The following is a 72,089-nucleotide window of genomic DNA, read 5'->3' as shown; positions in this document are numbered from 1 at the left end:
CACCAGTTTCGAAGAAAAAAACCCACCACAAAATAAAAAATGAAATTAAGCTTCATACGACATGTTTTTGTATGCGGACGCATACAATTTTTGCTTATCTAGATTCACTGTTTTTCACGCAAAAATTTTGATTAAGAACACTGACTGCTAATGAAATCACTGTGGCTCTAAAAGATTCAGACTTCTTTTTCGGGGTTTGGACAGAGCTGTTTTTTCTCATCTAGATCCGCGGGACTTGGGTTCGATGTTGTTTCTTATAGCCCATTACAGCTACCCACCCTGGGAGTTGAGAGTTGAAGCCCGACACAAACACTGGGCCCTGGCTGTAACATGCAGTCAGGAGATTACCCCCCGGAGGAAATGGGAGTGTGTAACAGGGGTGAACCTGAGGTTGAGTCAACTTGAGGCCACAGCTAGTTGAGGAAGGACGATTTCCAGACCGGTTTTGTGTTACCTGGGATTGGTGTCGGTATGGATAGTACAAGCAATCATGTCTCCTAAGCCTTGTGAAGAATAAAAACACTTTGGTCCTTGTTTTTGTTACCTGGCTGGCATTGATCTTACATTAAGTAAACTCATGAGCTTTGTGAAATAAAAACATAACACTAACACTTTGGTTTGGTTACTATGAAAGGAGTATCTGTGATTGTTGTTGTCATGGTGTTAGCTAGGCTAGAGCCTGGCTTTAAGCAATGGAACCAGGTGCTACTTTGGGCTGCACATGCTGATAGTGCCAGTCAGCCACCACATTTCCAATTACCCTGAATGTAGCTAACGTCTGTACAGAGACATGATTGCTTGATTGGCAGTTGTTATTTCCGTAGCAATTATTTCGATTTTGATTATGTCAATCATTTCACTCTACCAGCACCATGTGGCATCGCCATAAACTAGACCTGTTCACCTGATGATGTGTCTGGATGGCTGTTTAGAGGTGGATTCTGTTTTTTACAGCAGTGAAAACTTAAAAAATTCATGGTCTGTTCACTGCCTATTACCTGGGAGCTCTGTAGCTCTCTAGTTCATTCTCACTTACTAATGGGTCTGTATATTGTTCCTATAATGGTCATTTCATCTCCATGTCACTAATACAGTGCACTGTGATTGCTAGATGACGGCAATTTCAGGCAATTCTCTATTCTTATTTTATGTCTCACGTTCTTACATTATTAATTGCGAAAAGCTTTGACTGCTACCACAACCACCATTTAAACTACCTTTACAGCTATTAGATGTTATCTCCATACTGCTACCACAGCCAATAATAGTCATCATTTCCAACATAATCATCATCAGCGCCACCGTCATTATCATCTATTTACTACATGATACGATTAGTGTGTCATCAGATAAAGGTCATGTGAGAGTTGGGTAATCACTCCTTTCAATATATTTGTTTTCAACAGGGATTTTTTCCCCCCTTCTCTTTGCATCTCAGAAGAGGGGAAATGACCTTGTTTTCCATTTCATACCAAGGACAACTGTTTCATACCAAGGACAACTGTGCGTGAGCACTTTTAAACTAATCTAGTATCCATGGCAACTGATATGTTTTGCCCATTGGAAGGGAGATCGTGACTGTAACGTTTATAGAGTTCAGTGATATTCAATTTGCAAACATCTATGAAAATAATATTACGAATGGCAGGCTAAACTATAAAACCTTATGTTTCTGGAACAGGGAGCAATACTTTTGAACAAACTATTAGCTTATCTGAGCAAAGCAATCTCATAATTGAATTAAATCATAGTTTACTTGGTTCCCTGCTTCTGCAAATGTTGAATTAAGTCAGGTCCAGCATTTTCTAGCTAAAATAGGTGTAGCATGTTATTTACCTGAGCAGCAAGATCAAGCTAAATTACTTAAGATTCTTTATAGTGTATGAAGTGTTTTAATACTGATCTGCCATTCAAGTACTGTATATACTGTATGGGACCATCCAACACATGCTATCACCAGAAGTGGAGCTAACGTCTAGCGAGAGTTAACATTTTCTGATAGTCTGAGCTGATATTGTGAGCCCTCCTGTGATGTGTTGAAGTGTGCTTGCTATCAACTCGTTTACCAACGCTGACCTGTATCTGGACAGATGAAAGAGAGCAGATCCTACCACCACCCTTACCACACCACAGCTGTTTTCTGGACGTTGGAAGTGAAGTAGGGAAAAAACCCTACTCCAGCTGCACGACACACACTGACAGACTCAGTGTGTGTGTGTGTTAACGTACTGTACACTCCGGTACAGGGGGTCCGCATGCACTGGAGTGGGCCGGAGAATATAATCATCAACACCCCCCCCCCCCCCCACAGTGGTGCACACACACCCCCACACAGTGGTGCATGCAGTAGAGTATGACCCCCTTGAGATATGGGCTGTCAGCATAATTTTTTTTTTAAAACACCCCTTTAATTATGGACTTCATAAAGGAGCTCTGGAATTAATGTAATCACTGTCTAGTCTATATACTCTACTGTATATCTCTAAATATAATCATAACCCATATACTAAAAGATTTGGGAAGTGTCTTGGAGTAAAACAGTTTAAGCTTGTTGTGAGACTAAAATTTGATTTGATATGAATGCTAAATACATAGCAGCAAAAGCTCTTGGGGGTATTTATCCCAATGTTGTAATGAGATGTGTGTGTGTGTGAGAGAAAGTTATGTGGATTAAGGGTCTTTCTTACATACTTATTTGATTGTGTGTGGCTGGAGGGAGGCATACGTTTGGTCTAATTCACTCACACTGGTGCACTGGGGCTAATTTCATCCAAACAAGCGAGAGATGCCACTTCCATGTCAGTACAGCAGTAGTCCACCCGGCCGCTCTTAAAGCCAACCAATTAGTAAAGGCTTCTGTGTCTGTCAGGCCCCTGAAAAGTGATCCTAAGGTTTCTGAAGCCCTTGGAGGATGAAGGAGGTCTTGGTTGCATGAAGTGTGGAGGGGGCATACTGTAGCAGTAATAAGCTGTATCTCTCTATCCTAACATGAAAGACGTCACACGCAACATCAAATATATAATGCTTAAGCTGGCCTTGCCAATTAAAAAAATATATATTTAGTGACATCCCCCCCCCCCAAATTAGCTCAGAATTTTACAAATGAACCATTCAATATGGTCCAGTTTTAATTACCCTAGAGTTACATTACATTACTAAGCAGACTAAAGCTTTGTTGAAAAAAAAGAGAAAAAAACTTTCCCCTTCTCCCTTCTTTTTGGTCTAAGCCGAAACACATTTAGGTGTCAGGCTGCCTGCTGGGTTGGCTGAAAGGGAACTCGACACTGTGCAGAATTACAATGGTTCCACAAAGGGAATAGTTAATTGGATGGTAATTAATGGCCAATGATAAATACCTTCGTTGTGAGGGAGGCAGGCTTTTCAAGGACGAGGAAGTTTGGATAGGAGAGAGAGCTAGAGAGATAGAGAGAGAGAGAGAGAGAGAGAGAGAGACACACCTTTTCTTCGTTCTGTCAGTTGATCATACTATACTACCCCCCCACCAGCCCTTCCCAAATACACCCCCCGCCCATCCCCCCCCCACCCCCGCCCACCCCCTCATCTCCCGTGCCCCATCTTGACTAGTTTCCATGGAAACCTGAGAATAAAAAGAGTTACTGCTAGATTAAATGAATGATTTGAAGTACCCCAAACATTTTACGAGCCCTTTGAATTGTGTTCCACAAATTCCTGTTATTACCCTTTATTCTCCTAGACATGGCAGGATGAGTTTCACAACCTGGGATGAATTTAATACAACCACAATATTTTGTCTTATTGTGCTCACTGCTCTATTATAGCACCTATTCGCTTGTTAACAGCATTTGGGCAGAGAATTGCAAAGATTAGTCTTTTTTTTGTGTCTTGTTGTTCCTGTGTGTGTGTGTGCGTGTGTGTGTGTTCGTATGTGTGTGTGTGTGTGAGAAACATCTCTCTAGTTGGTTTAATTTAACAGGCTTATTGCAGATGAGTAAGCAAACGACAAACAGCCAGGATGACATCAATAGCAGGTGAGGCTTTTAACCAGCCACTGAGTGCAGTGTAGTCCTTTACACATGACCAAGCCCTGAAGGAGATGGACTGGTAATGTTACCTGGCTGGCTGCAAGGACACACACACACACACACTGCTTATTACAGGCAGACAGGCAGACAGGCAGACAGACACACAGAGCGGATCTTAATCATTTTCATATGTGAAATCATCTGAAACCTTGTTTCTTTGGAAGACTTCACATGATCACATAACTTTTCACATGCGGATTCACATTTTCACATGAGATTTCACAGGTGATGCCCTGCAAACAAAAATGTGTCTCTATGATAGACACAGTGTTTTTAACTTACATATTTGGCACACATGACTAAATTGTTTATGTTTATTCATACAGTAAATATTACTCAACGTGTCCTTTCTTGGGATTTGAACTCTCAACCTCTTGGGTCACGGCATTCTGATCTTCCAGCTACGCCACCGTGTCTATCAGCAACTGATTTCACCTGCATTTTTACACTTTGGAAGTCAAAGTAAATCTCTGTTAAAATACATTCAAGAAAACCATTATATTTATTATAGTGATTCAGGAGTAACATTAAAACAGAATAATATGCCTCACCAACAGACTATACAGAAAACCTTCAAATTGCTGAAATAAGTCAATTAAATCAATAATGAGAGAATAGTCAGAACAACTGATAACTAAAATAGCAGTGCAGATGGCACTGCACTGTGATGACCGAAACCCGCATAGCTGATGTTTTGGCATTGTCGGAGCTGTAACTGCGTTAGAGCTGTCAAATCAACGTCACGAAGCCACACCCGTCCTACTAGCATTCGTATATCAGAACGGGAAAGTGTAGGCTATACAGAAATAATGACACTTAAATTGAAAATCATTAAAGAAAATCTTGAGGATTTCTATCAGTCTTATCGAGGTGTAGATTACATATCATATTCCACTATCTCAGAAACATTGTCCAGGGTTTACTGAGAATGGTGCGACAAACAAAAAACATCCAGTCGGCGTCAGTCCTGTGGGCGAAAACAGCTTGTTGGTGAGAGAGGTCGCAGGAAAATGTCAAGAATCATGCATGCTAACAGGCGGGCCACAAACAGACAAATAACGGCTTAGTAAAGCAGTGGTGTGCAGAACGACATCTCGGAACTCACAACTCGTTGATCCTTGTCACGGATGGGCTATTGCAGCACACCAGGTTCCACTCCTATCAGATAGAAACAAGAAGAAGCAGCTCCAGTAGGCACACGATCACCAACCCTGGACAATTGAGGAATGGAAAAACAAAGCCTGGAACATGACAGCGAGTTCATTTTACTTGGGCGGCCTGCACAGTCCCCAGACTTCAACCCAATAGAATAGAGCATCTGCGGTATGAGATGGAACGGGCTGTTCGCAGCATGAATGTACCGCCGTCCAATCTGTATCAATTGCGTGATGCCATCACGTCAGCATGGACCAACATCTTTTTGGAAAAATGTTGACACCTTGTAAAATGTCCCAAAGAATTCAGGCTGTTCTGGAGGCAAAGGGGGGTCCAACCCAGTATTAGATGTACCTAATAAGCTGGCCAAGTGAGTGTATATCCACACACTGAAAAATAAGAGAATGGCTACTGTACAGTGTTGTTAAGGTATCTTCAGAGGTACACATAGGAACTCACATGGCGGTTTTCGGTACCTTACGGGGTACGGATAATTAAGTATAATGGTACATTTTTCAACCCAAAATATAAAATATAAAGCTGTGTTCGTAACCATGTGGGAGGTCGAAATTTACCAGTTGTGAAGTCAGAAATACAAGTTGGATGCATTCACGTGCTTTGAAATCATTGGGAAATGACAATTTGCTAATGGCCAACAAGCTGCATCAACCATAAACTGAAAGTACAGCGTTCCTACTTTAGGTGACCTCAAAGGTCAGCATGTAGGAGTAATGTCAGCAGAAGTCAGCATGTTTTCCCAGTCGAATGTGGTAAATTCCCACTTCCCACTTGGTAACGAATGCAGCATTAGGTAGGCTCATTAGCATATTTAGGGGCACGGTCTAAAATATGTTGTATTTGTGCCAACTGTCGTTGAAATGTTGTACCAGTTTAAGTGGTGTTATTGTTATGTTGATGAAGGTTGCCATTGTCAGTTCTGCAATCTTTGTAATAATTTGTGACATTCAAGAACTGCACTGTAAAGAGCAGAAGTGTGGACTCGAGTCACATGACTTGGACTCGAGTCAGACTCGAGTCACAAATATGATGACTTGCAACTCGACTTTGACTTTAACACCAATTACTCGTGACTTAACTTGGACTTGAGCCTTTTGACTCGAACTGACTTGATACCCTCCCCAAGCCCAAATATTGAAATGATGCTATTTAAAAAAGTGTGCAGCGCTTCAACTCTTCATTTAACGAATTACAGTTTGAATCGGACAGCAGCCAATGAAATTGTGCCAGCTGAGAAAAGGTTCCGCGTGGCAGTGCAGAGGAACGTCGGCGGGTGAATTCAGATGGAGCCCTTGGAAAGATGGTACCCAAAATTATTATTTTCGGATATAAAGACTACTTTGTATCAACAAAAAACGGATTGCAACTTGCAAAACATGCGGGAAGAAAATGACAGACGGAGGCGCAACAACTTTCAACTTTGTTCGACATTTGAAGCTGCACAAAGAACGGTAAGTCGTGGCTAATATAGCCGACAGCTATAGCATTCATAACTTTGCTAGTGTAGCATGTTGGCTAACGTAACGTTAAATCAATGAGCCTCCACACAGTCAATCAGTGTAGGAACGTGATCATTGCACTCAAGATTGAGCTACAACTGGTTAGGCAGTTGGTAGCCTAAATCCTGCCTGATGTTGCTGCTGTTCCAAAAGCCTTTGACATATGTTATCCTACTGTAACCACACACACAGTGTGTGTGTGTGTGTGTGTGTTAAGGTTGGGCGATTGTGTACAAGCCTACATCGCCCCGATTGCGCCCCATAGCGATCCTCGATAGTTAATCGCTATTGAGTGGGGTCTTTCTTATGGCTATCCATGTATTTCCATGGAAATATAAAGTTTATTTGGAAAGTAATAAATATATTTTTGAAATCATTCATGATTTGCGTAAATGTAATATACTAACTATTATTAGTCAAAGTTTAGGACTTGAGACTTGACTTGAGACTTGTTGGTCTTAACTTGAGACTTGACTCGGACTTGCCTGTCTTGACTTTGGACTGGACTTGGGACTTGAGTGCTAAGAATTGAGACTTACTTGTGACTTGTAAAACAATGACTTGGTCCCACCTCTGGTAAAGAGGTTACTTTGCATTTTCCAGTAGCTTAATAGCAGCAGGTTGACAGGAAGTTAGTGTTTACCTTTCAATAACTTACTGTCAACTAGTTACAAGTGTGTTATTGTAAAATTCACAGTAATTTGCTGTAGCTAATTCCTCACGCTCACTGACCTAATGGTCTGGTACTAAAGTGATTATTACAATTACATGGTGACTAGCTATAAATGAAGGCTGCAGAACTGACGGTGTACAAGCTTCATGTTAATGAACAGAGGGATGACATTCCCTCTTATATGAGCCCCACCAGTACTTTGCCCCCACCTATCAAAGCTCAGTGACAATCATCTTACATTCAAAATATTGGGTAGAAAAATGCCCCATTGAGTTCACGTGTACCTTTGACCATGTTGTATCCCAGGTAATCATACCCTTATTTTTCTAAGTGTGTTAATATATGTTCCAACCAATTAGTATGAACCTGGTGGCGCTGCCAATCAGAATACAGCAGCATAATGCTATTTTATAAAAATAACACCTTCAAGTTGTTGTATATATTTACTTTATTTTACTGCAACTTTAGGCAAAGTGCAGAAATGTGTTCTTGCCAATCTCCATTACGTTCCCAGACCTGGTGGAGCAGCATCAACTTAAGGGAACTATCAGGGAAGAGGTTGTGAGTTCAAATCCCAAGGGAGGTTGAGTACCAAGTAAACTGCATACTGTCCATTAACACCTGAATTTTGCTGTAAAAATACAGTAACTAGATGTACTGTATTTTCATCGCAACTAGATAAAACCCTCCAGGGGACCATGACATAATATTCTAAAATCCTACTTGGGGACATCCCTGAAACAAACCAGGAGCTAGACAAAACCTGCAGGGGACCATGACTGTTTAAATTTAATTCATTTCAATTATGCCTTTCAAAGTAAAATATTCTAAATTACATTTGACACTTGTGTTTTCACTTGCTCAAACGTTGTCACGTGTAGTGATATGGTATCACATTTTGACATTTTGCATCCCTGTTGTCACATTTATTTAACATGACATCATGTTTTCACATGTGCTCACATGCTGTCAAGTGTACTTTAATGAAATCGCATGTGAAATGTTGCACCCCCGTGTTGTCACATTTATTTCACATAAATTTCACGAGATCATGTTCTCACATATGCTCACATCTCCCATGTGTAGTTTTATGTTATCACATGTTGCTTCACATGTTGTCATACGTTATCACATTAACTCACGAGAGATCACACGACATCACGTGTTCATGTGAAATTCATGTGGTTTTTCCATAAGGGTAGAGATAGCTGGCAGGAACTCACCAGAGAGTCATGTTATACAGATCAGACTGTACTGTAGTGTTCATCTTTAAAACCACAGTCTGTAAGATGTCCAGTCGTTTCAACCACTCAAATATACCCCTTCATTTTAACTCTCTAGCCAGAGTCATGCTACCAGACCATTTCACAATCTTAAATACCACAGTCTGTCATGATTCAAGTACATTTAACTATTGACATTTACCCAGTGATTTTAAAGAATATGACTTATAAATACCTTAATGAGATTAGTACAACTGTTTAATATCTAATCTAACACTACAATACCATAGCGTAGCACCCCGTATTATCGGCATATTCAACAGCGTTTAACTATATTACCTTCAACAGTGTTATCTTGTGATCAAGCTATCAATGTTTTGTGATCATTATTGTTGTAAAAATGTTAGCTAACGGGTTAGCAAATAGCATGTTTGACATATCAGTGGAAATACTACTCTGATCAGCTTTTTGATAAGCGGTTTTGCAAAAAAATTATGTCCCGAATTATCAGCATACGGTCCCCAGTTATTGGCCACCTTACTATTTTGTCCAATTACAAGATATATCTGTTTAATTTTGTTCAAAAAAGAGACACCAACCTCATATCCGAAGTGTTTACTAGATAGTTGACTTGTTGGCTAGCCTTCCAGTAAAAAAAAAACCTGACTTGCCTGTCAATTTTTCATTGCGTGCTTCCTCCTTGGTTCTTCACCAGCGTCTTCTTCAGTGTTGTAACCAAATGATGTCTCATTATTTGTTTTACAGATTAATCTTATGTTTTGAGAAAGTAGATAACAGTTTAATACTAACATATAAATGAGTATGAATAATTTAGGTAGAAGTTGGATATTAAATGATGTGTGGTCTGTCATGCAGTCGAATTTTACACTATACAGCATGTCCCACAAAATGTGTGTATATATATATCACTTTTTTGAAAACTCTCCAAACCTAACTTTACTTACCTAAACTGCAATGAAAATTGGTGGTCAGCTAGCTAGAAGGGTGTCTTTAGTCGCAAAATGTTTTCCAGGCCATTTAAATGTTGAGCTCCAGGTGATTTAATCCTCCAACCGCTAGAGAGTGTCCGAAGTTATGAGGTACACCTCATTAATTAATGAATAGGGGTGACGATTCGTTACAGTGTGTTACAGCACTCCCCTTTAGTGCTTTGTTAAATACGCTTTAACTGCTTTTCTGCCCAATCAATGGCGCTGATACTGGGGGTTCCGGAGTCTGTATTCCAAATGGCACCCTATCCCCTATATGGTGCACTACTTTTAAACAGTAGTGCACTCACTGTATAGGGTATAGGGTGCCTTTTGGGATTTAGACAGAGAGTTAACGAGTAACCCTATGAGAGAATACGAAAGGAATGATTTACTTTGTCATATCTACCTGAATTACCTCGTAACCCTGCACATGGGCTCGGTACTGGTACCCAGTGTATATAGCCAAGTTATATACACTGGGTACCAGTGTATATATTTACTCCTCTTGTAATTGTTTCTATATTTTATTTTTCTCTCTGCATTGCTGGTGTAAGTAAGCATTTCATTGGTAGTCTACACCTGTTGTTTATAATTGTGACAAATAAAAATCTATTTTATTTGGGATTTATCGTCTGTTTTCACACAGGGACCTAACCCGAGCAGCCATTGAAGAGGAGTCAGTTCATATTGGCATTCCTTACAGTCCGTCTCCCTAGAGGAATATCCACCCTGGGTAAACAGAGCCCACACATCAGATGGTGTGGATGATACATGGAAATAGAATTACTAGAATGGTAAATGGTATAAAAAAAACTGAAATTGGTCCACCTATCACAGCACATTGACTTGAATAGGAATTCACGTTCTAGTGATTTTATTTCTATGGTCCAGCATACCTCTGGATTATGGACAGGTCACTGTGAATGATTGGGGAATAATTACATTTTAGCACTCTTTGACACCCCCACCACCGACTGAACTACAAAACCAGCCAGCTAGGGTCGAGGTCAGCCTCCCGTAAATATCTCCACACTTGTTAACGTGTCAGGGCCTTAATGCGCCAGCTAACAGCCCACAGGGGACCTATGGGAAAATAAAAATGGGTGGCTTGAACTGTCGAACAGGACTCTGGACCATCGTTATTTTTACAAGTCTTTACGACTCAATTTAGCTGTCAGGATATAAAACAAGCAGGTATCAAGCGTCAAAATAAAAGCGGCCCAGGTCCAAATGAGTTATTGTTAGTGGAGGTCTCCTGTCAATGATCTCTGCATGGGGGTGGAAGGGTGGAGGAGAGGAAGCGGGAGGAGGATGGGAGGGTCAGCTAATCAACGGGTTTATTTAGATCAGCCTATTTTGCCTTGGCTTCAAATCCTGCAGAAAATCCAAGTCCACTGGGTTATGTGGATGGGAGATATGGGACTCATCTCTGTTTGGCAAACAGAGAGAGAGAGGCCCCTTCACTCATTTGCTGGGTCGACATGTTCTAAGGGCTCCAACCAAACACCATCTCCTCCTCCTCCTCAATCTACACCCTAATTATCCAACCGATTTCAATTAAAAACCCACATTTTAAATGCAAATGAACGGACGCTTTTAAAAAATATGTTTTCCTTTTTCATTTCCCTCCCTGTCTTAATATTCCAAACTGGATATTCCCCTGCTAGGAATTGATTAGGTTTTTGCTTTTCTTTTTTTAAGCAGGCTTAAATGGTAGCTTTGCTGCCTGTGTTAATTATTCTCTGATATAGCTTTTATATCACTCCTGATAGCTAATGTTAATGGCACTGTCTCTCCCTTCAGAAAGGCTTTTTCTGCTGTTATTTCAGACCAATTGGAGCGTACTCTAAAGGAAGGGAGGAGACGATCTGTAATTAAAATTCTGTTCAGCATGACAACGCTGTTTCATGGCTCATTTTACACACGTGTGATGAATGCCTAATAAGCATGGTAACTACAATGGGTAAATAGATACCGGTAGTTCTAGGATACAGATTTACTATTATATAGCCACACCTACATTACAGCTCATGCTTATCTATAGTGGATACAGAACTTATTAGGTTGTGTTTACACATGCATCCCAATTCTGACCTTTTCCCACTAATTGTTCATTTGACCAATCAGATTAGCTCATTTGCCTGTAATTGGGCAAAATATCAGAATTGGGATTCTTGTGTAAACGCATTGAATTAATGAATGTGTTTGTTGTTTTGAAAACTGGACATCTTTAAGGGGACAGTGGTGTATGAGAGACCTGAGGTGTGTGCGTGTGTGTGTGTTTGTGTGTGCATACTGATTCTGTGATGTGTTTACATGGTTAGGGGCAGCAGGGAGAGAGGTAAACTCCTGGGACGGTGTCCACTGGGCTTGTCAACTAGTGTCACTCACTAATCAATGTATGCCCCTCTGCCTCTGAGCTGGACTCAAATGAGCAAAGACAGCATCCAAGGGACCAGTCCTCTTCAGTATTTAACCTCCACTGTATCCTACCACTCTCTTTTTTCCTCATCAAAGCATTCTGGCTATTTTGTTTCCCAGCTCTGCAGAGAATTATTGCTCATGACAACGATCGCAGAAGTTTTTTTTCCATCTCCCTCTCGACTCAATGCATGCTGGGATTGTATTACCCTGTGATATTCTACCGCTACCTATTAAATATGCATGAACCCTGGAGATGAAAAATAATTTTGGGAATGCTGCTAGTAGACTGTCTCCCTCTCTTTGAATGTTCAAATATGCCTTCATCTTCTTTTGTATCAAATCTTGAATTCATTCTTTAATTTAGGATGACGGGGTATAACAGAAAGCTGGGTAGCATTTTGCTATTGATCTCATTAAAAAGGAAGAATGGAAAAAAAGAAAGAGGTCCGGACTAAACAGATGCAAGAAAACGAGGGGTTTGATCCACCAAATACGAACAACTTTGCCCCAAGCTCCTACCCATGAATATTTAGGAAATGAAATTGGAAACAATAAATGAAATTATGTACTGTATGACGGGTGTAAATGTGGACCACCATAATGTGGTTAGTGTTTTGGAACATGATCCTCTCCTTTTCTAGCATTGAATTAGATTCATCATACAGAACAGAACTACATGCAATCATCATGCAGTCTGATGTTGACCTCTGGTTCAAAATGTAAACTATTGATGTGGTTGTTTTGTATGCTCATCTGGATAGAGTTAAACAATTTTCCGGACACAGTTTGAGCCTAGTTATGCACCAAAAAGTACTTTCAATCGGGGGTTGGAACAGGATCAGGGAACAGAACTGAAAACTGGAAAATAACAAACATTTTCAAGGAATAGAATCATAAGAGGGTACGACAGTGATCTATACTGTTCCGGAACAGAACTGTTGTTTTAAAAGCATGGGAACCAGTTAATAACTTTCAGGGCATTCATTTTCAGCCCTACACTTGTCTTTCCGTAACGCAAACAACTATAGCTTGCCCACTCCATAGCAAGCTGATCTATCTGCTCTGATTGGAGAAGTAATTTAATATCAAGCTAGATGCAAAATAATTGACAATTTCAAAGGTTTAAAAAGGGACAGTAAGGAACGATAAAAAACAGTACTTTTGGGGGCTTTAAATAGGTTCCGAACTTTATTTTGCTGGTCAGAACAGTGGAACGGGAATTTAAAAAAGTATTGTTCCAACCCCTGCTTTTAATGGTGATGTCCCACTGAGCAGGTACAGGCTGTTGCAATCTGGGTCTGGGAAACTGTCCCTAAGTGTAATAAAGGCACCACCCAGCTAGCACATTTGGTTCCTTGGAAGTTGTGGGAACTTAAATTATTGGTTTCCCATTGGTTCTGGGATCGAAGTTGTGGGAATGTACATTTTTGGTTTCCAATTGGTTCTGAGAACAAAGCCCTACGCTTCCTGGCCGGTAAAACATAATTTTTTTAAACGTTCTGAGAACGGAAGTGAATATTTCTGAGAACTTTTTAAAATGGTTCACTGAAAGTTTTCCTGGGAGGTTTTATTAACTTTGTGAGAAGGGAAATTATATGTTATTTGAAGGTATTTAAATAAAGTTTTGGAGAATATTTTCAATAACACTTTAAATAACACTGCTAGCTTACAGTAGGCTAACTGTTTGACTTTTAAGCACAGACAGGACACATTAATATTCATTTGCTTAGGCATTACTCATGCAAACACATTTATTTTTTTATTGTGGCATGGCGTCAGTGAGATTCAAACCTATGACCTTCTGTTCTCTATCCATGGAATTAGTCCACTGCGCCACCAGGATGGAGCTACTGTAGCATGCCATGTTTTTTTTTATTCATACAAATCTGTTAATTTTAGTCTATTCAAACATTACCCATTTCAAAGTAAACAAGTGCTAATTATGATCAGGTGTGGCCAATTAGTGTACGTGGCCAACACACTTAAACACACTTAACAAGTTAGAGGATAGAGAGAGTTTTGTTGATGCTGTGTTAAATGTTAAATAACATTCTTAGAACGTTCTCTGAACGTTACTAAAGTTTGCTTTTGATTTTTATTTTAAAAAATCTTAACGTTCTCCGAAAAATGTGAGAACATGACTTTAAATAGAACCACAAGGAAACCTGTTGGAAACACTATGTTGAAGTACTGAAATTCCCACAGTAGAACAACTATTTGAGAACATTCCCAATGTCAAACCAGTTGAAGAACATTCCTAGAACATTACCAAAATTTAAATGAAATGTAACCATGTTTGAAGATTTAGGAAACATTCTGTTAAAGTAATGAAATAGAAAGAAAATAATGATTTTTTGTCAAGTTCTTTAAATGTGCTGAGAATGTTCTGAAGCCAAGCAACTATCTTGCACCATTCCCAGAAAGTTGTGGGAAGGTTGTATGCAAAATAACCATAGGACAACCACACTCTCACCAAGCTCTAAGAAACACAGGGTTCTCAGAATGTTATGTGCTAGCTGGGTAGTTTCCTCTGTCTCTGTCTCATTGAGTTATTGGGCACTCTGTGTTCCCTGTCTCTGTCTTTCTCTGAAATGTTGGGCATATATACACATTGCTTGTTATGTCATTGCTGCTGCTGGCTCTGAAGCCTTCCCAGCTAGCATATACATTTCTGAGAACCATATGTTTCTTAGAGCTTGGTGAGAGCCTGGCTGTCCCATGGTTATTTAGCATACAACTTTCCCACAAAATTCTGGGAATGGCGAAGGATAGTTGCTTGGCTTTGGAACATTCTCAGCACATTTATAGAACTTGACAAAAAAGCAAAAATGTTTCTTTGTATTTCATTACTTTAACAGAACATTTCCTAAATGTTCAAACATGGTTACATTTCATTTACATTTTGATTGTTCTCGGAATGTTCTCCAACTTGTTTTACATTGGGAATGTTCTCAAATAGTTCAGAGAACGTTAAGAAACAACATTCTTCAGTGGGAATTTCAGTACTTCAGCATAACATTTCCTACAGGTTTCCTCATGGTTCTATTTCAAGTCATGTTCTCACATTTTTCTGAGAATGTTAAGAAAACTTTCCAGAAAAACAGCAAGAAAACTTTAGTAACGTTCAGTGAACGCTCTACAAATGTTACTTAAAAACATATACATTCCATTCTCACCATCAACAAAACTCTCTCCATCTTCTAACTTGTTACTTTAGTGTGTTCAGGTGTCCACTAATTGGCCGTACCTGATCTTAATGAATGCTTGTTTCCTTTGAAATGGTGTCTGTTTGAATAGACTAAAATGAACAGCTTTGGCGCAGTGGACTCATTTCATGAATAGAGAACAGAAGATTATAGGTTTGAATATCACTGATGTCATGTCACAATAAAAAATACATGTGTTTGCATGATTAATGCTTATGGAAATTAATTTCCATGTGTCCTATCAGTGCTTGGAATTGAATTGTTTATACCCAAAACAGGCTAGCAATGTTATTAAAAGTCTTATTGAAACATTCAGTGAAGGTTTTAAGGAAGTTATTTAAAAACCTTCAAATAACCTATAATTTCTGTTCTCAGTGTTAATAAAACCTCCCAGGAAAACTTCAAGGAACCAGAGTAAAGTGTTCTCAAAACCTCGCTGCAACCTAAAAATAAACATATCCAGAACAGGTGAAATTTTCACTTCTGTTTTCAGAATGTTTAAAAAACTTTTACCGGTCAGGAAATGTATGGCTTCATTCCCACCAACAATGTGAAACCAAAAGCATACGTTCCCACAACTTCCAAGTAATCAAATGTGCTAGCTGGGTTCTGTAGGTCACACACAATGGTACAGTACAGTAGGACCAGCCTCCCTCCCTCCCGCGTCGACCCACCAGCCCCCTATGGGTGGCGTTCATTCACTCCAAACCACATCTGCACAACTGCATCTTTCATGAGCAGCTCAGCCATGCCGAATCCATATTGTATGGAGAGAGAGCCCAGCAGCCACAATGAGTCCCCTTTCTACCAGAGAGACAAATCACCATGATCCACACCATCCAAAGACCTGCAGTGGAGAGGAACTGCCTTTTCATGGACAATTAGAAGCCCTTCCATCTCTTTATCACCCTGGTGCTGGTTAGTACTGGCAGCTTGTTTGTGGCTGGTCAATATTAGCTGAAGAGGGATGTGGCCACTAGGTAGTGGGCCACCTCAGGGTTCTTATCAACTAAAGTGGTTTTTGATTAGTGTTAATGGGGGAGGCCTTTAATGGCATTTGGCTGTAACAGCCAACGATCATGATTCAAGTCTGCTTTCAACATTGTCATTGTGTGTGTGTACTTTTTGTGTGTGTGTGACTTGAAGCCTTTTGCAAGTCAAGGGAATTTGTACAGCTGCACCATTGAGAGCATCTTGACTAGCTGCATCACTGCTTGGTATGGCCACAGCACCACCCTCAATCGCATAGTGCTACAGAGGGTGGTGTGGACTGCTTCCACACGGCATGCGGTTCCGGTGCATAAAGTCTGACACCAACAAGCTCCTGAACAGTTTCTATCCCCAAGCCATAAGCCTGCTAAATAGCTAACAAAATGGCTACACGGATTATTTGAGTTAACCCTTGTATTTTATTTGTATTTTTGCACAGTCTTTACGCACACTCACAGTACTCTACACACTCACACGCACTGACATTCCAACACAAACATTTAATTTGCTCACACACAAATAACACGCACACACATTTATACTGACTCTAAACACACCCACACACACTCACATACAATCATCATATACGCTGCTGCTTCTGTGTTTATCATATATCCTGATGCCTACTGTAGTCACCTTACCCCTATATATATCTACCTCCATCACTCCAGTATCCCTGCACATTATAAATATGGTACTGGAACTGACCCTGTATATAGTTCTTATTATTTCTTATTTTTATTTCTCATGTTTTTGTTCTTCTACCTTACACTCTTAGAAACAAAAGGTGCTAATTAGAACCATATATGATTCCTCGGTTTGTCCCCATAGAGAAACCCTTTTTGGTGCTGGTTAGAACCCTTTGCAGAGGGTTCTGCCTAGAACCCTCTAGGAACGGTTCCACCAGCCTTATTTGCTTTTAAAATGGTATAATCTATGAGAATACATTATATATATATCATAAGGAATTTCTCTGAGGGCCTAGTTACAGTATACCCTAACAGGGTGGTGTTAGGAATCTCCTGGTCTACAGGCCAGATCAGGCCTGCAAGTCACATTATGCTGGCTTGCAAAGTGATGTGTAATTCCTATTACAATTCCAACAAGGGGAATTGTAAATTACCCGCAACCTGCATTCAGTATGACTGCCAGGGTAGGGAAGATAGAACATTGAGACTGCCTCAATTATCTAAACTGGAACAACCATCTCTGTAATGGGTGCAATATATCCAACAGATTGGATTAGTTCAGAAAACTGTAGGTTATTTATCTTTGTGTAGCATAAAATTCAGAAAATCTAGAGCATGCTGGGAAATATTATATGGTTCTTTGTAGAACCCTTTTCCTTCTAAATAATCATTCTTGCCTTCCAAAGAATCATCAAATAACCCGTTCTTCCAAAAACGGTTCTTAGGATGTTAAAGGTTCTAGGTAGAACCAGGCCCAGCCAATCAGAATACGCTCCCTCAACTTGTGCCATCTGTGGCATTGTGTTGTGTGATGAAACTGCACAATTTAAAGTAGCCTTTTATTGTCCCCAGCACAAGGTGTACCTCTGTAATGATCATGCTGTTTAATCAGCTTCTTGATATGCCACACCTGTCAGGTGGATGGATTATCTTGGCAAAGGAGAAATACTCACAAACAGTGATATAAACAAATTTGTGCACAAAATTTGAGTGAAATACACGTTTTGTGAGTATGGAACATTTCATGGATTTTATTCCAGGTCATGAAACATGTGACCAACACTTTACATGTTGCGTTTATATTTTTGTTCAGTGCACACTGATATTGATTATTGCATTGTCACTTACTTGTGCACGTGACATTAAAACTTGATTCCGCCCTAGTTTTGGTCTTAAACCTGTTGCCTAATCAATTCCCTTTCACTAACGCTTTTAGCTATTCAGAGAATGCTGTTGGTCAGAGGGTATCAGTGCTGCAATACAGCCATTGGTTACAATACCAGAGCAGGATCTTTGTCATCTTTTCACAATGTGGGCTATTTACGTCTGGGACTGTGAGTGGAATGAGGGTTTTCTTGTTGTGCATAGCTTTAGGATGCACTCATAACCCCAGAATGAAACAGGGCCATGGCTCTGACTTCCCAAAATGCCTGGCGTCTGGTAAGCTTGACAGCCGCTTGGCATACTAATGGCAAGTTAATATTATTCTTATGAACTGCGAGTGACTTCACATGTTAGCGAGCACTCTGTCAAATTAATGTCAATTCCATTAATGCTGCCTTCTATTCCTCATCGCATGCCGCGCCGGGTCTCGCTCTCTCTCTCTCACAGACCCACACACAGACATGCGGGCATACACGTGCCCACGCACACACTCACACTGGCCCACACACTCGCCCACACACACACACACACACACACACACAGTTTTGATTCTTCACACAGAGGAGAGGAGAGATGAGACAGAGAGGAAAATGAATGTCCTGAATCATTTATCATACAGGTCCAAAAGTATAGATGATCCTGCGATGAAAATCTGTCCTGAGAAATGTCAGGATGATATTAACTCCAATACATCAAAGGACAGCTGCAGTCTCTGAGCTGACTGCCAACTAAAGCTCCTCTCCTTTCATTAAATACAGCAATACACCGCCACCGTCAATATCATCTACTCTGTTCTCTCTATCTGTCACATACAGACGAGTAAATAAAGACATAAACTGCAAGTCGCTTTCTTCAAAAGATTAACATTTTAAATGATGCAGAGCGAACATCATTAGCGGCTCCAATACAATCCCTTATATCTGTCCGATGCCACTGAAGTGTGTGTGAGAGAAATGAAAGAAAATTGCTTTTCCATGTAGATTTCTCATATCACTTCTGAGGCAAATACCACAGAATGGAGTAATGACTTTGTTAAGGATGAGTGGACAGATAGCAAGTTAAACAACATAGAGACCAATGTAATATTACAGCTTTTCATGCCCTCATGGAAGCCCTAATAGCCAAGTGTGATGACCAGTGACCAGTCTCCAGTATCCACTCATTCAGTAAATTGTAAAAATACTAAAATGAGGTTCAACTCACTGCACCTGCCTAAGCCAACACTACACTTCTCTGTGCTTTGCAACATGTTCAATATATCTTTCAACTGGGTCTGAGAACGAGAGCTGTGTAGTTCTAAATCAACCTGCATCACAGTAGTATCCCTATTCCAATCCTGCAAGGATCCAGAGAACGGAGGAATTGAACTCGTATTTACAATCCATTTCCACAGCTACAGCTATAGGCAATATGCATTTTCCTTCATGGGGCAGATATTTGTGCTGCAATGTATTAGCTATGCTAGTATTTTTAAATATTAATCTTTCCCATGTCACATATACATGATTTACCTGAAAGGAAAATATTGTTTTTTTAATAACACAAGCAAAGATTTATTGGCTGTCGTTACTCTTGTAATCACAATACCTCTCAAAGTAATCTATTTTAGCCCCATGGTGGGTAGACTTTATTCACCATTTACAGCTAGAAGAATTTTCTGCCAATATTCTTCATTATCCCTTAAATTCAAGTGTATGAACTTAAAGAGGAGAACATGCTTTAATCTAGTAAAGGTCAACATAGCAGTCCATTTCAGTGATTCAGTGTCTCATCTTGTAATTGGGCCCTTGGTTAAAGAGAATGCAACATTAAATGAAGACAAAGTTGCGGCTTTGATACATAACAAGAGAGAGTACCCTTCATTTGCAACCTTTAATCAGCCCGATGAGATCAGGTGTGTGTGTGTGTGTGTGTGTGTGTGTGTGTGTGTGTGTGTGTGTGTGTGTGTGTGTGTGTGTGTGTGTGATTTTACAACAGAAAGAGGGGAGAAATGAAAGGTAATGACTATTGATTACCTATGTGCATATGACCCCACAGGCTCTCCCTCTGCATTCTTAAATCAACTCAAATTATTGGAGTTGCTAATTTCGTGCTGTGGGAGGGTCAGAGAAGCAATGGGAGAATAATACCTCGCTCCACCCCGAGCCCTGCTCACTGAAGGTGAGGAAAACAATACGATGATGAAAAAGAGAACGCTTTTCTAGGAAAGCATGAGTGACTTATACTGTAGTTTAATGCATCATATTAGTTTGAGTTAAAGCTGATTCCCAAGGGAATAAAGATGGTGGTTATGGGTAACTTTTATGAGTATAATTCATATTTCATGTTGCTGACTGTCACTTTGCAGTGGTCTTAGCCCTCTGCATACACGCTCACATAACTGCTTATGATTAGCAAAGCAAATCCATTTAGGTGTGAAAAAAAGAACCCTATTACATGTATTCACATTTAATACACCTCAGGGAAATTGAAATTCCCTTTAAATTAAAAGATAAATTCATTATTATGGTGGCTATGCGGGCACACAAATTCAGGCACACGCTTTCATATGTCTTTTTTTTATGATTTATTTTTTACAAGAGCCCATGCTCTGAAATGGTTCTGAATGGAATAGGTATAAATTGTAGGGAGCTTGTTGGAAAACGCCTAGTTGGAAAATGTAGCCTCGGCTACACTGCAGGTAATATTATAGTGAACAGAGACAGTACTTTGCTGCCATCAGGTGGCAAAGAAAATAAAATCAATGTACCCAATGACGCATGTAATGCATATGGGATCTTACCGATCCATCACCAGGGCCTTATTCATAAAGAGTCTCAGAGTAGGAGTTCTAATCTAGGATCAGTTTTGTCTTTTAGATAATAATGAATAGATTACATGAACAAGGAGAACCTGATCCTAGATCAGCACTCCTACTTTGAGATACTATATGAATACAGGCCCAGGAAGGTATAATGAAAACCATTGCATAAGGCTTTTAAAATTACTTTTTAGTATGTTTGAGTAAATATGTGACCATTAATACAACAAATGCAACAACTTCAGTTCCTTTGTATTTTCATGTTTAATAATGTTTATTGTGTGGGGAATATTGGCCTTACACATTTAAATGAACGGTGCATTACATTTGACTCCTACTTTAAGTAGTGTCTAAATAGTAGTTGTATAATATATCCATGTTTCAAGCAAATTAACGTGAAGTTAAAACAAAAACAAAAAAACATTTGTGATGTGAAACCCACAGCCAATATCAGCATTGTATTTCATTCAGTCTTACAGGTACGTAAATATGGCCAGTAACCTTACACTGGCAGAACTACCGTATGGTGTTACCTATTCTCAGACTGGTTAGTCTTGGGGACAGACATCAGGGTGTCAGAGGAGGAAGGAGAAAGTACAGTTCAACACAAAGGGTCACTGATTGACAACACAGCCACAGTGACTGACAGGGCAAGGGACAGACACGACGACTGAGTTGTCGCACAGAAATAGAAATTGCCAGTGGTCTGAGGGGGTATGTGTTGTTGGAGCAGGCGGGTCAGTGTGAAAACAGACAGAAGCACTGGAGTTAGGCTGGAGAGCTCTCAATGGTGACAGACAGACATTCCTAATCCTACTGTATACGCAGGTTTGTAAATAAAACAAAAAAGGAGGGACTTTTACAATGGGGACGAATGAAAGACAGACAGAAAAATAAACAAAGTGACTGATGACTGACCAACAGAGGACTCTTACGCTGCTATTGATTGTTGCTAGTTGGTACTCTTTTACGCAGACAGCCCCCTGTTCTAAAGGGGACAATCAGACAGACCTATGACAACAGATGCTCACATGGCACCGGAGGGGTCCGACTCCTTGGGCCTGATGTTGCGGACCACGTGCTCCAGCTGGCCAGAGTCAGATACGTCATAGCTGGTCTTATACTTGGCCAGGATCTTCATCAGGGGGCGGAGCTTCAGCCACCATTGTTCCTTAGGGATCCTGTGGCTGCAGGGGGACAGACAGAGAGGGAGAGATTGTACAGTTGAAGTCGAAAGTTTACATACACCTTAGCCAAATACATTTAAACTCAGTTTTTCACAATTCCTGACATTTAATCCTAGCAAAAATTCCCTGTCTTAGGTCAGCTAGGATCACCACTTTATTTGAAGAATGTGAAATGTCACAATAATAGTAGAGAGAATTATTTATTTCAGCTATTATTTCTTTCATCACATTGCCAGTGGGTCAGAAGTTCACATACACTCAATTAGTACTTGGTAGCACTGCCTTTAAATTGTTTAACTTGGGTCAAATGTTTCGGGTAGCCTTCCACAAGCTTCCCACAATAAGTTGGGTGAATTTTGGCCCATCCCTCCTGACAGAGCTGGTGTAACTGAGTCAGGTTTGTAGGCCTCCTTGCTCGTACACGCTTTTCAGTTCTGCCCACACATTTTCTATAGGATTGAGGTCAGGGCTTTGTGATGGCTACTCCAATACCTTGACTTTGTTGTCCTTTGTTGGAAGTATGCTTGGGGTCATTGTACATTTGGAAGACCCATTTGTGACCAAGCTTCAACTTCCTGAATGATGTCTTGAGATGTTGCTTAAATATATCCATATCATTTGCCTTCCTCGTGATGCCATCTATTTTGTGAAGTGCACCAGTCCCTCCTGCAGCAAAGCACTCCCACAACATGATGCTGCCACCCCCGTGCTTCACGGTTGGGATGGTTTTCTTTGGCTTGCAAGCCTCCCCCTTTTTCCTCCAAACATAACAATTGTAACTATGGCCAAACAGTTCAATTTTTAATTCATCCGCCCAGAGGACATTTCTTCAAAAGGTATGATCTTTGTCCCCATGTGCAGTTGCAAACCGTAGTCTAGCTTTTTTTATGGTGGTTTTGGAGCAGTGGCTTCCTCCTTGCTGAGCGGCCTTTCAGGTTATGTCGATATAGGACTCGTTTTACTGTGGCTATAGATACTTTTGTACCTGTTTCCTCCAGCATCTTCACAAGGTCCTTTGCTGTTGTTCTGGGATTGATTTGCAATTTTCGCACCAAAGAACGTTCATCTCTAGGAGACAGAAAACGTCTCCTTCCTGAGCGGTATGACAGCTGCGTGGTCCCATGGTGTTTATACTTGCGTACTATTGTTTGTACAGATGAACGTGGTACCTTCAGGCTTTTGGAAATTGCTCCCAAGGATTAACCAGACTTGTGGAGGTCTACAATTCTTTTTCTGAGGTCTTGGCTGATTTCTTTTGATTTTCCCATGATGTCAAGCAAAGAGGCACTGAGTTTGAAGGTAGGCTTTGAAATACATCCACGGGTACACCTCCAATTGAGTCAAATGATGTCAATTAGCCTATCAGAATTTTCTAAAGCCATGACATCATTTTCTGGAATTTTCCAAGCTGTTCAAAGGCATAGTCAACTTAGTGTATGTAAACTTCTGACCCACTGGAATTGTGATACAGTGAATTATAAGTGAAATAATCTGTCTGTAAACAATTGATGGAAAAACGACTTGTGTCATGCACAAAGTAGATGTCCTAACAGACTTGCCAAAACTATAGTTTGTTAACAAGACATTTGTGGAGTGGTTGGAAAACGAGTTTCAATGACTACAACTTAAGTGTATGTAAACTTCCGACTTCAACTGTAACTACAGAACTACACTGGGATTATTTTAGATGTTCATGTAAAAACGCATAAGGGGCATTTCAAGTGGGACTTCAGGTGTAGGTGTTACTGTCAGGGGGTGCTGTAGAGTGACAAAAGATGTCAGAGGTAAAGTAACCTACACAAAGTCAGTTTCATCCTTCAGCTGTACGACGGGCTGGAAGACCAGGGCCCTGCGACGCATCCCCAACAGACAGCACGTGTCTTCAGTGTTGGCAAACACTCTCCCTACAAAACAACAACAGTCAGCAGTCACACACCCATCCATGGTTTATATGCCACTTCACAGTTATGGTCTAAGTTTCCAGTAAATTATTATGGTAATGGTTGGTGAGTCAACTTCCCACAATTGGAATGTCACTATACTGTCTACATGGATCTAGGATAATGTTTGAATGGGAAAGGGGAATACTGTTTTAATTTAGGTTTGACAGAATGAAACATCTAGGAGTCTTGCAACAGTGTGCTGAACAAGAGCAAACCGTGAACAAAGAAAAATACACAGAACCAGATATTATATCAAAATATAATATCTGACACGCCAACTGCAACTGCTACAAACACCAACTAAACTCTATTTGAGACATGTAACACTACAAGGGCATGATGGGTAAAGGGACATGGAACTAGATCTAATGAAATAGATGGTCATGGAGCCGGAGTCAATTAATAAAGTAATTTACCTTCATCTTATGTCATCCATGTGCACAACAAATAGACAAAAAACAAAGAAAAATGTAATGTTTTAACGTTAGCCTTAATCAAGAAACTAGTATAGTACTTATTTTACTATTTATTTACTTAGTAAATAAGTCATATTAAAACATTTACATGATGTGGTATGCACTTATAGTGCAGTATAAGCGCAATTGTCACTTTCATATATTATGGAATAGTTACTTGCAATTTCATCATGCAAAGTGTTTAACATTGCCCTTACACATTATATTAAATAACAAATACGCAAATGAAACCAGAGGGAATTTGAAATCTGCTGTGTGATGGATGCATTGTGAACAAAACTACCTAAAACACCCCAAAAAGTTATTGAAGGACTCCATGACAGATCCAGGTAAAGGTGCTGCATCACAATCACAATCTTCTCTGAGGACACTAGGAGTCTACTGGCATGACTACAGTCTTTACTACTGTACCTTGTCTGAAGGTCTCGTTCATTTTCTTGGTGAGCCATAGCATGGCTTTGGCCGAGATCTTTGTCCCAAAGTTGCGGTCGAAAGGAGATGGTGCCCCTCCCTTTCAAAACAATCACAACAGCTGTCACTGTATTCTCCTTTTCTCAAAAGTAGTGCACTATATAGGAAATAGGGATCCGTTTTGGACGCAACCACAGAGTATTCTACGGTTACCTACCTGCTGCATGTGTCCTAGTACATTCTTCCTGCAGTCGAACACTCCTCTCCCTTCCTCAGAGTACAGCTGGTAGATGAAGTCTGTCGTGTAGTTCTCGTTGCTGTTTTCATTTCTGCCACACCAAAATGAGAATGAGGGAGTGAGTGAGGGAGTGAGAGAGGGATTGAATGAGATGGTGAGTGAGTGGATACGTCCCAATTATCTCTCCTTTCTCCCAAAGTGTACACTTTTCTCTTGCCTTCACCCGAAAAGGAGATATTGGGACACATCCAGTGAGTTAGTGCACTGCGTTACCTGAGGACCAATCCTCTTTGAATGGCTCCTTTCATCTTCTCTGTCAGATGCTCAACGTTGGACTGAAAGAAAACATGCTACGAGTCAGTGTTCCTTCTCTTGACCAGCAAAAAGCATAACTGCACCTTAAACACATTGATCTATATTGGGCACAAATCCATTCTGTTCCACTTACACATGGTCTACTATAATACTGTACTGCTAGCCAAATAGAGCAGCTTAAGTATCTCACCTAAACAACAGTCTCTGCAAAGGCAGATGGTCATAACCTGACGTTAGCTGTTCTAACTGCTTAGGACATATTCCATTTACAGTATGTCATGGTTATGAGACCGCTATGAGGGTTCAAGTTGAAGGTTTGGGAGAGGTTTTTCTGAATTAACTTGCACATATATTTCTGTTTGTTTAAGTGTGCGTTTGTCTCACCTGAAGGTCCCTGATGTCAAAGGGTTCTTCGTAGATGTAGGCAGCGTCCGCTCCAGCAGCCAACCCCCCGACACTGGCCAGGTACCCACAGTACCCTCCCATGGTCTCAATGATGAACACCCGCCGCTTGGTCCCGCTGGCAGACTGCTTGATGCGGTCGCATGTCTGACATACACACACACACACTCACAGAGTTAGACAGACGCCTACAGCATTAGTCGGGAGATCAAATGAACAAACACACCATTCCAGGCAGACTACTGCCACAACAGAGGGTGTTCAAAACATGCGAACTAACTTTCTTTCTCATTCTGTTCAGACATAATAAGTTGAGAATTCCTGGATTGTTCACGACCACGCTATATTTACACATCTGAAGTGAATAAGTCAACCCAGGCTTCGTGATAGTACATCCCTCATCGTAGCGTTACTCCACCCTACTCATAGAAGACAACCATAAACCGTATTCTGGTACTGCCACAGGTCATTGAGTGGTTATGATACCACGACACGGCTTGCTTGCTATACTAAGCACACATAGGCCCATTCATTCTAAAATGTTCTATTCACCAAAAGACTGGGAGACCTGTAGAAGGCTAAAAAAGTAAATACTGTTTAGTGGTAGACATGTTACATTACATGCAGTGTGTGTGATACTGTCTAAACATTGCACATCTAAATGTTGTGATATTTTATAACAGAGGTAAAACATCTGGAAGAGAGATTTCAATCGATAAATCATCATAGTAGTGTGATCTTAGTGGGGGGGATTGTTCCTTACCTCCACGATGGAATTGAGGGCTGTGTCTGCCCCAATACTAAGGTCAGTGCCAGGCACATTGTTACTAATGGTGGCAGGCAGCATACACATGGGGATGCAAAACTCCTCATAGTTGGACCGAGCCTCATACAGCTGCAGAAGACACTCAAGCGCCTGAAGCAGTAGGCAGTAGTACAACACGCATTAGACAACCAGGAGGGAGACTTCTGACTGAGAGACGATCGAACACACCTCTCGGAGACACTGATCGAGTGTACCCTGCTATTCCGGGCTCTTTCCGTGTGATAGCAGCTATGGCTTCCCATTGGCAGAGGGGGGGAGGGGCGGAGAACGGAGGGAGGAAAGAGAGAGGGAAGGATGGAGGAAAAGGATAAGGTAAGGATCTGGGAGAGGAGGTAGGGAGGAGAGAGGAGGGGGTGGAGAGGTTGGAGGGTTGAAAGAAGAAGGGATTCCTCTGATGGAGAGGCAGAGAGGTCTGTTTGGGTTTCGCAGCTCAATGCAGCTGGTGACACTGCCTACTGTACCTCAGCCAATCGGAAGGGTGGCTGGAGGCGGGGTACACAGGTGGCAGGACAAGCACTGGTCAAGTCCGCAAACAGAGGATGAGGATGATGACGGAGGGGAGGGGGGGGGAGATGAAGGAGGAAGAGATGTCGGTCAACTTGTAGCCCAGACTGGACCACTGCCTTGTTGTTTCACAACATGCTGTTTGGACTGCATGCAACAACTTTGTGATGTTGTGCCTAACTGCTGTATACAATCCTTTAAAGAGGACTCTTGTACAGTAACTCTTTTACAAGGACCTTTGTAAAAGCGAACTGGACTAGATTCTGGTGCATGAACACTCACTAAAGTATTTAACCGTGTGCTAAAAAAAAAGAACTGTTCACCATTTTGCTGTAATCTTTACACAAAACACTTACTAAGGGATCGTTCTAAAAAAAATGTATGCAAACTTAGCAATAGCACACACGTAGTATCAATGTGATGTTAGCAGTTAGCAGTCAGCTAGAGCTTCAACAGCTAACTAACTACTTAGCTACCACAACTTAACAACTACAGCATGTTAGTTTGTGCACTTTGGAGGGTAAAAGAGCGTTCTATTAAACACTAAGCAGTGTAAAGCCTGAACGTTGTTGACCGTTGGTCTTTGTTAATGAGGTAGGTACACACACAGTCAAGGGGCAGGCTGGAGCAAACATGGTGGCCACCACGACACATAGGTACGGTCAAAGCATGCCTCCATGTCATTACGCACTTACCTGGGAGTGCTAGGGACAACTCGGCTTTGGTTTACCAGCCATCCAATTTCCCCTCTGGGGATCAATAAAGTTTATTCAAATTCAAACTATGTGTTATGAATGTTTATCTGTTAGTTATAAACTGAGGGAAATATTTAACCAACATTCACTGCATGGTTGTTAATTGCAGTAACGGTGTTATTGAATCAATTGTTACATTCAGTCAAATTTAGTACAGTAAATAAAATAAAACATTTTCCTATTCAGGTCCAAAACCTTTTGCCCTGTCAACTGTATCAATGCAAATGTTGGCCAGGATAGCTGATCGTGATAGCTGATTGGCTGATGCTGGTAAATGAAAGGCCGAGCAGGTTGGTCCAGGTCAGCGTTGCCCGTTTATGTGATTGGCTGAGCCTACCAGGAAGTAGGTATGGCTATCTCTTTTTTTTCCAGCCTCGCTTACATCAGTGATGGCGTTCAGAGCTGTGTCAGCGCCAATGCTGAGGTCTGAACCCGGCACATTGTTGGAGACAGTGGCTGGCACCATGACCATGGGCACACAGAACTCGTCATATTTCCCACGGGCTTCTAACAATTCCATGAGTCCCAGGTAGGCCTGCAGGGCAGAGCCAGAGCCAGGGGTTTTAGTTACGAGATGGTGCTGATAAAGCAGACTGACAGTCAGGGAGGAGGAGACATGAAAGGATGCCAAGGGAGAGCCAAGTCTATCACAACGGACAGCAGCGTGAAACAGACAGGTACCACTCCAGACATACACACACAGTGTTCCTACACACGTGTGCATACACGCGTACAAGCACACACACACACACACAAACTCAATTGAACACACTCTTACATACACATATATAGAAAGCTGGTGAGCCTAGTGCACAGGTGTGCGTGAAATGACGTGTGACTTAATGTGCATTCTGTGTTTTCCAGTGGGACCAAATTATCACTTATCTTTTAAGTTTCAGAACGTTGGTTCACTATTCATTTTAATGTTTTGAATGCCTCAACTAAAGGATCTATTCTAGGTTTTGAACTGAAATCAAAAACTGAACAATGAACCAACTGTTTTTTTCGAATTCTTAAATTGAATTGATTATTCATTTACTTATGCACTTGATGCAACAATAAGTACCAAATAATGTGTATGGCTTTGCATTAAAGCAGGTGGGTACGAGCCAACGCTACAAAGAAGCAGATTGATGGAAAGGGTTGGCAAAATCAACATAACAATGTTCTCTATGATGAACTCACACAATAAGCATTACAAAGTTATATATATTAGTTAAATATACATATTAATACTTTACATCTACAGTATAATACATGTGAATGATTCATTTGAATCATGAATTTAATTACAAATATACAGTACCAGTCAAAAGTTTGGACACACCTACTCATTCAAGGGTTTTTCTTTATTTTTATTATTTTCTACATTGTTGTAGAATAATAGTGAAGACATCAAAACTATGAAATAACACATATGGAATCATGTAGTAACCAAAAAAATCTAAATATGTTTAATATTTTTCAAAGTAGTCACCCTTTGCATTGATGACAGCTTTGCACACTCTTGGCATTCTCTCAACCAGCTTCACGAGGAATGCTTTTCCAGCAGTCTTGAAGGAGTTCCCACATAATGCTGAGCACTTGTTGGCTGCTTTTTCTTCACTCTATGGTCCAATTTATCCCAAACCATCTCAATTGGGTTTAGGTCGGGTGATTGTGGAGGCCAAGTAATCTGATGCAGCACTCCATATCTCTCCTTCTCAAATAGCCCTTACACAGCCTGGAGGTGTGTTGGGTCATTGTCCTGTTGAAAAACAAATGATAGCGCAAACCAGATGGGATAACCAGATGGGATGGCGTATCGCTGCAGAATGCTGTGGTAGCAATGCTGGTTAAGTCTGCCTTGAATTCTAAATAAATCACTGACAGTGTCACCAGCAAAGCACCCCCACACCATCACACCTCCTCCTCCATGCTTCACGGTGGGAACCACACATGCGGAGATCATCCGTTCACCTACTCTGCGTCTCACAAAGACACCGCGGCTAGAACCAAGAATCTCCAATTTGGACTCATCAGACCAAAGGACAGATTTTCACCAGTCTAATGTCCATTGCTTGTGTTTCTTGGCCCAAGCAAGTCTCTTCTTATTATTGGTGTCCTTTAGTAGTGGTTTCTTTGCAGCAATTCGACCATGAAGGCCTGATTCACGCAGTCTCCTCTAAACAGTTGATGCTGAGATGTGTCTGTTACTTAAACTCTGTGAAGCATTTATTTGGGCTGCAATCTGAGGTGCATGTCTAGTAACTCTAATAAACTTGTCCTCTGCAGCAGAGGTAACTCTGGGTCTTTCTTTCCTGTGGCGGTCCTCATGAGAGCCAGTTTCCTCATAGCGCTTGATGGTTTTTGCAAATGCACTTGAAGAAACTTTAAAATTACCTGAAATTTTCCGGATTGACTGACCTTGATGTCTTAAAGTAATGATGGACTGTCGTTTCTCTTTGCTTATTTGAGCAGTTCTTGACATAATATGGACTCGGTCTTTAACCAAATAGGGCTATCTTCTGTATACCACCCCTACCTTGTCACAACACAACAGATTGGCTCAAATGGATTAAGGAAAGAAATTCCACAAATTCATTTTTAACAAGGCACACCTGTTAATTGAAACGCATTCCAGGTGACTACCTCATGAAGCTGGTTGAGAGAATGCCAAGAGTGTGCAAAGCTGTTATCAAGGCAAAGGGTGGCTACTTTGAAGAATCTCAAATTTAAAATATATTTTGATTTAACACTTTTTTGGTTACTACATGATTCCATATGTGTTGTCTTCACTATTATTCTACAATGTAGAAAATAACACAAATAAAGAAACTCTTGAATGAGTAGGTGTCCAAACTTTTGACTGGTACTGTATATATTGTAAAATACATGAAAAATGTCTAAAAATAAAATCTAACACAAAGCTTGAAATTCATGAAATAATAATATCTACTATATAGCAAAAACAACAGGCGTCAACATACCTCGAATCCTCCGATAACTAACAATGCATTTATGTTATGTGCTCGCATCTGCTCAGCAATTTTTTCAACATACTTTGCAGGGAGAGTTCTGAAAAAAGAAAATGGGATAAAGCAACAGAAAATTTAGAGAAAGTTTAACATTTAGTGTGTGAGGTGGGGGGGGGGACCCTACCTGTGTACTGTAAAAAATATTTGCACTTCAGCATGGTTTTGGGGCACAGTCGATGCCACCCTGGGCTACGGGCCAGAAGGTCGAGGGTTCACTGACCACCACAGTCGAGTTCACTTTCCCTGCCTGTCATTACACTACGATCAGAGCCGGCTGCAGACAATAATCAGCTAGGGGGAATCAGTTTTTCTACATTTTGATGCTATATTTATAATTATATAAAATAAATGCAATGATTTTCCACCAACAGGTTTCTGTGCCAATGCACCACACACAACCAATAAGCAACGCATAACTCCATACCGATTACCGACCCCGAGCGCTTCATCATGGTTTGCATTTTCAACACCACAATCAAATACAGTATGACAATCTCGACTAACAGAAAATACATCCCTCTCTACTCAGTATCAAAGGCTTGGCAATCTCTGAATGTTATTAAACTTTCTGGTGTTTTGTATCAGATGTTTCTTTCCATTCATCGAATGGCCGGTGTGCAGTTTGGATGCTGAAATGATATTTGAGTGGAGTGGATGAATGTGCGCGGGTAGTCTACAGGAGACTTCTGAAGTAGCCTAATCAGCTTGAAACATTTTGACTGGTTGCGTTTATGCAACACAAAAAAAAGGTAATACATTTTAAAAGTTAAAGATGTACTATGCAGAAATCACTCAGCCATTTCCTGGTTGCTAAAATTCTAATAGTTTCCCTAATTTCAGTTTGTGACAAAACAAGCAAGTACAGTGTAGATAATCATTGTACCATCTAAACTGCTGTGAAATATATTTTCCATAACCCAGAAATATTGTATTTTTGGCTGTTTGTAGCTGGTGTACAAAACCGAAAGTAAAAGACGCACAAACTAAACTTAAACACGGGAGGCATAGAAATAGCGCACATGGAACTTATCTAGCGCTTCTTAGAATTGCTTTCAATGCAAATTACATATATAACTCATATTTCTATGTGAATTTGGTCGGTTCGCCCAAAAAGTTACATATTGCAGCTTTAAATTACAAATATTTAAGACTATATTGAAACATTAGGTTCTAGGTCAAGGAACAGCCGCTCGGATCGGAAAGGGAGCAGAACGCTTGTTAAGCTTTCCTGAATAACTGGGCCTGCTGTGCGCATAGGCCTATGTGGCCCCAGGACAACTTGGAAGACAGCGCATCCATATCAGAAGTAAAAATACAGCCAGATTGTCCTGTACTGTGCCTTTCTAGACTGTATAATCTGTTCAGAGTAGACCCACAACTGTTCCAAATGGAATTAATGGAAGTAAGCATTCAAATAACAGGGCTTTTGTGCCATTATTCAAATTACATTTTCACTGCAGTTTACAGCCTAGAGTAGAATTGTACTCAAAACAATAATTGTACAAATATTAATTGCATTGTAGTGTTGTAGGCTAGTCTAGGTAGGATAATTATATTTAAATCGCTGTATAACAGATTTTTGTATTTTTTAACCTCTCTAGGGTAGGGGGCAGTATTTTCACATCCGGATAAAAAACATACCCGATTTAATCTGGTTATTACTACTGCCCAGAAACTAGAATATGCATATGAATTTTTTGATTTGGATAGAACACACCCTAAAGTTTCTAAAACGGTTTGAATGGTGTCTGTGAGTATAACAGAACTCATATGGCAGGCAAAAACCTGAGAAGATTCTGTACAGGAAGTGCCCTCTGACCATTTCTTGGCCTTCTACACTCTTTATTGAAAACAGAGGATCTCTGCTGTAACGTGACACTTTCTAATGCTCCCATAGGCTCTCAGAAGGCGCCAGAACGTTGAATGATGACTCTGCTGTCCCAGGCTGAAAAACAGTAGCGCATTTGGTAAGTGGTCGATCTGAGAACAATGAGACGGGGGTGCGTGTGCACGAGACGACTCCATTTTCAACTTTGTCTTTGAACGAAAACAGGGTTTCCCGGTCGGAATATTATCGCTATTTTACGAGAAAAATCGCATAAAAATTGATTTTAAACAGCGTTTGACATGCTTCGAAGTACGGTAATGGAATATTTTGAATTTTTTTGTCACGATACGCGTCCGCGCGTCACCGTTCGGATAGTGTCTTGAACGCAAGAACAAAACAGAGGATATTTGAACATAACTATGGATTATTTTGAACCAAAACAACATTTGTGGATGAAGTAGAAGTCCTGGGAGTGCATTCTGACGAAGAACAGCAAAGGTAATCCAATTTTTCTTATAGTAAATCTGAGTTTGGTGAGTGCCAAACTTGGTGGGTGTCAAAATAGCTAGCCCGTGATGGCGAGCTATCTACTCAGAATATTGCAAAATGTGCTTTTGCCGAAAATATATTTTCAAATCGGACACCGCGATTGCATAAAGGAGTTCTGTATCTATAATTCTTAAAATAATTGTTATGTTTTTTGTGAACGTTTATCGTGAGTAATTTAGTAAATTCACCGAAAGTGTTTGGTGGGAATGCTAGTTCTGAACGTCACATGCTAATGTAAAAAGCTGGTTTTTGATATAAATAAATAACTTGATTGAACAAAACATGCATGTATTGTATAACATAATGTCCTCGGAGTGTCATCTGATGAAGATCATCAAAGGTTAGTGCTGCATTTAGCTGTGGTTTTGGTTTTTGTGACATTATATGCTAGCTTGAAAAATGGGTGTCTGACTATTTCTGGCTGGGTACTCTGCTGACATAATCTAATGTTTTGCTTTCGTTGTAAAGCCTTTTTGAAATCGGACAGTGTGGTTAGATTAATGAGAGTCTTGTCTTTAAAATGGTGTAAAATAGTCATATGTTTGAGAAATTGAAGTAATAGCATTTCTAAGGTATTTGAATATCGCGCCACTCGATTCCACTGGCTGTTGACTAGGTGGGACGATTTCGTCCCACATACCCTAGAGAGGTTTTAAGTGAGGCAAGTCAGCGAAAAAAAAAAGACAATACAGGCTGACTACTAGCATCTATTGATTTGCAATGTCCAATAAACAGAATGTCTAAATCAACTTAAAGTATATACAAAATGAGTTTTACAGCAACAATTTGAAAGGAAGGCTACAGCCCCAAACATTTTATTTACTCTTTGCAATTCACAAATTATTATTTTGATTCCCATCATTCGATTCACGGGATATAACCAAATCCCAACTGCACATCATTCAATTCATAACAAAGAATTGTTAAAAAAAATACTTTCATAGGAATTAAATGAATCACTTTTTTCTTTTTTTACTATTTTGAGAAATGTGAAGAGGGGCATCCGTTATATATCAAATGAAATGTGTATGGCCTAAACAAGATCAATACGGGAGCTTTAAGAGCTGTGTTTCTCATGTGTTTACTGTTCTTCCATGCGCAATGACGCACCTGCCTCTCTGCTGCCTATCAGCTACTCTTCTATGTTTTTCTTGTGGATTCATATTGAACATTTGTGCAGATTTCAATGACTTTCTATGTGATATGATTGCTAGTTAACCTATTGCAGATCTGGACAAACGATCCACCTACCGCTATTGTCACTAAGCATAGAGGGCAGGATAGTGTAAGTGTACAGAAAAGCGTAGCGCATAAGGGAAGTACCAAAACACCTTGATAGGGGATACGTGTGCACGCAGATAAGGAAATTTGGCTATATGGAAGAAATGATATAGTTTCTCTAAATGCTGTATTATAAACTATTATAGTCAAGTTCGTAATATTATATCAAATAAATTTGCATTTGGGATGGAGACTTTACCGTTTTGTTCCCAACAGAGATCCACCTTGCCCTGTCCATCCTCCGACATCTGCCCATTTGATCTCTTTAATCTGAAGGGACAAAAACACATCAAAACAAATCAAATCACATTTTATTGGTCACATCCACGTTTAGCAGATGGTATTGCGGATGTAGCGAAATGCTTGAGAAAATATTGTAGCCTACTGTAACTTGTATTGCCCTTACAGTGGCGTGCGAAAGTATTCACCCCCTTGGCATTTTTCCTATTTTGTTGCCTTACAACCTGGAATTAACATGGATTTTTGGGGGGTTTGTATCATTTGATTTACACAACATGCCTACCACTTGGAAGATGCAAAATATTTTTTATTGTGAAACAAACAAGAAAAAAACGGAAAACTTGAGTGTGCATAACTATTCATCCCCCCAAAGTCAATACTTTGTAGAGCCATCTTTTGCAGCAATTCTACCTGCAAGTCTCTTGGGGTATGTCTCTATAAGCTTTGCACATCTAGCCACTGGGATTGTTGCCCATTCTTCAAGGCAAAACTGCTCCAGCTCTTTCAAGTTGGATGGGTTCTGCTAGTGTACAGCAATCTGTAAGTCATCCCACAGATTCTCAAATTGGATTGAGGTCTGGGCTTTGACTAGGCCATTCCAAGACATTTAAATGTTTCCCCTTAAACCACTCGAGTGTTGCTTTATCAGTATGCTTAGGGTCATTGTCCTGAAGGAAGGTGAACCTCCATCCCAGTCTCAAATCTCTTGAAGACTGAAACAGTTTTCCCTCAAGAATTTCCCTGTATTTAGCGCCACCCATCATTCCTTCAATTCTGACCAGTTTCCCAGTCCCTGCAGATGAAAAACATCCCCATAGCATGATGCTGCCATCACCATGCTTCACTGTTGGTGTTCTCGGGGTGATGAGAGGTGTTGGGTTTGCGCCAGACATAGCATTTTCCTTGATGGCCAAAAAGCTACATTTTAGTCATATCTGACCAAAGTACCTTCTTCCATATGTTTGGGGAGTCTCCCACATGCCTTTTGGCAAACACCAAACGTGTTTGCTTATTTTCTTCTTTAAGTAATGGCTTTTTTCTGGCAACTCTCCCGTAAAGCCCAACTCTGTGGAGTATAAGGCTTAAAGTGGTCCTATGGACAGATACTCCAATCTCCGATGTGGAGCCTTGCAGCTCCTTCAGGGTTATCTTTGGTCTCTTTGTTGCCTCTCTGATTAATGCCCTCCTTGCCTGGTCTGTGAGTTTTGGTGGGCAGCCCTCTCTTGGCGGGTTTGTTGTGGTGCCATATTCTTTCAATTTTTTATAAAAAGGATTTAATGGAGCTCTGTGGGATGTTCAAAGTTTCTGATATTTTTTATAACCCAACCCAGATCTGTACTTCTCCGCAACTTGTTTGGAGAGCTCATTGGTCTTCATGGTGCAGCTTGCTTGGTGGTGCCCCTTGCTTAGTGGTGTTGCAGACTCTGGGGCCTTTCAGAACAGGTGTGTATATATATATATATATATACTGAGATCATGTGACAGATCATGTGACATTTAGATTGCACACAGGTGGACTTTATTTAACTAATTATGTGACTTCTGAAGCTAATTGTTTGCACCAAATCTAATTTAGGGGCTTCACAGCAAAGGGGGTGAATACATATGAACGCACCACTTTTGAATTTTTTAGAATTTTTGAAAGATGTTATTTTTTTGCTTCACCAATTTTGACTATTTTGTGTATAAAAATCCATTTAAATTACAGGTTGTAATGCAACAAAATAGGAAAAACGTCAAGAGGGATGAATACTTTTGCAAGGCACTGTACCAGTCTACCCTATACACATGATGCCCAAATAAGTATTTTGTCAAAAACATTCAGTAGCCTACATCTTCAAATACATGTTATCTAAACTGTTATATGATCGATGTACCAATTGATTTTTGGTTGTGTTTTACAGGCACTGTTTGTATTGTGTTTTATTGGAACTCCTCCATCAAATCAACAGACAGTCAACCATAAAAGACCATAGGAAAGAGGTACAGACAGTTAGAATTACAATTTGACCAGAGGAAGTGAGAAAGAGAATTCTGTAATATGCAGACAGCCACTTCGGAAGCAGTGGAGCGCAGCAGTCAATTTCATCCCCCTGGTAATCTCTTTACAGTCGTATGGTGTTGTTACCTGCACTGAGTGTAGTGACTACATACAGTTGAAGTCGGAAGTTTACATACACCTTAGCCAACTACATTTAAACTCCGTTTTTCACAATTTCTGACATTTATTCCTAGTAAAGATTCCCTGTCTTAGGTCAGTTAGGATCACCACTTTATTTGAAGAATGTGAAATGTCACAATAATAGTAGAGAATGATTTATTTCAGATTTATTTCTTTCATCACATTCCCAGTTGGTCAGAAGATTACATACACTCAATTAGTATTTGGTAGCACTGCCTTTAAATTGTTTAACTTGGGTCAAATGTTTTGGGTAGCCTTCCACAAGCTTCCCACAATAAGTTGGGTGAATGTTGCCCCATTCCTCCTGACAGAGCTGGTGTAACTGAGTCAGGTTTGTAGGCCTCCCTGCTCACACACGCTTTTTCAGTTCTGCCCACACCTTTTCTATAGGATTGAGGTCAGGGCTTTGTGATGGCCACTCCAATACCTTGACTTTGTTGTTCTTAAGTCATTTTGCCACAACTTTGGAAGTATGCTTGGGGTCATTGTCCATTTGTAAGACCCATTTGCGACCAAGCTTTAACTTCCTGACTGATGTCTTGAGATATTGCTTCAATATATCCACATAATTTTTCTGCCTCACGATGCCATCTATTTTGTGAAGTGCACCAGTCCCTCCTGCAGCAAAGCACTCCCACAACATGATGCTGCCACCCCCGTGCTTCACGGTTGGGATGGTGTTCTTCGGCTTGCAAGCCTCCCCCTTTTTCCTCCAAACAGAATGACGGTCATTATGGTCAAATTTTTGTTTCATCAGACCAGAGGACATTTCTCCAAAAAGTAAGATATTTGTCCCCATGTGCAGTTGCAAACCGTAGTCTGTTTTTTTTATGGCGGTTTTGGAGCAGTGGCTTCTTCCTTGCTGAGCGGCGTTCAGGTTATGTCGATACTGGACTCGTTATACTATGGATATTGTACCTGTTTCCTCCAGCATCTTTACAAGGTCCTTTGCTGTTGTTCTGGGATTGATTTGCACTTTTCGCACAAAAGTACATTAATCTCCAGGAGACAGAACGCGTCTCCTTCCTGCGCGATATGATGGCTGTGTGGGTCAATGGTGTTTATACTTGCATACTATTGTTTGTACAGATGAACCTGGTACCTTCAGGCGTTTGGAAATTGCTCCCAAGGATGAACCAGACTTGTGGAGGTCTCCAATTTGTTTTTCTGAGGTCTTGGCTGATTTCTTTTGATTTTCTCATGATGTCAAGCAAAGAAGCACTGAGTTTGAAGGAAGGCCTTGAAATACATCCACAGGTACACCTCCAATTGACTCAAATGATGTCAATCAGCCTATCAGAAGCTTCTAAAGCTATGACATAATTTTTGGGAATTTTCCAAACTGTTTAAAGGCACAGTCAACTTAGTGTATGTAAACTTCTGACCCACTGGAATTGTGATACAGTGAAATAATCTGTCTGTAAACAATTGTTGGGAAAATGACTTGTGTCATGCACAAAGTAGATGTCCTAACCGACTTGCCAAAACTATAGTTTGTTAACAAGAAATTTGTGGAGTGGTTGAAAAACAAGTTTTAATGACTCCAACCTAAGTGTATGTAAACTTCTGACTTCAACTGTAGCTGCACATAACCCTATCTAAGAAACCTGTGCATAGCTGTCTAAGAGACCTAGGAGGGGATACTAAACTCACCAGTGATTATTGTCAAATACAGCTAGCTAGGGACTACTGGGCAGGTGCTTCAAATCCATGTACTGAACTGTTCGTGTTACTGCTGTGAGTTTAGATGCAACTAAAGCTGAGACTGAGAATTTCTAGTTCAGTACCAGTAGGGAAAGACCAGTAGAACAAGATGAACAAGATACATCATGTTCTTTCATTGGAATGGAGCCTTTTTTATAAATGAATGGCACAGGGGGACAATAACAAAACAATCCTACTCCAGTGAAGTATTTGTATTACGTGTCAGACATGTAATGTGGTCCCCTGTTGGTGCAGAGTGGTACTGCTCTTACCTGGGACGGGAAGTGACGTCATTAACCCAATAATTGATTTACAGTAATCTGGTCAGATTATCCTACTGCTTGTACTCTCTATCAGTCTCCTCCACATTAACAGCCATGGAGTCAGTGGATGGCTAAAGGTGACATGGCTGTTCAACTGTCAGCTAGACAGCCATCTATTCTCTTATAGTTTTTTCTTCATTCATGTCCATATTTTATCTGCCCATTTTATATCAAAACGGTACATAACAGAGATATGAGCGATCCTCTGGCAGCAAACCTTGTTTGTTTGCAGTCAATCTTATCTTGAGTACATTTTTGTAAGTGAATCTCTGAGTCTGTGTGGCATCTTCTAATCCAACTTATATTTGTTATAAATTGTTAGAAGAACATAAGAATACAACTTTATTTGTCTGTTTATGATACCTGTCCCTTGTAGAATCCCTCGAAGCCATCGTTGACAGCGAACATCTTGTGTCCCTCCGAGATGCCCACCCTGACGGCAGAGCGGACAGCAGCGTTCATGCCCGCTGCGGGGGCTCCCACATTCAGCACAGCAATGTTGAAGTTACTCTGCAGGGAAAAGGGGAACAGGATACACCATTACCAAAACTGTCAACTGAAAATCATTTAAAAAAACTTTTAAGCAGGGGGTAACAGAGCTAGGTTGGGAAGGGGGAAAGGGGCAACAGAGCTGGGCAGGGAGAGAATTGTTTTCTGGCCCTATGCCCACATGTTAAGGCCATAGGCATACCTCCTGCTAGCTTAGTCAGAGGTAGACCACGCTGATCCATTAGAAACATTTTAGAACAGGCAACACTGATGAAAAATATTCTCAACACTGGAAAACGGACTTGGTGTGTAAGTCACGTGTAAAATAAATATCCTTCCTGTTATAGATTTTACAGGAATATGGGGAGGGGAAACTTGAGCAAACATAAAATAATGTTGACTTTCTGTCACCATGCAGGACTCATGACCTGTGATTGACTTACATGTGGGAGTTCTGATTCTAGTTTACGGTGAGCCAGGAGCTTGTATGTCTTCAGATTGTTTTCAAAACTCCTGCAATCGGACAGAAAAGGGAAAGATGTCTTACAATATAGATACAATACAAATCCACTTAGGCACATGAGCACAAAGTGAGACCAAAATGAATGCTAGAATAGGGCCCAACAGCCCAGTTCAATTGATCCTAGCATCCTGTTAATAAGTGGAGCCAGAAGTGATTGTTGACCACGTGACCAGGAACACCTCTAGGTCCGGCAGTAGTTTTAGCTTATAACTAGGTTCCAGAGTGTTTCCTAGCCAGATCAGGTGGTCAGGAAAATCTCCTGTCCCTAACAATAAGAAGTTCCTCAACATTAACTTTTATACTGTAAATGGGGAAGCAATGTCCTAACTGGTGAAGAGGATGTCCCTCAGTGAACTCCAATCATTCCAAACTGGGTGACCCTGACGTAATATAGTGATCTAATTTACTGCCTGACCAGGTCCTTTCATGCTGGCTGCTGCTCTGTGTGTGTGTGTGTGTGTGTGTGTGTGTGTGTGTGTGTGTGTGTGTGTGTGTGTGTCAGTGGCCCAGTAGGTCACGTGTCAAGAGGCCTACTAGCATCAGCATGAGAAACGGGTCACTGTCCCTAATATTTCATACTGGGCTGGTGGTTGTGGCTGTAGCTGTGCAAAGCCACTACAGTGGTTGGTGATGTGGATGTACCTGCCGCGCAGCTTCACTGCCTCTTCAAACTTCTTCTCATCCATGGCTTTCTGCACCTCCTGAGTCTGGTGAACCAAAGCAGATTCATATTTGCATGCTAATTAGCAGACGCTTTTATTCCGAGTGACTTATACATGTTTCTAATGTGTATATGATTCCTGCCTTAGTAGGACATCAAGTCGATGCAGCTAATGGTAAGAGGTATCTAGGTAAGATCAGAAGGGTTTGCAGTGCAGTCATTGAGAGCTGCTCTGTGTAGCAACCGGCAGCCACATGCCTAGGATAACGATTAACCACAAAACAACATTCATCCCAGATCCCACTTTATGCACTTATATTTCCCATCAGGCAATTCTCTCATTCCTCCATGTGTGTTTGTGAGTATGAGGGTGCGTGTGCACGCGACTGTGCGTGTGTGCCTAATAGTAAGCTGCCTTGTCCTGGCTACAGTACTCATGTCTACCTACCATCTGTACACACTCCATGAGAGGCAGTCTCACCGCCTGGTTTCCACACAGAGAGACCACACAGGCCGGTGTATTAGCTGTAGTCTCCAACAGGGCAATGACAGCCTCCACACCCATACGACTGGCCTGGAGAGAACACACAGCCACACATAATAAAGATAGGAAAGATACCACAGCCAGAAACTTTTCTCCAGAGCAATGTACAATACAGTGAGCGCATGTTAGTACATGTACCGAATGTGATCCCTGTTGGAATTCAGCCCAAGACATTGGCATTGCTAGGGTAATGCTCTTAGCAACTGAGCCAAACGGGACCACATTAAACATATACTGACATCTCTTCCTCTTTGCCTGAGCTCACACATGGATTATCTCTTTCCCTCGCTCTGTTTCCCTCTCTCTCCCTCCGATTCTCCATCTTCCTCTGGATGTTTTCACGCTTCCCCTTTTCATTTGTTGTATTTCAGAGGATGTAGGCAAAATGGAAGAGCTTGTCAGCCCTGGATTTCTCCCACTCTCTATGATAGACCAGTAGGCCTACATCAACACATGTGTCATGTCATCAAATCTGTTAATGTGCTTAGCCTAAAAGCAGCAGTTGTTTCCTCCCCAGGCCTAGTGAGTGCATGTCTTCCACACGATTAATCTAGTGGGACTGCTGTACACTACTAGCTTGGTCCCAGATCTGTTTGTACTGTCCTGTCAGCTTTTATGGTCATTTTGCCACGTCAAGCATGGGAGTTGGCAAAACAGCACAAACATATCTGGGACCTGGCTAGTACACTATTGTAGACGTGGGGAAACGGTCAAGAATGTGGTCAGAATACGGTCAGAATACCTACCAGGATACGGTCGAAGGCAGAGGGTGTGCCTCCTCTCTGGACGTGGCCCAGGATTGTCACACGGGTGTCAAACCCCAGGCATCTGACAACAAGCTGGGACAACAGGAACCATGTTTTAGCTAGATTGAGGTGGTTTCAGCGATACTCTTTTAAAGTCTGTCTTATAGTAATGGTATAGGAGTAATGGTCATGCGAAACACTCATGCAAATGTTAGCTCTAATACTTGGCTAAATACTGAAGCAAGTATTGTTTTATCTTTACGTACTGCAAGTAAACTATCAGATATTATTTGACCTAATATATTCTAGACATACACATTTGTACTAAACAACGAGGAGAAAATACTCTCACAAGCTGAAGAGTTGAGCAAAGGGAAAACACAATGCACATGCAACCCATCCTCCTTATTTCAGTCATGTTTGTGGGGTCTTTACAAGATGCACAGATCCCAAGCTTAAAAAAGGTTGACTTTCAAAATGTGACACAAATACATAAATAAGACATTCAAGCACAAGCTGGATTAAATGCTTTGCCTCAATTCCTGAGGGCCTAGAATTAAATGGTACCGTAATTTCCGGACTATTAAGCGCACCTGAATATAAGCCGCACCCACTGAATTAAAACATTTTTTTTATTTTGAACATAAATAAGCCGCACATGTCTATAAGCCGCAGGTGCCTACCGGTACATTGAAACAAATGAACTTTACACAGGCTTTAACGAAACACGGCTTGTAACAAAAATAAATAGGCTTTAACGAAACACGGCTTGTAACAAAAAATAAAAAATTAGCAGTAAGCTTTAGTTGTCTTTTTGCACTGAGTCAATTCCTCACGCTGCTGTTTCCAACGTCTTATCATCGACTCATTAAGACCAAGCTCCCGTGCAGCAGCTCTATTTCCTTTTCCAACAGCCAGATCAATCGCCTTCAACTTGAAAGCGGCATCATATGCATTTCTCTGTGTCTTTGCCATGATGAGGGTGACAAAATGACTACCGTAATCAGAATGATGAGAAGTTTGAGAGCGCTCGATTTAATCTAAACAGTAAACAAAAAAATAGTTTGACCTTAACCCGTTCTGCAATTTCATTGGTCTAATGAAAGCTTCATGCCACCAAAAAACTGAGCACGTCACAGAATGTGTTTTTTTTTTTGTAGAAAAAAAAATTGAAAGCGGGAAAAATCCATATATTAGCCGCGTCATTGTTTAAGCCGCAAGGTTCAAAGCTGGGAAAAAAGTTGCGGCTTATAGTCCGGAATTTACGGTAATATGCTGTGTCATATTGTGCTAGATTATAAAGGACTTCCTTTTCGAAATTATTAACTATGCAACTCAATTATTTTCCATTTATAGTGTATTTGACAGCGGAAGTACTGATGCGTTTTGTACAAAATGTACCTCTTTACAATGGGTTCCATAGGCCTGGCTAGACATGTACAGTAGGTTAATAAAACGGATCTGATAAGCTGTCACACAGCAAATCAAAATGGTAGAGGGAAAAGCAGGTTATCAGCTGTAAAGTCAGTTTGAGGCCACTCAGGAAGCAGTCTTACCACAGAGTGTGTGTGTGCGCGCCAGAGCATTCATACCAGAGTGCACAGTCAGCGAGTGAAGCCACACCAAGGGCAGCACGGTAGCGATAGAGGCCTAGCAGGAGCTGTCTGCTATAGGTCTGAGTTGCTGTACTTACATCCTTGACATGGTCTGTCGTTATGGGCTTGTTGTTACAATCAATTGCCCCCTCGGCTACTATTATGATATTCAGCCTTTTCATTCCTGCCCGGTTCTATATGAGGGAGGGGTGGAAGACACATGACAGAAACTAAAACAGAGGCTTGGCATGGGCTCGCAAAAGACGGAGGGCCAGACAGTGAAAATATTGTCCATGGTCCAGAGAGCATGTGTTGATTCTTGGCGGCATATTAACCAAAAATGCTCATAATCTCTTTGTTTGTTAACATCACATCATTTACTAACTTGGTGTTGACACATAATACTCTGCTCGTTTGCCAGTGGACTGTTTTGACACTGTAGGGCCTCCGTACTTTTGGTTTTGGCCCTGTAACACGCTAAGGTACTCACGTCCTTGACAACACTACCGGTTATTGCTTTCCCATGTCTGTCAATGGCTCCCTCAGCCACTATGATTATGTTCAACCTTGAACCCCTGGAGCGAGTCTGGACCATAACATTTTATTTCCAAACAGAAAACAGCACAATAACACACAAGTAAATTACTGTAACATTACCAAATAACTGCAGATCAGATCGTATCGCAATGTTAGCTTCATGTGGCATTGAACTGAACTTGTTGCCATTCTTGGTTAAGCTAACTTCATTTTATTCTAAAAGTAATAATTTATTGTAAATTGTTCAATATAAACAACGAAACAGAGTGAACTGGATAGTGAACGAGCATTAATTATTACAGTGAGAAGTGTTGTGAGGTTAAAGGATTGCTAAGTTAATGCGTTACCGCAGACAGCTTCTGACACATCTTCTCCTCCCAGCCGTCCTCAGGGGGCATCTCAGGAATCAGCACCCAGTCAGCACCACACGCCAGGGCACTCACTAAAGCCAGGTATCTGGAGACGCACACACAGACACACAAAGACGCACGAATGCGCACACACAAGTCAGACAACAGCACCCATCGGCTCCACAGGACAGATCTGAACTCACACACAAGGTCACACATAAGGTGTGTTAGCATATCATTAAATACGTTTAAAAGTCTGTGTCTGTCTTACCCACAATGCCTGCCCATGACCTCCAGTACAAATGTCCTCTGGTGGCTGAAAGAGAGATAGCGAGTGAGAAGATGACATTTGAGAGAATCATATGTTCACAGACAAAGTACAAACCCAAACAACATTTGTTAAAGCTACTATTGCTAACCTCTGTGCTGTGGTCATGATTGCATCCACCACCTCTATGATCCTATGCAGGGCAGAGTCCGTCCCGATTGTCATGTCTGTGCCACAGAAGTCGTTGTCGATAGACCCCACCATCCCGACGATGTGCAGGGCTGAATACTTCTGGACAGCATCTTCATCAATCAACCCTTTGGCAAAGTTGAAGAACAATGCAATTATATACTTTTGTGACTAAAATGAAATAAAAGAAAGCAATTTATTCCAAGATCCCTGTCTCTTCAATGTGAGGTGGGATTAGCCATAACTTCTAAGCAGAAAGACTAACTTGACATTGGAGCTCCATTCTGAGTTAGGATATGAAACATCCAACACAGGTACACAATGAGAAACTACGACCAAATCATTCTCAAATAAAAACCATGTCAGAGGACAGAGTTTTTGTCTTCCCGGACAAATCCTTTCAGATTAAAAGCATTTGGGGATTTATTATCCTGTTCTAGCAGCAAGCTCACAATGGATTACCTCATCTGCAAATACACTTTTAAGACTACTCAGCTACCACAATACTAGTCTTGACATTTCCACTTCTTTTCAGTGTCAATATGTCACCCTGTCAGTATGACCTCTCTCTTTTACAGCCCCTACCTTTCTCTAAGCTCTCTTTCAATGACCCCTACATCATGCTGCTGTCTGTCCCCACAGCAAACAAACCCGTCTGCAGTACACTTTTCTCTCTGCAATCCCTTTCTCTCGTACTTCTCTCCTGTCCCGCTAGAAACAAAGTGCCAGTCCCCACCTTGCAATCTTTCCAAATCTTCTATCCCTAACCCCTCTCCTGTCCCCGGTAGAAACAAAACCAGCCCCATTCCCCACCTTGCTGGACCAGTTCCTCCAGCAGTCCGCTCCACTCCTCTCTGAAGAGGTTGGCCCCAGTGAGGCTGCCGTCCCCTCCGATCACACACAGGTTGGTGATGCCACGCTGCACCAGGTTGTGGGCTGCCTTCAGACGCCCCTCGTGGGACCGGAACTCCTTGCACCGGGCACTGCCAATGACAGTGCCACCCTGGCATGGGGGCATTACACAAACATTGAACATGGATGTAAAATACAGCCCAGATCACCTACTCACATCTGCCTACTCACACCAATCAATTATAGCTCTGTCTACGTCTACTGGTTTTGTAAATAGGCTACTGTGATTCAGTGTGTGGTCATCTATTTCTGTCCTACATGGATGGTACAGTACTCACCATTTGTAACATGCTGGAGACACTTTCCCATGATGCCTCCTTTATGTTCTCTTCTCCACCATCTACCATACCCTGATATCCCTGTAGATACAACACAGATGTCACAAAGTACACACGCACATGCACGCAGGCACACACAAATGCACACACACACACACACTTCTTAGGCTTAACAACCCCCTACTATCTGTAATATCTGGACTGGCATGCAGCTTGTATATCAATCATTATCGGCATGTGTTACCCCTGCATAGAATCAAATTAGAAATGTCCTAGTCCAAGAATAAGCAGGGCTCTAAAACAAAATGTATTGGTAGCACTGGGTAGGACCACCAAACAATACGTTTTGTGATTTCAAATTCAGTCCGATCATGTTTTGCTTGTATTACCTTTTTCAACTGGTCCCTGAACCCATAGGATGACATTTTCAAATATATAAAAGCCTCCTTTATTTTTTTGATCTGTAAAACTTCCACTGTCAAGTTGTCAACTTGACTTTGAACTTATAGTGTCCTACAAGAGTTGCTGAATTTCCTGTTCACCTTCACAGGTGGGTTGAAATAATACAATGCACCAACTTTGTACCGCTCAAATAATTATACAAATGTAACAACAACCAGAGCGTAGGCCTACTGACAAGAAACGATACAAATGTAATAACTTTGCTTAGGCTACTCCAAATGGCACAAACATCATTTTGCCATTCAATGTTTATCTGGGTGAATATACTTCGAGGCGGACCGGTGCTAACAAATCAAAACTCCAGGCTGCACAGACTACCAATGCTTATAGGAGCATAGCCTATGCAACCAGAATGGTCGCAATTTAAACCAAAGAGTTATAAAACAAATATCTCCTACTGTGTATCAGGTCCAGACAGATTACCTGAGCAGACCGAGAGGGAAATACGTGTGATCTGTCGACTAATGTCTTTAGTCGTTGACATAAAAGTGTCTGAGCAGCCATTTTAGGCCCCAGCCTGCTCAGGAAATGAGCTGCATAGAGGCTTAACATATCATAATGATATTCAACATATGCATCATCATTAGACCTAGGTGGAAGCAGAACCCAGCCCATTTGTTAGTATGTAGGCTATATGTGAAATAGATGGTCTGGTTCCATCCAGAGATTAGAATATACAACACAAACATTGCCTACTGTAGGCATGTATCCTTGTGTTTGTAATTCAGCTTCCACATTATGGATGCAAGAGCAGGTCAAATGTTGGGCGGTAGCCTCTAATCAGCTAATGTTGAGAAGATTCCAAATGTTGATCAGTCATCCTATATTTGTCTACATACAAAACCACCCTGGATGGTAGGAACATATTCAGCTCAGTAAGGTGTTTCTAAAGTATTTTGTCCAGTGAATAAAACTCAGATCAATACGGAGTGCTCCTTTTCTTTCTTTGCCTGGATAGTTACACCTGTTGGCGTATCCTTGGGTAAGGAATGATTTTATTGTTTGTAAAGTAGTGCTGTGTGTACAGAGTGTCTAGACTCACCTCGCGAATGAAGTAAACTTTGGCTCCCACATAGATTCCCATTCGAACGACTGCCCGGACAGCAGCATTCATTCCTGGCCAATAGAAAAAACTCACTTGAATAATGCATTTTTAAATAACAACATTTGAATGCAGCTTAAGACTTCTGTAGCGACGTGTCCTACATAGCCTAATTAAATCAACAAGAGAACATATGGCCACAACACATGAGTCCTGTGCATACACTTATGAGCGTAAGTGGTGAATAGCTCAACATGTAACGCCATGCCCCCTTTCAGGCCGAAGTCTGAATCTTTTATCACCATAAGAAAGAGCCTCGCTTCCAAAAAATACCAACACTGTGCAGTCCGCTTCCACTGCAGGACTGCCAGTCTCCCACTGCCATGTTTGGTAAAAAGTCCTCTCTAAATATTCAGTTGCCTTGGAGAGAATTGTAAAGATGGTGTTCTGTGCCTACAATTCTAATGTCAGGTTAACCTACTGTAACTTCTTAGACAGTAGGAATAATGATTCATGTGATTTAGACCAGGCAGATCCTTGGAACTTGGCTGACTAGGCCCGGAGGAGGTCGTTTATAAAGAATCTGATAAACGTTTGGTTTCACAGTGTAATAGTTGCTAGGCTAAGCTGTTACTAAGCAACACACTTCTGAGGTTGACCATCAGGAGGATATGGAAGAAAGCAAGAAAGCAGGGGAGAAAAAAGAATAAGAACTGGTACAGACTTCTCTAAATGAACCTCATAGGGCCTAGCCGATATTGAGTGTATTATAAAAGCTATTACATAATGACAAATCCATAGTTCTTCATCCATAATCATCATAAAGGGATCATCAGTTGCCACTTTACAAGTCAAGTGATCATCTCTGTTCTGTTGCGTAACTACATGAACATGAATAGCATAGTTATATTCGTATTACCTCTTGTAAACGATCTGATTATGAGTGCGGCAGAGCCAGAGAGAACATATGGGTATTGAAAGCTACAAGTCTGACGGACTCATCCCACTGAGCACAAACAGGTTGAATCAACGTTGTTTCCATGTCATTTCAACAACAAAAAATGTAATGTGATGCCGTTGAATCAAAGTCCAAAACGGATTTGCAAAAAGTCATCAACGTACGGGACTGTTCTCTTTTTTCTGCCAACATGTAACCTAACTCCAATGATATTTTGAAATGTTTGTTGATTTCACATTAGTTGACAACTCAACCAAATTTAAATCAAAACTTGACGTTGAACTGGCATCTGTGCCCAGTGGGACTTCTTTCTGAAGCTGACATTCTTGTTGTTGTTTTCAGTAGGCCAGAATGCTCTCTGATCCTCCAGATGAGTACTACAGTAGTTGTACTTTCTGAGGCCCAAGACTTATGTTTGGGGCATAACAGAGGCTGTGCAGTAAGGCCTGCAGCTACAGTGAACCCGGCAGCGCAGTGAGGCAGACAACATTGCTTTGGCATTATAAAGCCTCCCACCCACAGGGGATCGATCAGTGTACTCCTGGCCATTCCTGGCTGAGTCAAAGGCATCTTGACTGCACTGTAAGACTTTTCTTTAATTTCAATATTAAAACACTGTAGAATGCACAGTAAAATTCATTATGGGTAAAATGCTCAAAATTCTAATATTAATTGGAATTAATAACAGAATTTCTGTATTTCTTTACAGTATGCCTAATGTAGATGAAAATGTTCTGTTTCAGCCACAAATCTAATGCTGCCGGGTGAGACGCATAAAGCTCAGATTATTAGCAAAAAATATAAAATGAAGAAAAAACAAATCACCCAGATAATAATTGTAATGATTAGGCTTCGCTGTACCGTAGCCTCTGGGTACAGTAGCCACCGTGAATAAAGAGCAGATTCGTGACTGTTAGGTTTGCACCATTAATACAGAGCAAATGGCTTGTTTCTTGCTCAAACAGTTAACTTCATCGGGGTAGGGGTCGGTATTTTGACATCCGGATGAAAAGCGTGCCCATAGTAAACTGCCTGCTACTCAGGCCCAGAAGGTAGGATATGCATATTATTAGTAGATTCTGATAGAAGACACTGAAGTTTCTAAAACTGGTTGAATGATGTCTGTGAGTATAACAGAAGTGTGGAAATCTGAGGTTTGTAGTTTTTCAAGTGATTGCCTATCTAATACACAGTGTCAATGGGGTCATTTTGCATTTCCTAAGGCTTCCACTAGATGTCAACAGTCTTTAGAACGTTGTTTCATGCTTCTACTGTGAATGGGGAGAGAATAAGAGCATATGGAGTCAGATGACAGAAAATGACATGAGCTCAATCTCGCATGCTCCCGTGAGAGTTAGGTGTGTTCCTTTTCATTTCTGAAGACAAAGGAATCGTCTGGTTGGAATATTATGGAAGATTTATGATAAAAACATCCTAAAGATTGATTCTATACATCGTTTGACATGTTTCTACGAACTGTAATATAACTTTTTTGACTTTTCGTCTGAACTAACTGCGCGAGCACAGTGCATTTGGATTACTCCACTGAACGCGCGAACAAAATTGAGGTATTTGGACATAAAGATGAACTTTATCGAACAAAACAAACATTTATTCTGGAACTGGGATTCCTGGGAGTGCATTCCGATGAAGATCATCAAAGGTAAGTCAATATTTATAATGTTATTTGTGACTTCTGTTGACACCAAAATGGCGGGTATCTGTATGGCTTCTTTTGGTGTCTGAGCGCTGTACTCAGATTATTGCAAAGTTTGCTTTCGCCGTAAAGCTTTTTTGAAATCTGACACAGCGGTTGCATTAAGGAGAAGTGTATCTATAATTCTTTGAATAACAGTTGTATATTTTATCAACGTTTATGATGAGTATTTCTGTAAATTGATGTGCTCATTCACCGGAAGTTTTGGGAGGCAAAACATTTATGAACATTACACGCCAATGTAAAATGGGGTTTTTGGATATAAATATGAACTTTATCGAGCAAAACATACATGTATTGTGTAACATGAAGTCATATGAGTGCCATCTGATGAAGATCATCAAAGGTTAGTGATTAATTTTAGCTGTATTTCTGGTTTTTGTGACGCCTCTCCTTGCTTGGAAAATGGCTGTGTGGTTTTTCTTGTCTAGGCGCTGTCCTAACATAATCTAATGTTATGCTTTCGCCGTAAAGCCTTTTTGAAATCAGACAGGGTGGTTGGATTAACGAGAAGTGTATCTTTAAAATGAGATATAATAGTTGTATGTTTGAGAAATTTGAATTATGAGATTTTTGTTGTTTTGAATTTGGCGCCCTGCTATTTCACTGGCTTTTGGCGAGCGTGTCCCGCAGGTGGGAAGCTAGCGTCCCACATACCCCAGAGAGGTTAAAAATATATATATTTTTTAGTCTATTTTTTTATTTATTGAATATTCGAAACATACGATATACTTGCAGTGAAGCCGCTCAACGACTACATCATACCAGTCATCCAACAGATTCCCATTCAGAGCGACACACAGAAGCATCCAAGGTCAATGCCCTGCTCAAGGGCACGTTGACCGATCTACCACCAGGCCAAAAAACGTGAACCCGAACCCTCCAAGATCCCCCCCACAGTTCCCCAATAGCTGTCCCTCAACCATTCGAGACCCCTCCCACAGTCCCCCAAGAAGAAAAATAAAAAATAAAAAATACAATTAATTCCATTCCCCACCCCCAAGAACCCCCCAATGCACCAACAACCAAGAGAATCAACTAAAGAGAAAAAAGGAAAAGACAGAAGAAAACAGCAAACAACAATGCAAAAAAATAATAAAAATAAATACATTTCAAACAAAGGACATCAATTGACAACTAAAATCATAACAACAAAGCCAACTGTATATGTTTGTGTGCATGTCTGGCACTATTACATGTATGTGTGTGTGTTCTTGTATGTGTTTATTTGAATGAGAGTTAATTAGGGCCGATTTCAAGTTTTCATAACAATCGGAAATCGGTATTTTTGGACACCGATATGGCCGTGTTTTTTTTTTTACACCTTTATTTAACTAGGTCAGTTAAGAACACATTCTTATTTTCAATGACGGCCTAGGAACGATGGGTTAACAGCCTTGTTCAGGGGCAGAATGACAGATTTTTACCTTGTCAGTTCGGGGATTCGTTTTTGCATCCTTCCGGTTACTAGTCCAACGCTCTAACCACCTGCCTTACTTTGCACTCCACGAGGAGCCTGCATGGCAGGCTGACTACCTGTTACGCGAGGGCAGCAAGAAGCCAAGGTAAGTTGCTAGCTAGCATTAAACTTATAAAAATAAATCAAGCTTCACATATTCATTAGTTAACTACACATGGTTGATGATATTACTAGTTTATCTAGCGTGTCCTGCGTCACATATAATCGATGTGGTGTCTGTTAATTTCTCATCAAATCACAGCCTACTTCTCCAAACGGGTGATGATTTAGCACTGTCGTTGCACCAATGTGTACCTAACCATAAACATCAATGCCTTTCTTTAAAATCAATACAGAAGTATATATTTTTAAACCTGCATATTTAGTTAATATTGCCTGATGAATTGAATTTCTTATAATTAGGGAAATTGTGTCACTTCTCTTGCGTTCCGTGCAAGCAGTCAGGGTATTTGCAGCAGTTTGGGCCGCCTGGCTCGTTGCGAACTGTGTGAAGTCCATTTATTCCTAACAAAGACCGTAATTAATTTGCCAGAATTGTACATAATTATGACATAACATTGAAGGTTGTACAATGTAACAGCAATATTTAGACTTAGGGATGCCACCCGTTAGATAAAATACGGAATGGTTCCGTATTTCACTGAAAGAATAAACGTTTTGTTTTCGAAATGACAGTTTCCAGATTCGACCATATTAATGACCAAAGGCTCGTATTTCTGTGTGTTATTATGTTATAATTAGGTCTCTGATTTGATAGAGCAGTCTGACTGAGCGATGGTGGGCAGCAGCAGGCTCGTAAGCATTCATTCAAACAGCACTTTCATGCGTTTGCCAGCAGCCCTTCGCAATACTTCAAGCATTGCACTGTTTATGACTTCGAGCCTATCAACTCCCGAGATTAAACGATGTGAAATGGCTAGCTAGTTAGCGGGGTGCGCGCTAATAGCGTTTCAAACGTCACTCGCTCTGAGACTTGGAGTAGTTGTTCCCCTTGCTCTGCAAGGGCCGCGGCTTTTGTGGAGCGATGGGTAACGATGCTTCGAGGGTGGCTGTTGTCAATGTGTTCCTGGTTCGAGCCCAGGTAGGGGCGAGGAGAGGGACGGAAGCTATACTGTTACACTGGCAATACTAAAATGCCTATAAGAACATCCAATAGTTAAAGGTATATGAAATACAAATGGTATAGAGAAATAGTCCTATAATAACCTCAACCTAAAACTTCTTACCTGGAAATATTGAAGACCCATGTTAAAAGGAACCACTAGCTTTCATATGTTCCCATGTTCTGAGCAAGGAACTTAAACGTTAGCTTTTTTTACATGGCACATATTGCACTTTTGCTTTCTTCTCCAACACTTTGTTTTTGCCTTATGTTCAATTTGGTTTAAATTGAACATGTTTCATTATTTATTTGACACTAAATTGATTTGATTGATGTATTATATTAAGTTAAAATAAGTGTTCATTCAGTATTGTTGTAATTGTCATTATTACAAATAAATAAATACATGTAAAAAAAAATAATAATATATATATAAAAAAATCGGCCGATTAATCCGTATCGGCTTTGTTGGGCCTCCAATAATCGGTATCGTATCGGCGTTGAAAAATCATAATCAGTCGACCTCTAGTACAAACACCTACACGGCATCAGCCTCAGGCAAACCGGCATTAGTTGCATCAGTGTCATTAAAATGTACTTTTTATTATGTTTTATTTTGACTTTTTTTTTTACTTTCATCTTTGACCATCATTCTATCTCCCACACAGCAACTCCACTCCCACTTGTCTCCAATTCCACATACCAACCCTCAGCTTCCCTCAGCCTATCCCATCTATCTCTGCTGGCCACCCACTTCGGGTTTCTACGCAACACATATCTTTCAACTATGCTGTGATGTTTAACGTACAATTTCAATGTATCTAATTGAATAGAATCCACAGATTGTGAGTTGAATATAAATACTTTTACTAAGAATATTAGTATATTAGTAATTGACTAACCCGGTCTCTCCAGATCTCCTAACAGTACTATTTCTAGGGTCAATTTTAGATCAATGCTGTGCATTTTCAGCCATTCCTGAACCTGAGACCAGAAACAGGCTACCTGAGGGCAATACCAAAATAAATTGTCTATTGATTCTGTATCATCACAACAAAATCTGCAGAGCTTCGATGATTTTATTCCCCAAATATTCAACATTTTGTTGGTGGCAAGAATTCTACATAATAATTTTAGCTGAAAAGCACGAAGTCTTGAATCTTGCGTTGTTTTATATATCAACTCACACACCCTGTACCATGGAATCGGTACATCAAAAAACTCTTCCCAACTATTTTGCAATCTGTATGGCACAGTTGTCAACATCCTGGGCCTCAAATGAAACTGGTATACTTTCCTATTTATGCTATCTTTATTCCTCTGCCAGTTTTGATCCTTTATAGTGGGCAGACAGACCAGTTCCCTAAAAAGATATTACCCATATTACCGGCGCATCATTTTTTTCTTTCTACACTATTTGAACATATTATTGTTTTTACCTTATTATACAATAAAACTAATTTACAGTAAATTACCGTAAATCCCATGCACTCTGGGTGATTTTAGGCATAAATTGTAAATCATACTGTAAATTCCAATGAAACATTGGTTTAACAGTAGATTCCTTTAAAGAAGTACTGTATTTCAAATGGTACTGTAATTCCACCCCACAGAATACAGTACCTTACCATGGTTTTGTAGTGCCAAAAACCTTTTGACCACTAGTGAGTGCATGGTATTGTTGTTTCTGGCTCATTGACATATTTTGAGGCATGCCTTGTAAAAGGCTACCAATGTCACTGATATGTGGTAGTAGTGCCCCAACAATTAAATGTGTAAAGGGGACAGATTGGAGTGGCAGCAAGTCTCAAACCTTGAATGGTTGAGTATTTGCCATGTCCTTGGTCTGTTTTGGAAGTCGTTGTTAAGGTTTCTAGACGTAGAAGTGGTTCATACATATTTGGTATATACTGTATAGATAGATAGATAGATAGATAGATAGATAGATAGATAGATAGATAGATAGTGCTGTATTGTATAAAACATCATGTTTTTCTTATTGTAAAATATTTTACAGCAACCCTGCTGTAGAGCAAAACTACAGTATTTAACTGGCAACTCTGCCGCCAGTATAATGCTGTACATTTACAGGGACAATTTTTACAGTGATGACCATCATGTAGTATCCTGGAGTGGGTAAGAGCATTTGGTCATCATTGTAGGGGTGTGTGGGCAGGTGCATTTCAAATAGATACTGCAGTGCAATGTGATGGACCATGTGGAATATAGATATGAACCATGGTTGGAAACCTAAGTCAATATTGCTGCTTATTCTTTTTTTGAAAAGCATGTACACTTGCTGAAATAATTAAAGTACAGCTGGTATGGCCCTATTTTGACTAAGACACAAGTCACATTCATAAAGTGACAGTAGACAGAGCATATGACAATGGGTTTCCTCTGACGCAGCCTGCTATGATGCCTGCAGCTCCTCACGTAGGCAACACACAGGCTAGGGCATCCCTGAAGCTTATAGCAGTCCCATAACTTATTTCAATGACATTCTCGTTCATAAGAATCATAATAGTGAACGTCTGCTTTTCAGAGACAGACATGTATTACATTTCAAAATGATGAAAATAGCAGCATGAACACTATCGTTTTTAGTGACTTCCTGGTTGGGAGGAGTCGTCGTGAACATTCATCCTCACTAATTCATTTATCAACCCGATGTTATAATGTAGCATATTACTATGAAGCATACCAGTATTATTAAAGGACAAATGCTACAATACGTGATCACACGAACAGAACGAAACTCCGCAATGCAGTGGCAAGAATTCGAAAATTAAATCACCTCTCCTCTCTCCACACTTCGACCGGTGTCATCGGTTTTGTTAATGTTGTGTAAAATCAATACAAATCAGATGATTGGCCTAATAATCGAATAGACGTCGAGCTATTTGGCTATGTCGGCATTTGTGTTTCACCTTGACGGGAGCCTGCAGCTAGCCTAGTGGTGAGAAAATGCTCCATATGTGGGTAATCAGAGCTAGCTAACCACCAAAATGCTAAATGCGCCGGTGATATCTGCTACTGTAACATTACTTCAAAGAATTGCTATTTTTATTGAAACATGGTATCAAGGCTAGTTGATTCAATATACAATGTGTTTCTTTTCAGTTCAAATTGGTGCTTTTCGCCCTTTACGGGCCTCTCCACTGATACAATGTCATAGGATACATTCTCTTGCGCTGTCATCTGTCACAGTACCTTGAGCATCCCCTCCGCTAGTCAGCACTGCGATGGATTTCCCTGCTCCCGACAGACTCTCAAAGAATCTCTTGCTTTGGTTGTCTGGCTGTGCCATTTTGGCGGCTTTCACTTCTTCTTATGAATAAATTGGTAGTTGTACAGTTATATTTAAAACAGTATAAATTGTGCCGTTGATGGAGGGCTAAAATTGCTGTCCGCCCCCTTTCCTCTCTCCCTTCCCGTGCCCGCTATTCTCCCACCGTCTGTTCCGCATGTACGCTAGTAAGCGATTTGCATAGAGTACAAGTTGGCGATAAATTGACATAATCGTCAGCAAATGAACTTTCGCTTCACGTAGACCTTTCCGTGTTTGGACCAATCGGAGACTTGTGGGTGGGTAGATTAGGTGATGAAATGGGAGGTACCTATGAGCAATACACGAGTAGGCCAACCTGACTGTAAACTACTGTTGGTGGCAGTACATTGAATAGGCCTAATCACATTTTAATGGCTGCTAACATTGAATGCATAAAGGCTGACCAGGCCTCTTCATGAGTTCGGTGCATTGTATAGGATCTATATTATTGAAAACTCAAAACTGTTGTGCAAAAAAATCGACCTACTCTGCAGATACCTGAGATGCTTTCATATTTAAAAGGTACCACTGGTATTTACATTCAGTTTGCCTGACTCTCTCTATCTCTCTCTATCTCTCTCTGTCTCTCTCCCTGTGTGTGTGTGTGTTATTTATTTGCAGTGGTGCCCTCAAACCCGTCATAGAAAAATAGATCTATGTGATGCAGTCCATCAGGGTGGCTTTGCAGTTTGGAATGAAGCCTCGTATTTCCACACTGACCAGTTTAAACTGCCGTTCTGATATTGTATATTATTCTTTATAGAGTAAGACAACATTCATGCCACTATAATAAAATATATGTGATAAATTTGGCAAAATATTTGCACCCTCTAGTGGGATGTTTGTTCAATATGCATTGTCGCCATCTGGTGGCCCAATGCACAAACTAACAACGATATCAAAGAACATAAAAGTTACAGTTTCATAACACACTACAATGAATGATTGCCTACCTCCAACATTTAAATCCATGTATTTTTATTTGATAAATAGGCCCTAACGCATGTATTTCCCCCCAATAAAACAATACAGATTCATTCAAATACAAGCAATCTTTTTTCAATGTAGCTGTAATGAACAAAATGATTCAATCATCTTCTTCGTCGTAGTCCTCTGACGGTGTGGTTCTCAAGTCTCTAACGGATTTCTCTGACTGTGATGTGTAAAAATTTCCCGAGCACACTGTAGATGAGCCTGAATAAGATATAACACTTTATAATCAGCTTAATTTGTCATTTACTGCACGTTGTCATCACATCACATTCAGTCTATAAACCATCGTATCACTTGTAATATTGTGACACTGACCTTTTTGTGATGGAGGAAATTCTCCAGTTTGTTAAAGCATGTAGTCACTGGCTCATGGTCAGCGTTTGAATGGAGTTGTGCCACTGCCTATGGTCAGAATAAATATGAGTTATAAGTAAATAAAAAAACATGTGGAAAACTAAAATGTGAATATGATCTTAGCAATATGTTAGTTCTAGTATGTCTATTTCTATGTGGTGTTTATTGGGTTGACCTTCAATTGGAAGCAGCTGCTCCTCGTTGCTTCTAATTGAAGGTCCTATTTAAGAGGGGTGTTTTTTTCTATGGGATTTGTGGGTAGTTGTTTCCTGTTTTGTGTTCGTGCACCTGACGGGACTGTTTAGTGGCTTTTGTTGTTTTTGTATACGTTTTCCTTCTTTAATAAAATAAGAAGATGAGTTTACACGTTCCCGCTGCGTTTTGGCCCGATCCCTACGACACCCGTGACAATTGCTCTGTCTGCATGCTACGTGTTTCTTGTCCTGTGTTGCTCTGCATGTGCTCATTGTTTGTCTGTATTGTTGCTGTAATTGTTTTTAATAACCTGCACTAGGACTGCGTTTGAAAATTTGCCAGCTGGCTAAAATGGGCACTTTTACTAAAATGTTGATTAAAAAATAAACTCAAAGTCAAACTTAAGAGTGGGAGGACCAACTCCATATTAATGCCCATGATTTTGGAATGAGATGTTCAACGAGCAGGCATACTTTTGGTTGTGTAGTGTATCGATCATCTAGAATGGTCAGATCCATTCAAGATTATAATAATATTTTTGTCCTTAAATGTTATGTTTTTCTATCAACAGAATGCACAAAAAAATAAGTGAACTTTATCTCAGAGTAGATGCCCTTTCTCAACAGTAAGATGCAGCGTCTTGTTCTCGTTACCTGATTTAGATGAGGGTTTTGTGATGTCCTTCATTGCAAGTCCATGGTACTTTTATACCAAATAGATGATGTTTCTGGGATACCACATCTGTTGGGCTTACACAAATCAGTGTGTTCTTCAAGGGACTTTGATACTGCTATACAATAGTAAACAAAGTATTGATCTATCTAAAAAAAAAAAACTAAAAAAAATCCATAACCCCTGAGTTTAGTGGCAATATATCTACTTTGATGGTGAAAGAAGTGAAATGTGACACAAAAATGCATACAGTACTAATATAGTGTGCACTTATCTCAGTAAGTTTCCTTTCTCCTAAAATGATGTGTGACTATTTTGTCAAACTGCAACTGGCACTACAAGCACTTGTGAGCTGTTTGTGTGGGTGTAGAGCGGAAACACTTCCCGGCTGCACCACTTGGGAGCCTCTCATTCGCTCTCTCTCTCTCTCTCTCTCTCTCTCTCTCTCTCTCTCTCTCTCTCTCTCTCTCTCTCTCTCTCTCTCTCTCTCTCTCTCCCTCTGTATCGTGTGTGTGTGGGTAAATTCACGTCTATAGGGAATATGGAGCAGTACATTGATCCTCATTTACTTTTTAAAGCAGGAACACTGTCTTACTTTCTCTCACATTATCTCTACCTAGTTTGTGTGTGTGTGTGCGTGCTTGCATGTGCGTGCGTGCGTGCGTGTGCGTTTGTGTGTTATTTATTTGTAGTGGTGACCCCAAACCCGTCATAGAAAGGTAGATCTATGTGATGCAGTCCATCAGGGTGGCTTTGCAGTTTGGAATGAAGCCTCGTATTTCCACACTGACCAGTTTAAACTGCCGTTCTGATATTGTATATTATTCTTTATAGAGTAAGACAACATTCATGCCACTATAATAAAATATATGTGATAAATTTGGCAAGATATTTGCACCCTCTAATGGGATGTTTGTTCAATATGAATTGTCGCCATCTGGTGGCCCAATGCACAAACTAACAAGGATATTAAAGAACATAAAAGTTACAGTTTCATAACACACTACAATGAATGATTGCCAACCTCCAACATTTAAATCCACGTATTTTTATTTCATAAACAGGCCCTAACACATGTATTTCCCCCAATAAAACAATACAAATTCATTAAAATACAAAGCAATCTTTTTTTCAATGTAGCTGTAATGAACAAAATGATTCAATCATCTTCTTTGTTGTAGTCCTCTGACGGTGCGTTTCTCAAATCTCTGAAGGATTTCTCTGACTGTGATGTGGATAATCCCCCAAGCACACTGTAGATGAGCCTGAATAAGATATAACACTTTATAATCAGCTTACTGCACGTTGTCATCACATCACATTCAGTCTATACAACACCATCGTATCACTTGTACTATTGTGACACTGACCTTTTTGTGATGGAGGAAATTCTCCAGTTTGTTAAAGCATGTAGTCACTGGCTCATGGTCAGCGTTTGAATGGAGTTGTGCCACTGCCTATGGTCAGAATAAATATGAGTTATAAGTAAATAAAAAAACACGTGGAAAACTAAAATGTGAATATGATCTTAGCAATACAGGCAAAAGCTTGTTGTAGTCACTCACACAAGATGTTAGCCTATGTTGCGACATGGCCAATTGTTCCCTGAAGTTGTGAGAGTGAGGGCTTGTCTGATACATGGTCACAGCCTTCTTCATGATGTCAGCCAGAACTACTTCTTTGTGTTCCACCTGTTGAAAATAGAGAGAAGCACTTCAAACTCTGTATCTCCCTGATTTAATTATGTTAGCAGGCTATCAAACACATCAATCTGGATCCAAACTCAATTGCTCACAACAATGATAAAACCTAGCAATTGAAGTTGGATTCAGACTAATAGGCATCTAGGGAGCAGGTGAATTTAAGTGATCCCATATTTTATTACAGAGGTCAAAATCATATGCATGGAAAGTGATGGACTATTTGATGACTATGTCAACCTGTTTCTCTTACCTGACTGAGCATCAGTTGAGGATCACAGAGACTGGCCTTATCGTGGTGATGCCCACACTCATGGGAGATGTCTTTGCACTGATGAGATGTACAGAACATAGCATATTGTCACATGCATGTGGAAAGGAAATCAAAAAATGTTTTGTGGAAAGGTTATGTATGATTTTTAAAATGTGTCATTGTATATTATATTTGCGCATTGTGTAGGATATTTACCAAGATGTTTAAGCTGTGCAGTAGATCGCTCCATACAACATGTTTAAAGCACTCTTTCTGAGCCTTCACCAGGCTTATCAGAACACAGATGACAGCAACTCTCATCCAACACATGATCCCTGGAATAAGAGAAATATAGGTGTATTTAGACATCATTTTAATAAGATACACTGATACACGATACAGTGCATTCAGAAAGTATTCAGACCCATTTACTTTTTCCACATTTTGTTACGTTACAGCCTTATTCTAAAATGGATTACACAAAATACCCCATAATGACAAAGGAAAAACTGGTTTTTAAAAATTGTTGCTAATTTATAAATAATTTAAAACTGAAATATTGCATTTACATAAGTATTCAGATGCTTTGCTATGAGACTCAAAATTGAGCTTAGGTGCATCCTGTTTCCAGTGATCATCTTTGAGACGTTTCTACAACTTGATTGGAGTCCACCTGTGGTAAATTGAATTGATTGAACATGATTTGGAAAGGCGCACGCCTGTCTATATAATGTCCCACAGTTGACAGTGCATGTCAGAGCAAAAACCAAGCCAAGCCATGAGGTCGAAGGAATTGTCCGCAGAGCTCCGGGGCAGGATCAGACCAGCTGTGTATTGCCGCTTTCCATGTTGTCTATAGCTTGTGAGGTGTGGGAATACTTTGTTGCTTTAATGTATTTGGTTTTGTTGCTTTTGGTGCTACTGCTCTGTCTGCATTCTACGTGTTTCTTGTCCTATGTTGCTTTGTCTGCATGTTACATGTTGCTTGTCCTATGTTGCTCTGCATGTGCTCACTGCTCATTGTTCATCTGTATTGATGTTGTAATTGTTTTTAATAACCTGCCCAAGGACTGCGGTTAAATTCGCCGGCTGGCTAAAATGGGCACTTTTACTAAAACGTTGATTAATGTACACTGTCCCTGTAAAAATAAAGTCAAACGTAAGAGTGGGGGGACCAACTCCATATTAATTCCCATGATTTTGGAATGAGATGTTCAACAAGCAGATGTCCACATACTTTTGGTTGTGTAGCGTATCTATCATCCAGAATGGTCCATTCAAGATTATAATAATAATTTTGTCCTAAAATGTTACGTTTTTCTATCATCAACAGAATGTACAAAAAAATAAGTGAACCTTACCTCAGAGTAGATGTCCTTTCTCAACAGTAAGATGCAGCGTCTTGTTCTCGTACCCTGATTTAGATGAGGGTTTTGTGATGCCCTTCTTTGCAAGTCCATGGTACTTTTATACCAAAGAGATGCTGTTTCTGGGATACCACACCTGTTGGGCTTACACAAATTGAAACTACACTGTATCTTTATGCCTTACCTGATGTTACTATTACTGTATCTCATGTGGAAATCCCAAACAAGGGCACAGAAAGGTGTTTTCACGTCACAATGCCAAAAATTGTGATCTGTAATATCGGGAATGTTGCAGTCCAAACAACTTATTGTAAGTGCATCAACTTATTTTCATGCTGTTATATTAGAATCAGTCCTAATTGCAGTATATGATTAACATCGTATTAAATGGGTTATAATATTGTGTAATACTTGGTAATGAATAAATTGTATCTAGAGTAAGAGCTCCTGCTCTTGTAAACAATAAAGTATTGATCTATCTAAAAAGCTCAACAACCCTTGAGTTTATTGGCAATATATCTACTTTTGATGGTGAAAGAGGACAAATGTGACAGAAATGCATACAGTACTAATATAGTGTGCAATTATCTCAGTAAGTTTCCTTTCTCCTAAAATGATGTGTGAATATTTTGTCAAACTGGAATGGGCACTACAAGCACTTGCGAGCTGTTTATGTGTGGGTGTAGAGAGGAAACCCTTCCCGGCTGTACCACTCGGGAGCCACTCACTCTCACTCGCACTCTCACACACGCACGCACACACACACCCACACCCACACCCACACCCACACACACACACACACACACACACACACACACACACACACACACACACACACACACACACACACACACACACACACAGAGAGAGAAGGAAGGTTGCCTTAAGTAGCCTGGCGTGTCCCAACATACACTGCTGCAAAGTGGAGTGACAGCTGTAATTTCCCTGAAACTCCAATACCACATTCACAGAGAGCACTGAAGTCAAGCTACTTTCTCCTGTGGCTTGAGAGGAAATGAATTTGCCGAGCCTAGCGTATCTGTTATAATAGTTACAGCTCTCAAAAGAGAAGGATTGTGCCCCAAATGGCAGCCTATATCCTATATAATATGATACAAAAAATGTATCATATTACTCCAGTGCTAGCCTCCCTACACTGGCTTCCTGTTAAGGCAAGGGCTGATTTCAAGGTTTTACTGCTAACCTACAAAGCATTACATGGGCTTGCTCCTACCTATCTTTCCGATTTGGTCCTGCCGTACATACCTACACGTACGCTACGGTCACAAGACGCAGGCCTCCTAATTGTCCCTAGAATTTCTAAGCAAACGGCTGGAGGTAGGGCTTTCTCCTATAGAGCTCCATTTTTATGGAATGGTCTGCCTACCCATGTGAGAGACGCAGACTCAGTCTCAACCTTTAAGTCTTTACTGAAGACTTATCTCTTCAGTAGGTCCTATGATTAAGTATAGTCTGGCCCAGGAGTGTGAAGGTGAACGGAAAGGCTGGAGCAACGAACCGCCCTTGCTGTCTCTGCCTGGCCGGTTCCCCTCTCTCCACTGGGATTCTCTGCCTCTAACCCTATTACAGGGGCTGAGTCACTGGCTTACTGGTGTTCTTCCATGCCGTCCATGGGAGGGGTGCGTCACTTGAGTGGGTTGAGTCACTGACGTGGTCTTCCTGTCTGGGTTGGCACCCCCCCCCCCTTGGGTTGTGCCGTGGCGGAGATCTTTGTGGGCTATACTCGGCCTTGTCTTAGGACGGTAAGTTGGTGGTTGGAGACATCCCTCTAGTGGTGTGGGGGCTGTGCTTTGGCAAAGTGGGTGGGGTTATATCCTGCCTGTTTGGCCCTGTCCGGGGGTATCATCGGATGGGGCCACAGTGTCTTCTGATCCCTCCTGTCTCAGCCTCCAGTATTTATGCTGCAGTAGTTTATGTGTCGGGGGCTAGGGTCAGTCTGTTACATCTGGAGTATTTCTCTTGTCTTATCCGGTGGCCTGTGTGAATTTAAATATGCTCTCTCTAATTCTCTCTTTCTCTCTTTCTTTCTTTCTCTCGGAGGACCTGAGCCCTAGGACCATGCCTCAGGACTACCTGGCATGATGACTCCTTGCTGTCCCCAGTCCACCTGGCCGTGCTGCTGCTCCAGTTTCAACTGTTCTGCCTGCGGCTATGGAACCCTGACCTGTTCACCGGACGTGCTTGTTGCACCCTCGACAACTACTATGATTATTATTATTTGACCATGCTGGTCATTTATGAACATTTTAACATCTTGACCATGTTCTGTTATAATATCCACCTGGCACAGCCAGAAGAGGACTGGCCACCCCTCATAGCCTGGTTCCTCTCTAGGTTTCTTCCTAGGTTTTTGGCCTTTCTAGGGAGTTTTTCCTAGGGAGTTTTTCCTAGCCACCGTGCTTCTTTCACATGCATTGCTTGCTGTTTGGGGTTTTAGGCTGGGTTTCTGTACAGCACTTTGAGATATCAGCTGATGTACGAAGGGCTATATAAATACATTTGATTTGATTTGAAATTTGATATAGTGCACTACTTTTGACCAGGGCCGATATGGGTGTCATTTGTGATGCTTACAAGGACTGCAGTAGAGGTTGTTTGGTACTGTAGAGTGCAGTTGGTCCATTTGTGATGATATATGTCAAGCAGCCTTTTCTCATTGCCATCACTATTGTTTGCATTGGGAATCCAGGGACAGCTGCATGTCAAAGACAGGTTCACTAGAGTAAACATGCCTCTGCCATGTACAATATTATCCCCAGTTGTGGTCATAGAGAAAATGTGTCCTTTCAAGATACTATAGAATAGGTCTGCCAAGTCTGCTTGGATACTGGCAGGTAATTGTTAGTGAGTTTGAGTCATTGTATTGTGGTAGACAGATGAGTAAATATGTGGGACTTGGTCTTAAGCTAATGGCCACCACATCTCTCACAGGTCACTCCAGACAGCATTATTGACCCAGAGTCCTCTTGGGAGGAAAAACTCATGTCCGATAAATTACATTGGCTGTTTGTGGAGATGAGGGGTATTATACGGAATGGCTCACCTCTAAAATCATCATATGACGGTTGGCTGTGTCCAAAGGGAAATCACATACTATATAGCCTACACACCAGTGGGTTTGGATTAAATTGATTACCTACTAAAGTTTGCCTTATTGCTAGTTGGAATATAGCTAGTGTCCAGGATGAGTTTGCTGCCAAATAGATGGGCTTCAAGATTGTCCCCGGTCCCCTGAGACTGACTTGGGATTTCTAACTATTCTATTTCATGGATCAACAACCCTTTCCCAGTCAGCAATTTTACGCCTAGTGACAATTAGCCCACTTAGAATCAGCTGCACATGGTGCAAACCATTAATGGAATATAGTATTGTCTTTCTTTTCACAGAAAAAGTAGCACAAACTGCATTTGTTATTAACTAAGCAAAGTACATTTCAACACAGAGTCAGTGTAGTTGTTTGAATCAGTTATGATGACATGGTTTGCAGGAAATGTAAAATTGCTTTGTGCTGTAATGCTTATCAAGGTTGAGATCTAAGGCACAATGTCGATGACAAGTTTCCTTTTCCAGAATTAGAGAAAGTAGGATCTCAAGATGATATTTGGAGAGTTCGGTTTCAGAATGAACATAGCTTGGGGCTTTGATGTGCCAGATTCCTGAGGTGAAGTACATTTTTTCATAAGGTGTTTCTTGGAAATGCTTTTAGGAATTTGTACTAAGTCAGTTAGTGCTATCGTACAAAACTTGAGCCATTTACTACACATGAATGACATCATCATTTTATTGTAAAAAGTAAAAAACTAAATGAAAAAAAAGTACAGTGCATACAGTGCAAGTCGGTAGTTTGGGTTAATAGGGTTGTAATTTCTGGTAATGTGCATTTAGTTGATGGACAATTCACGACCAACAGATCATTCACTAGTCAGGGTTAGGGTCAATTTGAATTGAAGACAGTCAATTCAGGAAGTAAACTTAAATTACAATTAAAACATTTAAAAATGTATATATTTTCAATTACTTCTCAATAAAGTAGTAGTGCTATTGAGTAGTAATAGCAATTTTTTTCCAAATTTGTAATTTTCTTGCATTTTAAGTTAAAATTACTTCCTGAATTGAGTATCTTCAATTTGAATTGACCCCAACCCTGCTATTAGTATGCGTAGTCTGATTACCATAACCTCCACCTCCCTAATCGGGACAGGAGTAACACAGGATGACAGACATAAGTATCTGTCTCTCTATTACTGTGCTGATATGAGACAAAACAATGTGTCCCTCTCTAATGCATTAATAATTTAATGAATGTAATACTTTTGTCAAAGATGCACTGGAGAACTGCCTCTAGCTGAAAGTTAATTGGGGTTACATGGAGGTCACATCCCACAGTCACACAGTGAATCTTGCACTGTTGGACTTCACTGATTTGTCAAGGGTAAAAACAAAAAAGAGGAGGAAAAAAGGAAAGAAAATGTATGAGTTTAATGTACAGATAATGGGGGAGACTACTTTTAGTCTGGACTGATTTCTCTCTCTTGCGCTCTCTTTCGCTCTCTCTCTTTCTGCCTTTCGTAGATTGCCACATGGGAGCAAGTGAGAGCGAATCAGATTTGCTGAACTGATTTTCAGGGCCTGAGGTTGCTGATTAATGCAATGGGGAGGTGTGTGTGTGTGTGTTTGTGTGTGTGTGTGTGTGTGTGTGTGTGTGTGTGTGTGTGTGTGTGTGTGTGTGTGTGTGTGTGCGCGCGTGTGTGTGTCGATAAAAAGACAGCACTGAGCAGCCGTACCCACTACCCAGTCTCCCACTATGCCTCTGATTAGCCTAATCAACCCATTGTCACCTAGCACTCTCACTCTATACGTCTTTTACCCAAATTAAAAGGGAAAAGAACGACGGGGAAGAAAGCTGCATTCCCTTTCCTTCACCTCCTTTCGTTTTATTTTTTCTCCCCATATCAAATTTTGCCCCATTAACTTTTTTCCCCATAAAACCCTGTATACCATCCATCTAGCTCACTTTAATGGCAGACTCATAATTATTTAGATAATTATGGTTGCAAGCCATTTAGCATGCTCAATGACACATGTTTAATTTATTTACTGCATCTGTACTCAAACGGAGACCAGGGAAAAGGCGTTTAAAGTGGAGGGTGGTGGCATAGCACTAGTCGTGGTGGCAGCTAAGCTAGTCAGCCCAGAAATCATTTGATATATTGCTGTTGTTGTTGGAATATGTCATATAGCAAAGTTAATGTGTTGGATCCTAACAAAAGGCATGGGCTTTATGTTGCATTGCAATGTAACGCTTGTGCTAATGAGTTGTGCGTTGGTTGACTAGAGAAGCCACATAACTTACTGCACCATTGGACAAGCTATTAGTCCAGGATAATAGGACTTATATTGGTGTAACAAGAATGTCTGATATAACAGGGAATGTGGCCTTCTTTCTTAGAGAATGAAAGCAGCCTGTATGTAGCCTGTATGTAGGCTGTATGAGGCTACATAGGCTACAAGGCTACATAGAACTTTTAGAATACCTTCCAGAATATGTTAAACTGTGTTACAATGATGTAGTCCACTGTACATGCATAGATAGCAGATAATACTTTATGAATGGTTACTACTAAATTGTAGATTTCTAGACGTGTAATTGTATGCAATTAATTTCTCTAACCACTAGAGAGTGGTAAAACCCCACTGAAACACAAAAAGTCTTGTTCATTCTAACTTTGACTATGTTAAATAGACTGCATTTGTTTACAGGTCTTCTTGGTATGATTATGGATTACCGTTTATATTTTATTTCTAATGATAAAGGTTTTTTTCTTTTGAGGTCCCAGATTTACTCACGTGCATTTGATATATTGTAACCTTCAAGCTAAATCTGTCCGGATGCTTGTCCTCAGTTATTTCATGATGTCAAACAAAACATACATATTTAAAGAGGCACTACAATTTTGCATCTACTCATCAATTGTTACATTTTGGGGTATTTTGTTAGTTAAATCATTTTAAACTTGATGTAAATGTATATTTTATTTTGTTTACCACGCTACCGTCATCAAAATGTAATGAATTTTAACCACATTCAAATGGACAGAAATGCATCATTTCAAAGCTCACTGCATGTAATCATACACAGATTAAAAGCCTGTTTCATGGGGAATGTTACAAACTGGACTATATGTAGTCTAAATAGGCATTTAGCGATTGGTAGGCTAAATTCAGTGTACTTACTTTTAACTGCCATTTCCTGAAAGTCAGACTCTTCCCACACACCAACAAATTTTTCTCAGCTTCAGATGCATCTGCATTCACCAGGTTTTGTGTGGTTATCCATAGACATATTATCCAGACTTGTATCGATGGAATTGTTGATATGTTGGTTGTTGATATGTTGTCAAATGTTAATTCTGGATTTTTTTTTAAAGAAGGACATATGTGCCAAAAATGCAGTTTACGTACAAGTCTTCAGTATTTTACAGATCGAAAGATAAAAAAAAGTATATATCCACAATCTGCTCTATAGAAATCCGGTCCTGGATTGTCATAACAAAATGAAACAAAAATATTAAGGCTGACTTCTTCCAGTGTCCTGAAAAATGGATTTGTGGTATATACAAATGTGCACATATTTAATGTTATATTGCCTAATTTGCATATTTTAATATAGTATTTCAGAAAAGTTTCAATACAGAAAAGTGTTATATTGGTGTCTTTATTCAACTGGTAAAAGTTCATTGTGATATGAAGAAAAAATACTATTAGGGTGTGGTGCCTCTCCTTAACTCTTTCTAGGAAACTTCCATATCCTTACAATTTTTCCTGAAATACTTCACTTTTACATATTATTATGTTTGAAATCCAAAGAGATGCACTATACAACAATGCACTATGACATCCAAAGAGTTGTATTAGGTCCACAATATTCAATGTTATTGGATTTAACAGAGGACAAACTGTCCAATGCTTTGAGCCCTATCTGAGCGCTGACAGTCTCGGTGGTGAGGTCTGTCTCTTTGTTACCAGACTGCACCCTCATCTCTGGCATCGGCAGTGACTTGTGGGAGAGGGATTTCAGGAATAATCACATTTCACTTGTTGTCAGTACCTGGTGTCCTGGTCTATTTCCTCTCCAGAATGTTACACACACAAGTCCACCTGTGACAAACCAGGTTAGGAATCCAACGAGGGACATTTAAGGACTGTCTCCATAAGAGGTATCCTGTGTTGGCCTCAATGAAATGGAACAGCCAATCAGATAACAGAAACGAACAATGAGAGTTGCCATATTTCCTTTCTTTTTTAAGTATTGCCTTCATAGGTATAGTGAACGGGAGCTGAAGCACCTAATGAAGAGGAGACCTCACCTGAGGATGAACCAGGAGCAGAATAACCACTGATTGCAGGCAGAAAATACATAAATATAAAGTTTATACAAAGACAAACCAAAAAGTCACCCTCAGCCTATATCCAATAAAAACAGTGTTCTTCATTAGCAGTAGGCCTAATTCTCTCCCCCCCCATAGTTGAAATAGAGCTAATAAAATATGTGCAAGCTAAGGAGAGGTAACTAGCTCTCCATCTCCCGTTAGGTGAATAATACACAACCAACAAACTCTGTTCTTCGCAGGATTTCTTCCAACCCAGAGCTCTCTTCAAAGTGATTTTGAATTGGTTCACAGTGCAGGAGTTATGAGTTCATATACAGCACCCTCCTCCTACTCAGTCGTCTCAGCTCAGTTTGAATAAGCAGTCGGAACCCAGAAGTTTCCTCAAATCCACACCTAAAATAGCCACAGGGCTGGTTGAGGATATCGGGGCTTTGTAAGTCAAATAGTTGCAGAGTAGAAAAGTTTAAAACCTTATTTTTGAACTCCCGCTTTTGAGGATGCTGGAATATTCATCATCAGTTACATGAATATCTTCATTATAGTAATCAATATTATTCTAACGACCGTCTTGGTCAGTTATTTGTAAATATTTATGAGTTTATGGTCATGTTAATGAGTTTCACAGGGTTTCGCAGGGTCCAGCATGCCAGTCACTCTGCTGTCTGCCAATCAAGGGAATGCCTGGAATGTTTCAGTGCCAGGTGTCCTTGTGGATGGTGGACAGCGTGGGGGCTTATCCTTTGTTCTCTCTCTTTTCTTCTCCCGACAGTGTGCATTTAGTTGTTGCTGTTCTTTAGGGTTTTGTTTGGCTACGGCCAGACAGTAAGCTGTGAGAGTTCGGTTCAATAAACCGTTTCCATTCGAGAACTCAAGAACTGTCATGGACATTCGCTCATTTATGATTTATCGAGGTCATTATATTGGTGTCAGAAGTAAAAGCTAAAATTGAGCTAGCTAGCTGACTATGATGGCTTGCTATGTGGATTAGCCTAGCAATAGAGGGGACCGAAAATGATTCAAGGCGGCCCGAGAGTGAAGTAGAAAGCGGAGGACGATCACGTTGATAGGTGTGCTTGTAGATTGACATAGGAGGATCTGGTTGAGGATTTTACAAGGGCAAAGTCCAGCTTGAAAGAGACTGCCAGACGGATGGCAGCTGACCCGGGCATGGGTGCATCCTCATCAACTCTTTGCACGGATTCTGGTTGGCAGACCGAAGGTGTGACACCGACACTGCATGACGGAAAGGCTGGGCTTCAGAATGTAAACAAACATGGCGGTACCCAGTCCCCGGTCGCATCCGTAGCTTAAGGATCGGACCCTTCTTTTCAATTTTCGCCTAAAATGTCATACCCAAATCTAACTGCCTGTAGCTCAGGACCTGAAGCAAGGATATGCATATTCTTGATACCATTTGAAAGGAAACACTTAGAAGTTTGTAGGAATGTGAAATTAATGTTGGAGAATATAACACATTAGATCTGGTAAAATATATATATTTTTTAAACATTTTTAACATCTTGAAAATGCAAGAGAAAGGCCATAATGTATTATTCCAGTTTAGGCGCAATTTAGATTTTGGCCAGTAGATGGCAACAGTATATGTGCAAAGTTTTAGACTGAAACAATTTACCATTGCATTTCTGTTCAAAATGTTGTATCAAGTCTGCCCAAATGTGCCTAATTGGTTTATTAATACATTTTCAAGTTCATAAATGTGCACTCCTCAAACAAGAGCATGGTATTCTTTCACTGTAATAGCTACTGTAAATTGGACAGTGCAGTTATATTAACAACAATTTAGGCTTTCTGCCCGTATCAGATATGTCTATGTCCTGGGAAATTGTCTTGTTGCTTACAACTGCATGGTAATCACATTAGTGCAACCATCCCGCTGGGGGGACACTGATCCTGTAGAGGTTTTAAGGGAAAGGGGATACTTAGTCAGTTGCACAACTGAATGCATTCAACTGAAATGTGTCTTCCACATTTAACCCAACCCCCCTGAATCAGAGAGGTGTGTGGGGCTGCCTTAATTGACATCCACGTCAACAGTGTCTGGGGAGCAGTTGTTGGGGGTTAACTGCCTTGCTCAAGGGCAGAACGGCAGATTTATTCTTACCATGCCTGCTCAGGGATTCGAACCAGCAACCTTTCAGGTACTGGCCCAACGCTCTTAACCGCTAGGTACTCCGGTAAGGGGGATAGGGAAGCTTTTCTTCCCCAGTTTGAAATGTTAGGTCATTCAGGGGGGTGATCGGATAAAGATAAGGCACTTCAGGTAGCTTTGTGCCTCACGGACGATGCTCTGTCCTGTTTGATATTGATTAGCCCAGAGGACAGACGTGATTATGGGGCTTTAGTTGAAGCACTGAAGAAGAGCTTTGGACATTGTTTACAACCTGAGTTGCTGCTCTCCAAACTGAGTAATAGACGCAGGCAGCCAGGGGAGCCACAATGGGTGCTAGCTAATTGAGAGCTTCACTAGGCAGGCATACGCTCACATGCCCCCCTCAGTGCATATATGCACTCTCTCCTACGAAGCTTCACCCACAGACCAAGCTGGCTCATCCCACAGACCAAGCTGGCTCATCCCACAGACCAAGCTGGCTCATCCCACAGACCAAGCTGGCTCATCCTGAGTCATTACAGAAAGCCTTGCCAATGGTTTTCAGAGGGAGATTGTGTGGGCTGGCGCTTCAGTGGGGGCGTGTGGAGATACACCCACTCTATGTGGGCTGTGGCACAGAGCAGCCCAGAGCAGGAAAAGCCTGCATGGGTAGCTGAAATCACTGAAGTCATTCGTGCTGTAGCACTACAGACAGTACGCAACACACGCTCTGGCCCCATGGTCTGCTAGGGGTGTGGCCAGCCAGGCCA

At 40.7% G+C, this 72,089-nt stretch overlaps 1 protein-coding gene and 1 long non-coding RNA gene across 8 annotated transcripts; both read right to left on the bottom strand.

Annotated features, from left to right (window-relative positions):
- Positions 1-21,142: 21,142 nt before the first annotated feature.
- pfkpa (phosphofructokinase, platelet a) lies at positions 21,143-56,410 on the bottom strand. 7 transcript variants are annotated; one of them, XM_029699141.1, is made up of 23 exons: positions 56,145-56,410; positions 47,675-47,748; positions 46,171-46,251; positions 45,794-45,983; positions 44,943-45,108; positions 44,795-44,839; positions 44,521-44,629; positions 44,127-44,222; positions 42,042-42,134; positions 41,200-41,325; positions 40,733-40,797; positions 40,011-40,080; positions 39,442-39,588; positions 34,829-34,899; positions 30,924-31,011; positions 28,337-28,489; positions 25,852-26,016; positions 25,426-25,487; positions 25,132-25,243; positions 24,915-25,014; positions 24,444-24,449; positions 23,883-23,988; positions 21,143-22,084 (listed from the first exon to the last, which is right to left on the bottom strand). In XM_029699141.1, the coding sequence occupies exons 1-23, from the start codon at positions 56,239-56,241 to the stop codon at positions 21,925-21,927; spliced, it is 2,382 nt and encodes a 793-aa protein (XP_029555001.1). In that variant the 5' UTR covers positions 56,242-56,410; the 3' UTR covers positions 21,143-21,924. The 7 variants fall into 7 exon arrangements, with proteins under 7 accessions (XP_029555001.1, XP_029554992.1, XP_029555010.1 ...); XM_029699132.1 differs by lacking the exon at positions 28,337-28,489 and adding an exon at positions 26,633-26,785; XM_029699150.1 differs by lacking the exons at positions 28,337-28,489; positions 44,127-44,222 and adding exons at positions 26,633-26,785; positions 43,735-43,830.
- Positions 56,411-57,223: 813 nt separating this feature from the next.
- LOC115153590 (uncharacterized) lies at positions 57,224-57,658 on the bottom strand. The gene is made up of 2 exons (XR_003867714.1): positions 57,571-57,658; positions 57,224-57,456 (listed from the first exon to the last, which is right to left on the bottom strand). It is a non-coding gene; the product is annotated as an uncharacterized LOC115153590 (long non-coding RNA).
- Between the last annotated feature and the right edge of the window lie 14,431 nt (positions 57,659-72,089).

This window comes from Salmo trutta, chromosome 2 (assembly GCF_901001165.1).
Source record: "Salmo trutta chromosome 2, fSalTru1.1, whole genome shotgun sequence".
Classification (NCBI taxonomy): Eukaryota; Metazoa; Chordata; class Actinopteri; order Salmoniformes; family Salmonidae; genus Salmo; species Salmo trutta.
This window is presented reverse-complemented; position numbering and strand designations above follow the sequence as displayed.

Bases quoted from the DNA above. Each gene is read 5' to 3' on its own strand.
- pfkpa (XM_029699141.1), bottom strand. From the start codon at position 56,241: ATGGCACAGCCAGACAACCAAAGCAAGAGATTCTTTGAGAGTCTGTCG. The intron at 42,135-44,126 runs GTGAGTACCTTA...CTGTTGTCCCAG, and splicing joins CCGGTAGTGTTGTCAAGGAC to CTTGTTGTCAGATGCCTGGG. The intron at 31,012-34,828 runs GTAAAGTCTCCA...TTCTTTTTTCAG, and splicing joins TCTCTGTTGGGAACAAAACG to AACTCTCCCTGCAAAGTATG.